The sequence below is a fragment of the Netta rufina genome (genome assembly GCF_964035555.1).
Source record: "Netta rufina genome assembly, chromosome: 4".
NCBI classification, from domain to species: domain Eukaryota; kingdom Metazoa; phylum Chordata; class Aves; order Anseriformes; family Anatidae; genus Netta; species Netta rufina.
The window spans coordinates 19,751,004-19,823,092 of record NC_140127.1 but is presented as its reverse complement, the minus strand read 5'-3'; the positions used below and the strand labels follow the sequence as shown (position 1 = coordinate 19,823,092).

The 72,089-nt window shown below is 37.2% G+C and overlaps 1 protein-coding gene across 1 annotated transcript; it reads right to left on the bottom strand.

Moving 5' to 3' along the window:
- Positions 1-26,585: 26,585 nt before the first annotated feature.
- MTNR1A (melatonin receptor 1A) lies at positions 26,586-70,899 on the bottom strand (the record flags this gene model as incomplete). The annotated part of the gene is made up of 2 exons (XM_084286179.1): positions 26,586-27,454; positions 70,707-70,899. The coding sequence occupies 2 exons, from the start codon at positions 70,897-70,899 to the stop codon at positions 26,586-26,588; spliced, it is 1,062 nt and encodes a 353-aa protein (XP_084142305.1).
- Between the last annotated feature and the right edge of the window lie 1,190 nt (positions 70,900-72,089).

Here is a 72,089-nt window from a genome sequence, read left to right as displayed (position 1 = left end):
TGATTGGCATTGACTTTCTTTAACAACTCATGTTAAAAGAAGTCTGTGGCCACTCCTCCCTCACAATCTTTTATCCAGCTGAAGTTTTGCTGTGCATGGCTAATAACTTCCTCCAATGTTAGGAAGACAGCTAAGACAGCTTTATTTTGTCTCTTTTTGTGAAAAATTAACAATCTCTTTATTTAAAATAGTTTCAGAAATACCTTTCAAATAACTTCAGAAATTTTAATGTTTACACAGTCCCAAGGCTAGCCAGACAACTTGTGAGGGCTGTGACTGTATGTCTTTATAAATGCAAGCAACATATCAGACTCTATGGGTTCCAAAATATCTCTACATTTTAGAAATTACTTTGCAGCAGCACTTTTTTACTTTAATATTAATTTCAGAACTGTGAAAACCATGTTGCTTAACAAGGGGCCTGGTGACTGGTTCAAAAAATTTATCCAAGTGAGTTGGCATTGTGTGCATTACTTTTTCTTCAGTAAAAATACTTGTCAGGGAACATCATCTCCCATTTAGTCTTTTATACTTAAGGCTTGAGCAAATTTGGCTAGAATTGGTATTGTTATAAGGATATCCTTAAATCCACACATATGTCTGGAGAACTATCCTACATTTACCAAGATAACCTACTGTGAGTAGGACAGCTGAAAGTTGTGTTTGTTTGGAAAGTTATTTACACTTATTTCTCTAGATATAATATGCTAACACCTGTCACATTATCAGGTTTGTTTGTTTTTTGCAGCCTCCTAAAAGCCACAGAAAGCAAACAATATTCTTTTGATTGCAGAGGCTGCACAGACATTTTTTCATCTCTCAGCTTTGTGCAAAATCTCAGCATACCCCAATTTCTTTCTGATAGTGAGGGTATGAAGAGCAGATGGCAGCCTGCCCTTTTCTCATGGCACTGGACCTGCACTTCTGAAAACTAGCTGTGTGTGCAGAACATCGTGACAAATTCTGTTCATATCTCCCTTCTGTACAGGGGATGCTATATATGGACAGCATTTGTTTAGTTGACTCCTGCTGACCTGTATAGCACTGCAGGCAAGAAAAGCTTTTGCCAGCTTGTGGTGAGATGGTAAATTCCCAGTGTGGACATATCTCCTTAAAAATGATGTAATTGTGGGGGGGCAGTAGCTGAACCTTAGTGCAATTATAAGAAGGCACCTGCCCCCTAAGGCATTAGGGACTGACTACCATTTCTCACTCCCAGTAAGAGCGTCATGTTTGAAGAGTTCTCTGACCCCCAATTCAGGACTCATGTTAGGGGAGCAATGTACATCACAACTGTCAGCCTTGGGATTTAGGTTGACATTTCCATCTTAACAGTATGAATACACTGAGCTTCAAAAGTCTAGGAGCAGGCCTGTGATCCAGACTGCAACCTAGCCCTTTTCTGAGACCGGCACAAGGATTATGTTTTACAGCACTAATTAAGAATATTCTGGGTGGTTAACTTAAAGCACTGCTATGCAACAAAATATCAGTGTAAGAAATATCTTTTGTTATATTTGAAACTGGTGTGTTGTGCATCATAGCATGTTAACAAAACCAGCTGTACTGACTCCTCCCTGGTGTCTGTAACAGCCATGCCAATACAAAAGCGTGGTGTGTAGGGGAGGTAGTGTTGCTGTGGCAGCTGGAAAGGTTCTCCTGGCAGCCTATACTGCATCTCCAGCAGGAGCTATGCCAGCATGGCTATACTAGGAGCAGCTTTGTAATGCAGATGTGTTCTGGAGTATTAATGGAGCATAATGTCTGGAAATGGAAAACCTGAAGCTGGTACTGCTGCTGGCAGAAGGCAGATGCTTTATATTTTAAAAAATATTAATTCTTTGCCAGAAAATGTGGAGCCATGAAAATGACATTGCAGGGCATGCTGGTACAAGCTTCTTGGGCATTGTGCAATTCCCAGATACCATACCTGCTGCAGGACAAGTTCACTTTGCAGGGTATGTATGGGGATGTATATTTGTTTAGGTGCCTTCTGCTTTGAACCTCAAGGCAGGTATATTTGCACCATATGGTCTTCTGAAGTCCTCAGTAAGACTACAGCTGTCCCTTTGTCATTTCAAGAGCTCTTTAAAAACTAGAAAGGAATCTGATACTATATTTCAGATGGTGACAAGGAAAAAAAAAAAAAAAAAAACGAGTACGGAAAGAGTTCATCATACTTCATCATAAACATGGGGAAACCATGTCTGAATGCTGTTCACTAGAAGGCTCAAAAGCTGATTAGCAAATCTGCAAATTAGCACTGATGTTGAAAGCATTGATAAAAAAATCAATCAGAAAATTATCTACCAATATGGATCAAAGACTTAAAACCTTTACGGCCACAATATGAAACATATGCATGCCAAAAAGATATATTTGAAATGACAGTACTTATGAAGTTCCTTCCTCAGTCCTGTGACAGAGACCTGGAAGATGGGCAAATGTAGGTAACAATGCAAAGCCTTTAGCTTCTTTTCAGGGTAATCTGCAGTTTCATCTGAAGATTAATTTACAACAAATAAACACCGCAATTTTGGAGACAAAATGGGAGGATAGGAAAAATTTTTTTCTTTCATCCAGGCTTCTTGCCCATCATCAGCACACAGGGCAAATCCCCAACAATCTACATAACAGTTCACACTACTAAGAGCCAGTTAAATTTTCACAGGGTATATGAAGAGCATGGAAAACTGTAGGCCTATTTCAGACTGAAGGCATTGAAAGGTTGAGAGCTGGCAGCCACCTTGCATGGTGTACTTGTGCTGAAGTTAAGCAGGTACATGGCCTAGTCTCAGCTCAGACCTAAGGGGTGAAGTAGCAATGTTCCACATACAGGAAGGAAAACCACCTCAGCTGAGTGTACACTAGGGAATATACTCTATACCATTAGACATAATTTCCTGTCCATAGATAAATCCCTTAAATCCCATAGATAGATAAATCCCTTTGCTCTTGCAAATCCCACCTCTTAGCTCATATACAGAACAAATTCAACATGGGAAACAACATGGGGTCATAGAAAAGATGTTGCAACTTGCCTGCTTTACCTTGTATATAACATACAGGCTGGAAGAGCAAATTAAATTATTGTTACTAGATTTCTTACCATTGTGCATAGTTTGATTGGCTTTACTGCCTTCTTCATTATGTTTCTGTATGTCTGCTACAGTGTGTTGCACATGCGCAACATACAGGCAAGGCAATTTATTTGTTGAGGGCCAGGACATGGACATGTCAGATGGGTCACAACTAGAAGTACCAAGATTTATGGGGTCCACAGACACAGCAACTGAAACTAAATGCCTTTCAGATCCCTGTCTAGTAAAATTCCCATTTCTTTAAGCTAATTACATAGTGCATATAAAGACAAGAAAGAGACTTGATTAAAAAGAAAATTGTACTCCCACTTCTACTTACAGATGTGAAATAAAAATAAATTATTTTAGTCATTTCTCCATGAGTGCCCAAGACACCACACATCTAATGAGCATATGTAACTTGCAACCCATGTATTGCCACTAAGATCCTTTTCTTTGTACCTGTTGTTATAGCTGTAGAAACCCAAAAGGACAATGGACACCATAGAATATGGCTGTCTGAAGATAATAAGCATTTCTAAAACTGTTTAGAAAGTTTAAGATATTCTTCTATCAGGGGATTTTTTTAAGTTAGTGAATGAATACATAGTATTTAGCACTTTATAGACTACACATACATTAATGATCTATTTGATACAAGGCTATTATTTCTACACATCAGAATTACATGCTGAAGAAACAGGCTGTGAAATATTGTCAAGAATTTTGACATTTCAGTTTTCAGATGAAAAACAGAAGTGCGTAGTCTTTTTCTTGACTATGGCTTTTTTGCACCATTATTTAGCTGAAAAATCTAGAACAGCATTTTTCCAATGGAGGCAAAGTCCCTGCTGCATGTGATTTTCTAGAGCTGCTTTGGTCCACATTTTGACATCCAGAGTCTTAAGAGGATGAGTGTGAGTGTAGGTCTTAGCAATACTGGAAATTGGTGCCAGTCTTGCCACAGATCACTTGCAAAAAAATCCAGTTTGGACAGAAGCATGATATTGGAGTTCAAGTGTTGGTGAGGGCGAGAGCATGTACAAAAAACATTGTCATAATCTCAAAAATAAGCATTTGAAAAACAGTGAAAGAAATGTAAATTATTTTCCAAAGAATGAGATGTCATGATTTTGAAACAGCAGGTTACCAATTTTTTTTTGGTAACTTTTATTTTTCTCACTGAAAAAGTAATATTCTAATCTGTAAATAGCTAGGAGGAATAATAAATCTATTCTGCCTGTTCATGCTTGTCTGGAGTAGTTCTCAGCAGCTCCAACAAAAGTGATAATGTTCTCTAATGATTTCTGGATCCCTGTTTTCATCTTTGCAGAGATGCTTCACTGATTTGCTGTAGGAACCCACATTTTGGCTTCTGCTAGTAACTCAGTGCCTGACCTGTGTTATATTTAAAATCGAGCAAACCAAACCAAACCAAACCAAAACAAAAGTGTTACAAACCTGTATGTTTTTTTAGAAAAAAAAATTATAAAAGATAATAATAATAATAATAATGAAAGAGTCAAATCAGATGCTGTGAGGCAAAGTTTTGAGTTTTGGCAAGATCTATCAAATTATCTTGTCACCTCATTCTTCACTGTTAAGAAAGTTCCAGGTGGAAGACCTGGAGGATCTTCAATCCTTTGCAAGGGATTTCTATTCACTGTGCAAACTCAGAATATACATGTATGTAACTGGTTTCTAAGTCTGCCTATAGAGCAATTAGTAGCCCTTAACAACTTCTGATCTTACAGGCAAAGGAGAGAGTAAAAGGATCAGGTAATACTGGTGTTCTGTTTGGCCCTGTCTGTGCGCAAGGACAGCATGTTTTGTTCTCTATTCATATCAAACTTAATAATTATGTCTAATTATAAAGAAAAATAATTGTACAACTGTCCTTAGACCACAGCTAATCTTTGCTTCTGTATGATTCAGGACAACAACAATTTAGCTTTAGTAGTCATTGCCAAATCTGCAATCCTATGTATTCTAGCTGTCAGTCTTTGAGCCAGTCTTGCCCTCTGGGCACTACCACCATGCTATGGTCTGCTGCTACTAGGCAGTCATTTCTTATCTTAGCCAGACTGTATAACAGCCTGAAAAAGTTAGCAGATCAGATAAATAAGAAAGTTCAAAAGTAGTTGAAAACTACATGAAATACATCACAAAAAGGCACTGGTAATGACAATGTTCTTTGTGCATTTATAGATGACTTAATGCTAAATCTGCTGAAATGAAATATTGAAGTTCTTGCATACCGAGAGAAAAACTACAGGACCCCAGGGGAAGGAGAAAAAAGCCAAGCAATTCCATTACTGTCTGACATGTGGGACAAGATTTTAATAGAGTTGGAGAAACTACAAAGAAATCCTACTTTTTGTTTTTGTTTTGCTTTATTTTTCTTTTAGACTAAAGACCTGTGATCAAGGCAAGGAAATACTTTGTTTCTCTTAGAAAGGGCTTTTATGCAGAGAGGTACAGAAGTCATATAATGTAAACCAAGACTGCATTTTACATGTAGGAAATATAAATTAAGCTAAACCCCTCTTAGAAAAAGAAAAATCTCAGAAAAAAAATCTCTGGGTGAAACGTTGCAACACTGAAGATGATGATGAATAAGTGCTGATGTTTCCATGGAGGTGATAATGTCTTTCTAGTTCTGCAGTGTTGTTTTTGTTTTGTTTTGTTTTTGCTATTTCCCTGCTGGATCCATTAAAGTGGTATAAGACAGTATATTGTAAAGAATAAAATTACCATCTCTATCAAATGAGATGTTCTTTATGCAGAATTAGCAATATGCATAATTTATGTTCTTTCCTTCTTGTGTGTAAGTTCTTTTTTTTTTTCCAATGCTGAAAAAGTACTATTTAGTCGTGATAAAAGATTTAAAGCTAAATGTTTAGCTTTCCAGATTTTTATTTTATTTTATTTTATTTTTTTGCTTTTTTGCTTTTCTGGTTTCCTATGTGGATTTCCCTCTTCCCCTAAATTTCTACATGAACTTTATTTAGGATAAGTTATTCAGTAGGAAGACTTGAATGTGAGGAATTAGTTCACCTATGTTCCACATCTAGATATGCATGTGAATATTTGTTACTTTGAGCCATTCTTGACTGGACATTTTTTGTAATACTTAGGTTATATGATTTTTTGCTAATAGCAGCAGCTTTAGGGAATACATGTTTGCTAAAAACTGGCTGTATGATTTAATGAGTACTTGTTCAGTTCAGATTAATTTTACATTTTTAAAGCAAAAGAGAAAAGATGGCATAGATACAAATGATTACTATAGGGTTTATTTACTGCATTTAAGCTGTTTCCATCTGCAGTGCACTGCAGGGTTTCTCATATCCCAGTATGAATAATTATGGGAAGACAAAAGTTGAAAAATAAAAATGAAATCATGCCAGGTTGCGGGCTACAGCTCTTACCGGTGCTAGAGGGAACTAGAATCTTAGGGCTGGGACTGAGCTTCAGGAAGAGGAGATGAAGAGCTACTCAACAGTAATGAGCCACTTTTAAGCGTTAGAAATCGAACACATCTTCTGGAAAGATTCAGAACATAATTTTATACTATCTTTGATGTGCGTGCACATTTTTAAGCCACACAAAAATTGTTCATCAGAAGATGGAGACACACACTCAGCACCACTGTCACTGTCAGAGAAACCAAAGTCTGTTGAAGAAAGGAATTGTGTCGAAAGCCCTGCGATCCTCTAGCACAAAAAAGGTCTTCTACACTGCTGTAATGGATGAAAGATTTAAGTCATACCTCAGATAACATACCTCAGATAACAGATAATCATACCTCAGATAACATTATTCCTAGGCCGTAGGAGGAAACTGTAAGTTATGACTACCTTGGGGGCCCCTTTTTTTCTTCATAACATACATGGTAATGTAAGAAATGTCAAATGTAAACTTCAACTTCTCAGAAAGTAGTGAATTAGTATTTTTCTTTTTAAGAATGTCATGGTACATACCACTGATATGCATGAGCTTTACACTATCAATGACTTATATCTAAACTGTACTCAAATACTTAAGGACATCTAAGATACTCCAGTTGTGCAATTCCTGTGCAAGCCCATCTTCAGTATTCCAGTTTAGCTTCTGTCTCAGAAACAGGTAGGCAAGTTGGGAATGACAGTTTCATTCTAAATGCTGTGATCCAAATAAATAAAAATTAATAGTCAATTTTAAACACCACTGAAAATGAGGTCTAACATGACAGTATTAACTCTAGACACCAAATCTAGAAAACCAATTTTAAGGGCAAGCATTTATTACAGTGATTATGTCTGGAAAGCATGCTAGATATTTCAAACATGCCATCATGCAAACTGTAAATGCAAATCTCCTTATACAATAATAATTAATGTTTTTATGCAACTTTATTCTAAATACGCGTGCACATTTTCAAGTGTTTTCTAACTTGGAACATTTGTAAAGAAGCTAATACATTGATACTGAAGAGTATGCAGGCAGGCTCATCAGGATCTCTTATACCCAAGGAGGCCAAATATTCATATTGAACACTGGACCTTTAACTTCTATTAGCCTTAAAAAAAAAAACAGTCAGAGTTGGGATTTTTGACACTTGAAGTGCCCTTTTTTTGGATTAAAATTGTCAGTACAAAGTAGATTTTCCCAAGGAAATCTTAGGGGTGCTCAATGCCTCAGGCTTTTAAGATCTGATGCTAAAAACAAATGGCAGAGCAGAGAGGGTGTCGCCAAATTTCTTCTTTTCTTACAACGCACTATATACCACAGCACACACTTTAAGTATCGCTGGTACCGGGGCTACATTTACCTTTTGAAATTTAGCAATGCCACGGCTTTGGGGAGGGACACTAAAAGCTATGAAATATTAAATGTAAAACAATCATACAATCATTGAATCATTCAGGCTGGAAAAGACCTCTAAGATCATCTGTTCCAACCTTTAACCTAGCACTGCCAAGTCTATCACTAAACCATAAATCATAACATATTACAGACTAAATTTGGGTATACACATCTGCATATTCTCACAAATGGAAGCTGACATAATTTCATGTCTGAATGTCTATGAATAAAAGAGAATCAACAGCACATCTGAATCAAATTGCAATATTGATTTTTGTGAACACAGCCACACATCTATTCTGTTAGTATGACATCAGATAAAGACATGACACTTGCACTTAATGTTTATATTTGATACTCTCCCTACTGAAAACATCTTGCAGAAAACATTTTGGAAAAATACCATGTAGCCTTCCAAATGCTGATAATTTTTCCACTGATCCTTCCCCCTCTCCCCTCCCCCCCCCCCCCCCCAAACACAAAGGATTTGGATTAAAAAGACAACTTGGCAGTCCTTTCTTTAAGAGATTGTTGTTTATATACTTTTGTCTATTTTGGTCAAGGTAGCTGTTCAGAAAGTGCAGATGCTTAAAGAGTGATTAATAGAAAATCTGGTATTCTGGTCATGTTCTCAGTAAATGATATGGCACAACTGAGATCCCATGAATTCAGGCTTCATCTTGCATCTAGATTTTGAGAGATCTAAACTGAGCAAACCAGAAACTCATAAAATGGGGCAAGACAGCTCCCCTGAACCAGACTTTTCAGCTTAGAAGTCAAGTGGAAAAAGCTTTATTAGGTCAACACATAGCAGCTGTGTTTGTAAAGTGGGACAACTGATAAAGCTGTAGGCAAAAGCAAAACTAAGAAAGCTGGGTCTTTTCAAGACTGAGAAGAAATGTGGTATGTCTGTTAGCACAAACTGTGAACTAGGAAGACCTGGACTGATAGAATTACCAAGAATCAAATTTGGAAGTGCTGAACTTGAGATGGAGAAATGGTGCCTTTTCTACATCACGATTTTCTCCTTCTGTTACGTTCCATATCTTTGACAGCATTCCTACTTTTATGTGGATATATGTGATTCTGGACTTCAACCACTCTAATTAAACTCAGACTTTGAATTTCAAGGATTTATGTGCTATTTTCAGGCACCACTGGTATTCATCACAAACCACTCAACAACCAAAGAACTTTTGCTCAAAACATAAATAACAAACCTACATTCAGTTCTACCTAAAGAGGCAACAGTTTGCCTTTCTCTCAAAGAGTACTGTAGTAATCATCTGACCTCCAAAAACTAAACCTGACCTGATATTTAGAGATTAAATGCAGAACCTGCAGAAGCATAAGTGGCCATTTTGCAATATTTGGGAAAGTTCAGTTTGGCTGCTTTGGGACGTTTGGCTCGTTTGAGAAGTGGACCAGGAAGGTAGAGACTAAATGTCGTAACTCTTATGACAGGGCAGGGTTAGAGAAGGTTAGTCTGAGAGTGATGGAGAGAATAGGAGGGGCAAGATGAAAGGATTTGTTAGTGTTAGGTCAGAGGTTGGACTAGGTGATCTTGGAGGACTCTTCCAACCTAGATGATTCTGTGATTCTGTGCAAATGACCCCTTAGAGTTTGATAGGGAAGCTGGACTCTTGAAGATGAGGAGAACAGGAAAATAAAATTCTGCATTAGGGTTTTTGAGTGAAATGGAAGAACATTTAACACCATACAATTTGTATGTATTTGGTTCCTGCTGTCTGATTTATTTGCAGTACAATTGTCCCCCTTTTGATGGAGAATACAAAGACTTTCAGAACTACAGAACAGAAACACTGTCAGACTCAGTGCTGGAAGCTGTCCAAAGAACCTGTGATAACACTGTAACAAAGACATGACCGAATCACTAAATACAACAAAGCGCAAGAGGAAACCTAGCATCCCTGGAAACAAATGGGCTTTTTTATTTTTTTATTTTTTTTATTTTTTTTAGCATTTCCGTTATTCTTTTAAGACAAAAAAGCTACTTTAAGTAGTATTACATTTCTAAACTATGACAAGCAGAAAGCATCCAACTGAATATTGATTTTATTGGACGTCAGGACTAAAACCTGCTTTCAGATGGAAGTAAGGAATGTGAGCTTGGAGTCACATGCATGGGCTGTTTGACAGAATGACGCGATGGCTACGTCCTTCAGTTGCTATGGTGATAGCTCATCTGCTTATATGTCCAAGAAATAGGGCTTTTCATTATTTTTTCTAAGAAGAAGTACTGCTAGTTCATAACACCAACATGATTTGTTTTTGCACTACAGCAAAGCTACTGCAAATACCATTGCTTGGTTTTAATTTGGGCATGAAATTAACATCCTAAAGCAAATATATGAGCATATAACTTTTTTTATCCTCTACTATTTACTCCTGCAGTGCTTTTCACCACAGCAACTGTTTATCTCTTTGGCGAACCTGCAATAAGTTGGATTTCTGGAATAACTGCCACAAGATCCCAGTGTACTATGGTAACTTTAACAAATTTTATTTCAAAGTGGGATCTATTTTTTTTTTCTAATTCCAATAATTCAGATATTAGAGCTGAACAGATTTTACCAGGATTTTCTATTTATAGTTTCCTGAATATTTAAGTGTTGTGGTCTATTTTATATCTATCTATTTTCCTCAAGTACTCTGTGACAAGTCTCTATTAGTGGCAATGTTTACAAGAAGCTCATATGAAAAATGTACATTTGAAGTTCCTGAAAATAGCATTTTTTTTTTACACAGGGAATATTTCATTAGAAATGCTGCATTCATAATCCAGGACCAGCAATACCAACAAGTGACTAATTTCACGTTCAGAAACAACTGTTTGGTAGCACTTGATATATTAAATATTCTACTTGAAATGCAATACTATGTTTACTTAAGAATTAGCAAAAGCAGTGGAATAATTTTAAACAATAAAGCCAGACAAAATTGTGTTCTCTCTGCATGTATTCCAGAAATTAAAAAAAAATATATATTAAAAAATCCTCAGTTAAAATTCTTTGTATGTTGTCATGCATACTGTAATTTAATTAGGAGTCATATCATTTTAATACTCCTCATACTGTTTCAGAAATCAAAATAAAAAAATAGCTTAAACAACATGATATGGAAAGTGTTACAGAAATTACAGACATATCTGTGGGCCATTGGAGCCATGCTCTCGTTTAACTCATTCAAAATCAGAATGCATGATCATGTAATTGTATAAAATGCAGTAAAGGACTCCATAAACTCCAAAAGGTAATTTTGTAGGTTAGGACATCAATAATTGCATTACGACAGTTATTTCTAGATGTCCCTTTGATAGGTATAACAGATAGAAAAACTAAGTATCTGAAAATACCTGCAAGCCAGCAAGCAGCCTCACACCGGGAAGTACCTGCTGCAGGATAAGCCTGTTTATTTTGTATTAATTATGATATTTGTTTTGAATGATTTGTCCCCTAACTATATTGCATTATAAAGCATGCTATAAATGTCCTTTGTTACAATAATGCATAGTTATATGCTTTAAATAGCAAAATTCTTCCTTGATATCACAGGATTTATTTATTTTTTTTAATGAAAAGTGAATGCATGAATTCTTGCAAATGCCTGTAAACATTAATCTCCTAGTCATCATCTTAAATACTGAGATACTTCCTCGTGTGATTTCTACAGACGGTCCATTTTATTATAATGATGGTTCTGAGGTAGCAGAAGATACAATGACAGCTTCGTGAAAATAGTAATGGTAATGTCACACAGAATAAAGCAATTACTAGGATTTTTAAGAGCAACTAAGGATATCCTCCCAAAGCCATTCCCACAGCAATGCATCTGTGCAAATTCTATAATGTGGTAGGCTGTCCTAGGCATTGGATAACTTCTTAGTCTTACTTCCTAGTTTATCAGTTATGTTCAAGATAAATTAGCCTGTTGATAAATTTGGGCTTTGCTTTCCTTTTCACCCCAGATTTTTAAGTGCTGGCATAAGGTTTATAATATAAGACTGCTAAGAGAATGTTCTTTCTGCAGAATCTAAATTAACCACAGGTGAATTAATCATCTACTGAATACTTAAAGCAACCACGCCCCACACTACAATTCCTACCAACTCACTCATCCTCACGTCACACTAACTTAACATCTAAATTTAGGTGAGCAAATTCAGCTGCTGAAATGTCCATTGCCATTTAAACTGTCTACCTAATGCAGACCAAGGACTCTGCCAATATAGACATCTAGTCTGAGTTGAACCATCTTTTGTGTCATCACTGTCTAAATTTCACCTGGTAGTCTAGGAGCAAACTTTACAATCTGACAGGCAAGCTCTCCTAAGCAAACAAAATATCAACACGCTCACCTAGTTTGCTGATGTAGCAGATGTTGCTGATGCATCAGGTACCTGAGGGTCATCTGCAGTATTGCGTGATTCCCAGTGGTGACATTTTGGTTTCTAATCTCGCCTCACTTCCTGCTTTAGCTGAGGTGAAGTCAGTCACTGCTGCCTCATCACAGTGCCTTGGGGCTGCAGCAGGAGCAGGAGCAGGTGTGCTGCTCGGCCTGCCATGCTTTGCCTGAAAGAAAATGCTGGACTTTAATTGAAAATTGCCTTCCTGTTTGTCTTCCATAACAGACCGATCTTTTCCACTTTTCTGTGATCCACATGCTTGTCAAGCAGCAGCCCCCCCCTCAGACTTCACAGAAAACTGCGGTAAATAAGCCACTGCCAACCCTGTGGTTTGATCATGCTTACGCACTGCTCTCCTTACTTACCACTTCTCTTCAGTAGTTGCTTGTGAATGCCCACCACCTTTTCCTGCTCCAATACTTTGGAAAACAACCTTAGCCTTCATTTTTAACATGTCCTGATATTTTCCTGTTTTGTGCAAACAGCGGCTCTTCTGGACACGGCCTGGGAACATTTCTGCAGCCTTCTTAGTCATGGTAAAAGGTAAAGACTGAGAAAAATGGCAGAGCCATGTGAAGTGCAGGTGGCTGGGTCAATAGTGGAACCAGGCATCTGGACAGAGGGCACTTGATTCCTCTTAAAAGGCAGGAAGTGTTGAATTAGTATTAAAAGATTGTCGTCCTGGTAGGAGGGTGTCGAGGTAGGCCTGGGCCCAAGCCCCTCAGGTCAGCCATTTTGTTGGCTATAGTGACAGGGGCTCCTGGCTGCAGAGGCTGAGCCGTTTATCCCTCCCAGGAACTCCAGCTAGGTAAAGCTGGCCTAAATACCCTCAAACTTCCAGGACTTTTTGAGGGCCTGAAGCAGCTTGTAAGCTCGCTGTGTGTGGCTGGCATGGGCTGTGGTTGGAGCTGGTGCCATGTAGCTGAGGCACTGGTTGTCATCCAGAAAGGTGGTGAGAGACTTCCAGGGGTGGAGGTCTGCACCCAGGGCTTGCTCAGAGCACACAGGGTTAAAACACCCAGGTCAGTCATCCCTTGGGGGTTTGAAAAAGTGAACACAGCCTTCATAATGCTAAATATGTTTACTGGTTTCCGTGTTCTGCTCTATACATACTTATACTGTCATGGCGTGCATGTGCTGGAGTAGGTAACTATGTTTATCTAGTGGTTCACTGCACAAAAGTAAAGAGACCTTAATGTAGTGGTGGGAAAGCTTAATTAGATAAAGACCAAAATTTCATTCTCTGTTGGGTGCAAAGAGCTATGAATACCTACAAAATGGCTGCATTTAGACTTTGAGGCTGTTTCATCATTCTCTTGCCTCGTTATGTTGAAGTAAAAGCAGGGAATGGTTCAAGATAGGATGCTTGAAAAGCATCCCTTCATACTGTATTGTATTACAGTCCTTCCTCAGGTTTCTTTATGTGCTTCACCTTATGAAAGAAATTAATAAGCTTCCATGAGTTCTTACCAAATTCTGGTTTCCTTGAGAGGATGAAGCCCACGAAACATTATAGTCATGTGCATTTCAGTTCCTGAAGCAAATTCGCACAGTGTAGGCAAACTGACAAGGGCAAAATGTTCAGTGGTCTTTGAGACCTTCTGTGAGAAGGTATACTGATTTTGGTTTTGTTTTTAATCCTTTCTTTAGTTCTAACATGCTTCTATATTTTTAACGCCATTTATTTTATGTGTATGTGGAAATGTGTATTTTTTAGGTTTGCAAAAGTTTAGCTAGCAAGCTAACAATTGTTATGCATATTTTAAATTATTTTCCTGGTCTCCTTTGGTTTTAATTTCAAATCTCTAATTTGGAGACAATGTAAAGACAGTGATAATACAATCCAAATTAAAACTGATAGTTTTAAAACATACTGAAACTTTCAGACACGGTTCCTAATCCCGGGACTCTTATGTAAGGAGAGTACAGATAAACTTTGTCAGAGTTATAGACTGTTGTAAAATCCTGAATAATATTACAAAAGCAAATTGACAAGATTCTCTTGTTTTACTGGCAAACAGGCCTTCTCTACTAGTTGCTAACCAGGGCTGCCCCATGAATCTTCTTGAAGCACATTCATGCTTCCATAGTAGTAAATACTTCCTGAAAGGAAATTTCACCATCTCTGTCTAGCAGCTGCTCTGTACTTTGTACTAAAGGCTATACAGAGCTGGATAGAGGGGATGTTTCCTCACCATTTTGCCCATACAGATTTGCACATGCCTACTCATGTATTGGAAGTGATGTATGAGCTGAACTTAAGTCTTTTCTCCAGGCCTTCCAATTGGCATGTGCTCATAATGACCTGTATGCCTTTTATGATCTATGGGATGCGTGATCAAAACCTGTCAATTCTGTTGTACAATCTATTTTACTATACTATTTTAATATTACAGATATCCTAGGTGAAAAACAAACATACAAACAAACAAATATTTGAAATTATCTAAGGGTTAAAAAAAAAAGTTGTTGGGATAACATCCTGGGTTTGTTTGTGTTTTTTTTTTTTTTTTTTTTTGTGTGTGTGTGTGTGTGTGTTTTTTGAGAAAATAAATATATTTCTATAACTAATACAACTAATTTAGGTGAATATTTGAGTGATAATGTTAGTTTTATTGTGTTACTAATTTATTTATTTTAAATGCATTTTATTATTCAAATTTCACTTAGTACTGGGTAGCAATAAAATTCTCAGTAAAGTTGGTAAACATAGCATGCAGTTCATTCCTCAAACTGCTTCACCCTCCCTAAGATTATTTGCAAATGCTAGGTGAAAGGAATGACCAAATGGGTGTGTTAAAAGATAGAGGGATAGATTCATCCACCTGACTATTCACAAGCTATTTTACATTCAGATAATAAAGCAACAGTGTAGTTTAGTGAAGCTCATCATTGTGTTGAGTATGGGGGAAGTAGATGGAGGGTGCTTCTTCCTGGTTTTCAAATATTTATCTCAGTGTAGGTCTTGTAATTTCAGTAGGATTGATACATTTGTTTGTTTTAGCAAACAAACCATTACAGAACATATCACTCAAGAAAAAGTAAGTGTCTAGTCCTCAGAGTTTTAAGAAAAGATTGAAAATATGAGCATAATTGCTTCTTAAAGACCTAAAAATGGAAGTCAAAACTACTCTGAAATCATATGTGTTTTTAATAACATTCTTAGGCTTCTGTATGCTATTTCATGGTTTGTGAAGTATTAGGCTAGCAATCATGAGTTTCTGTGACCCAGGAGACAAGTTGCAGTCTATTACTTTGAACTCTGATTAAGTCTCACTGTTTTTTTCCAGAAAGAAATTAAATTCATGGAGTGGATTTGATTAGGGAGAATTTATCCTACATTTTAATGTAAAAGCATATTGTATTCGATGACTGGTAAGAGGAACAATTTGTGCTGGTTGTGCCATTTGCTACTGAAGTATAGCCATCCTGGGATTGTAATGCAGCAGTAATGCGTATCAACATTAAACAAATTTGATAGTACGTGAAAGAAAAGATGTACTGGTTTAGCCCTAAAACAAAGGAGGGATTTTTGATCAGGGAAGATATATTTTTCCAGGCTTGAATTAGCACATAACTTACCTATTCCTTCATGGTGTATCCTTTAAAAAGGAAGAAAAATGGTGGTGTTCCGATGATACATTCCATCTGAATGAGACCACACAAAGTCCTCTACTCCTCCAAAATAAAATTAGCCTAGTATTGAGTATCGTGACTGGAAGAAAATCATTTAGTAACTCTTGACAGGTTTTCATTGCTTTCATTTGTTTCTTCTGCAAGATCTGCTGACATGAGCAGTAGCATATTTGAAGAAAAGTAATGGTGCTGTTTGGTATAATTTACTTGCATTATATTTCGGTTCATTTCCAGTGTTAAAGTACTTCCTTTTTAAAGCAGAAAAAAACAGAAAATTCTAAATTTCCACCTTTGAAATCAGATTCACTCTCCATTGCTGCAAGCCTTGATAATAAGAAAAACTTCGCAGCATCTACTGTCATGACTCAGTTGAAGTCTATTAATACCTTGATCCCTGGTATTAGCAGTTTAAATTTGCATTCTCTGTTACCTAGGAAAGAAAATGATTAGGATTACCAGTAAAATGAAACAGTGATGGCTTTTACTAGGGAGGCGGTGTTCTCCATATTCACCAGAAATAATCAGAAAAAATACAGACCATAAAAATCCTCCTGAGTAATCTTCCTTGCCCTAGGTGTAGGTGGTGTTTCTGCTAACACCCAGCCCAGCACCACAAGGTGCCAGAACAGGCAGTATTATACCCCAAAGCAGGAGTCTGCTGGGTCTGCAGGGTAGCCACAGCTGTGGTTACTCCACCTCTTCCTAAGCTGGCAGGGATGAGAGTGTAGAAAATCAGGCTGAGAGAGAAGGGAAACCCACTGCAGGGTGATTTTCAAGGTAGTAGCCATTCTCTTCTGTTTTTCTACATAGAGCAGCTTGTCGTCTTTGGGGTAACAATGAGTAACGTTACTGGTTTAATTTGTAAGTACTGTTCTCTCCCACATCCACAGAGCATGCGTGTACATACACACATGCAAAATCCAATGCAAAATTTTCCACTAAGATTTCCACCAGCTAGAAAACATTAGTTCTGGCCATGAAATGAAAAGTAGGATAATATGGGAAATGCAAGTCAAATACTTCAGTGTAGTCCAGTTTATTGTTTGGTGTTGACAAAACAATTCATATGCTTTTCAAATGCCTTCATCATTCCCTGTGGCTGTTACAAACTCTTTACTGAAAGCAAAGTTAATTTTTATAGCTGCCTTCAATTATGTATACCCAGCTGTATCCAAACATACTTGGAATGTGTTATCAGGGTTCTCTTTGAACATTTTCTTCTGCCAAAATAGAAGGAAGAGTTGAAATCAAGAATGTCACAGACATATGCTAAATTGTATTTTTCATTGTCATGGAACTTTGTCCAAAGGTTGTGTATGAGGTGACTGTGAACAACAACAACAAATAAAAGAGAAGAGAATAGATCAGTTGGAAGAGACCTATAAAGATCATTGAGTCCAACTGCCTGATCTCGTCAGATCTAAGCAGAAGTTAAAGCATATTCATGAGGGCATTGTCCAAATGTCTTTTGAACACTGACAGGTGTGGGGCATCAACTACCTCTCTAGCAAGCCTGTCCCAGTATCCGACCACCTTCATGGTAGAGAAATGTTTCCTAGTGTCCTGTGTGAATCTCGCCTGGCCCAGCTTTGTGCTGTTCCTGCACATCCTGTCATCAGTTCCCAGGGAGCAGAGAACGGCACCTCCGTCTCCCCTTTCCCTCCTCAGGAAGTTGCAGAGAGCAATGAGTTGCCTCTCAGCCTCTTTCTCCAGACTGGACAACCCAAATTGTCTCAGCCTCTCTTCACAGAACATGCCCTCCAGCCCTTTTGCCACCTTTGTTGCCCTTTTTATATCGTGGAGCGCAGAACTGCACACAGTGTTCAAGGTGAGGCTGCACCACTGTGAAACGTAGTTGGATAATCACACCTTCTGACTGGCTGGCTAGGCTGGGTTTAATGCACTCCAAAATGCAGTTTGCCCTCTTGGCTGCCAGGTGAGGCTGAAATGCAACTCTTTCAAGTGGCTACAGATGCTGCTCTGAATGCCTTTATTTGTGTATTTCTGCTAGGGATGGAACTTTTTTCACTCCATCTTCCTATGCTATCATCATTCTGCCCTTAACTATGCTTACATGATCAGTTTGTAGTAACTAATATTTATCTTCAGATGTGACCCAATGACACTCTGATGAGTTATTTATGAGAACACTCAATAGTCTCTTGGCTTGCCTTCATAAACATACATACCCATCTGTGAAAAACAGTGGCAGTTGGCTTCTTTGATGAGTGTGTTGCTGTTTATATGCAAGCTAGGTCCTAAGTAAGAAAAGTGTGATAAATTACTCTCATTATTTGAAAGTTATTCTGGAGATTTGATCATATTTTATTTCAAGTTTCAATGCAAGTATGACTCAACTGTTACTTTGACAACCAGTTGGATTTTTTTTTAATTTATTTTGAATTCTGCTAGTTGATGAGAAATAATTCATTTGATAGTATTAGCTGTATTATGAAAACACTTCTTTGACATCAAGCAAACATTCTGAGAAGATAAATTAGTAAAAGAAAAAAAACTGCTTTTCTGGATTACTAAGGAAACTTCCTAATTAGCTAATTCCTTCAGGATGCTGTACTAATTACTCTGAAAACACTTAATTTGTAACAGCAGTGAAATTATTGTGTGAGACAGATTCTGTCTTTTGATTACTATTTTCCCAGACAACAGTTTTCTAACAATATGTGAATTGAATGTAAGATCTGTCCTGAAGACATAAAACAGAAACAATAAAAGAAAAAAGATAAGAGAACCCTATTTAATGCCAAACCCAGTGTCTGGCCCCTAGCTTCCCCACCAAGAGCAGATACCTCTAAATCCATTTGGGATTAGAAAATACCTCCCCTGTATCTTCATTGTTCCCTGAGTTTCCCATGACAGAAGATGTCCCAATAACATAGGACATTTCACTGGGCTATTACTGTTGTGTTTCAGATGCTTTTTCCTGTAGAATGAGGGAGTGACTATTCCACTACTTCCATCAGACATGCTGTTAAATATGAAAATGAAAGAGGGTTATAAACAAATTTACACAAACTGAAGCAGCACCCATAGTGGTCTTTTCCTTCAGGTTTGGAGGTTTCAGTGGCTTTAAGGGTTGCAACAAAACTTTATAACCTCTTCTTCATCCCAACAGAGAGGAGCATAGAAACAACCCAGAGGTGCTTTGGAAGGATGGGCACAATAACAAGAAAAAGTCGGCTGAATATGAGCCAGCAGTGTGCTCAGGTAGCCAAGAAGGCCAACGGCATCCTGGCTTGTATCAGGAACAGCGTGACCAGCAGGGCTAGGGAGGTGATCGTCCCCCTGTACTCGGCTCTGGTGAGGCCGCACCTCGAGTACTGTGTTCAGTTTTGGGCCCCTCGCTACAAGAAGGACATGGAGGTGCTTGAGCGGGTGCAGAGAAGGGCGACGAAGCTGGTGAGGGGCCTGGAGAACAAGTCCTACGAGGAGCGGCTGAGGGAGCTGGGCTTGTTCAGCCTGGAGAAGAGGAGGCTCAGGGGTGACCTTATCGCTCTTTTTAGGTACCTCAAGGGAGGCTGTAGCGAGGTGGGGGTTGGCCTGTTCTCCCACGTGCCTGGTGACAGGACGAGGGGGAATGGGCTTAAGTTGAGCCAGGGGAGTTTTAGGTTAGATGTTAGGAAGAACTTCTTCACTGAAAGGGTTGTGAGGCACTGGAACAGGCTGCCCAGGGAAGTGGTGGAGTCACCATCCCTGGAAGTCTTCAAAAGACGTTTAGATGTAGAGCTTAGGGATATGGTTTAGTGGAGGGCTGTTAGCGTTAGGTTGGAGGTTGGACTCGATGACCTTGAGGTCTCTTCCAACCTAGAAAATTCTGTGATTCTGTGATTCTGTGAAAAAGGGTAGATATTAGGAAGATTTGTGTATAATGACTTGAATCATATTGTCAGCGAGGCTTTTATATAATAATTAGTTGATCTGGACTTGGAGTTAGTGTGGTTGCAACTGGACTAAGAATGATTGTTGCAGTTTTTATTAGACTATTAAAACATTAATTAGACTAGCAATAAAATCTCAGTTTCATATATAAAATGGGCTCCCTTTTACTCATAAAAAGCTTTTGATGGTAACATAAGGGATGCTTCCTTACTGACTTAACTATTCCTTTTTTTTCTGAGCTTTTCCTGAAACAAGGTCTAATTTATTTTTTTTTCCTTAAAAACTTGGGTAACAGATACTTGTCTTCTGTCAAATGATTCAATGTTCAGTGTAATATTTAGTGAATTTGATTTCTCTTCCTGTCACAGCTCATAGGAGACTTCAAATGCTCCCCTTCTTCTACTGACTATTTATTTTCTCAGTACAATAGCTTGGTTCCTGATGTGGAGTTAAAAATGGGGGCTTTAATGGGATCCATGAGGATTTCAAAGAAATAAAATTATTTTGAAGATTGTACAGCACAGCATGTATTTAGTGAACAGAGCCTAGTGGGGTTTTATTCATTTTATAGATTAAAATGCATGTATAAATTATTGATTCCTGAGTGTGACTATTACTGAAACTGTTGTATTTAGTTTTTCTACAAGAGGGTCTTCAATTGATATCAAATTCCTTGTAAAAGCACAAGTGGACATAATGGATCCTTATGGGGCAGGGACATTCTGGAGTCAAGAATTGTGGCATACATTCACTGGTACAGACAGATGGTATAGGGACAGCTGTATGGACAGCTAAGCTGTTAGTACATTCAGAACTGAGGAATGAATATCCAAGGTTTGAGATAGAAAAGGAGGACAGGCTAATTTTTGAAGGTGGTGAATTGCCAGGAGCTGTCCTGGAATATTGCATTAACATCAAAATTGGCTGCAAAAGATGATCTGTGTGAACATAAATATGAAGGAAACTGTTCATATCCTGTAATGTCTCTATCTGTCAGGCTAGGCAAAATTTATGATGAGAGAGACATTGCATGTTATTAAACTACTAGGAAAGTCTAGAAGGTAGTGGAAAAATTATTGGCATATTAGCCTTTCATCTAGTCTGAAACAGAAGTTTGGGCTTCCGAGTTTGGGCATTAGAGTTGGTTTAATGTACCTGTAGTTGCTACATTTCTGTACGTTGGATATGAACATCTACTGTAATACAGTATCTGTGGGATGTTTCTTTTTACTTGAAGGTGGTAAGGCATGCATGTGTTATCCATTGATCTACATAACATTTTTATTTAACTTTTTCAAAGTAATCACAGAGGGCTTCCAGAAGCTAATGACAGTGATGCTTCCTCCAGACAGCATTTAGGGCTTTCCTGGTGCTGACATTGTATTTTGGTGCTTGATAGCTCTATTGAGTCTTCTTCCTGTAAATCAGTACAATTGTTTTTTTGTATGTCTGCTTAGGGATCATATAGGTAATGCTTTGTGCAAAACATTCCGCAGCCTAAGATGTGTGCAAAACCAATTTGGTTTGAACCATAAGCTCAATAATCTCGTTGTATCACCCAGACTTTAGCATACATTATGAAAACTGAATATTTGTACATACCAAGTGAGTGAAGAGTATGTATTTGAGTAAAAACATTTTTAGAATCTGGAAGCAGACATGCAAAGAAAAATTTGTGTTGCTATTAAATGAAACTGTTTTGCATATATACAGACAGAGTAAGCAAAGAATACTTGCAGGTAGTCCCTCTTGTCTCTGTATTGAACATGTCTCTTGTATTGGTGCATTTATCTAGATATCTGTTAAATAGGTTCTATTAATATAGGTAGAATTAACATTGAAGCAGAATAAGTCTTCTGACTTCATATGTTTACTTAGAAAATGAAAAATCACAGGGAGAGTTACACTGGCTGAGGTTAATTTTGCAGAGATTCAGTCGGCAAATTCATATTCTTCCACAACCTGTGCAGCCAACAATAATGGGTTCCTTAGAGATGGAACAAATATTGCTTGTGTAATACCGTAAAATAGCTATTCTCCATATTAATGAAATCTAATATGCCAAAATCCCCAGCTGACACAAATCAGAGAAGCTGTGCTGGTTTATGTGAGCTGAAAATGAGACCTGTTCATTGTCCCATGCTGCTGTTTGGTCGTATCTTCTGGAATAACTGGTTTATATCTTCACTGTAATGTGTTAGACACATATTTGAGGTAGGAGTAATATTTTTAATGAGTAAGTTCATAAAACTATATAATGCAATTCTTACTTACAGGCAAAAATTGGAGATGCAGTGCATAGGTTATGAGCTAGGCCACCGCTCCATTTTTTTTTTCTTCTTTCAATAAATTTGGCTTTTGCACTTGCAATTTCCCAAGCCTCAGTGACAAGATGACAGACATTTGTAGTTCTTAATCATTTGTAAACCATATTAATGATACTTAGAAAGTGCAGTCATTGGAAAAGATTTAAATAATAACAGTCCATCTGTATTACTCCAGTTTGTGAACAAGATGTTCATCTGAGTTTCTATTTTAAATTTGGTGGCCACATATACTCGTGTGCTTGTGTATTATATTTAAAGGAGTTTTTTACTGATTATTTCTTAAAGTGCAGTTTAAGGGAAGTAACAGTTCCCTTCAACACATCTGGATTTATCAGATTTAACATTGTATTGCTTCAGAAGTGGTCCAAAAGAAGAAAAAGGTGTGATATTAACTGATTATAGAATGGTGCGTTATACAGTGCAGCAGGGATTGATTACAATAGTTTTTTTATTACTGATTATTCACAGACTTTACTAGCTTCTAAAATATATAAGAGGAAAAAGAAAAATAGTAAAATCATTTCTGTATCTTATGCCTCTTAAAACTACATGTATTTGGTTCATATCTATGTGCTTATATATAGATACGTGCATATCTATTAGCTCAGTGGAAGAAAAAAATGTGCAAAGTGCTCTCACGTGAGCTATCCCAAATGAAATAACATTGTTGCATACACTCACAGTTTAACTACAATAAATGCCCTGTTAAATAATATTAATATATTCATTAATTCTCTCTACTGATGAAAATGAAATAATGCCAAACTTCCTTGTCTAAAGGAAGTTTGCAATGAAGATGATGAAGATACAATGATGAAGATAAAATCATCTGTCTGTAAGGGCTCAGTTTGTGGTGATATGACATATGGACTGCCAACATAGTCAAGGTTGTGATTTCAGAAAAATTCTTGTAGCATAAGCCAAGGTCAATCAGGCTATAAGTCTTCAGTGTCTTGCATACAGGGGGCTCAAAGCTCCTTCACAGAGGTCCTTTGTCTTCACTGGGGCTCAGAACAGAGGTGGATAGGAAGCAGTGAAAGGATGGGTCCCTGTGTGCATGGCAGACTGCCAGAACTTGTGGTTTAGGTTCAAATCCCTCCAAAACTTATGGCTGCAATGGGACAACTACTCTCTCTTCCAGACAGAGCTCTGAACATTGCATGTGTGCTATGCTAGCCTTGCATACAGAGGAAAATTTTGTGATGTGGAATGTAAAAAAACACGTCATGGCTCATTCACTTGCACAGAAGCAAATTAAATTTGGCTAAGTTTCTAACTCCATCTCATGATAGTGGAAGGAAAACACAATTATCTTCATCAGTCATTTTTACCTTGACCATAGAGTCTGATCTGGTGATGGGCTGACTTACACTGCCTTGTACGACAATGATCTGGCAAGGCCGCTCACTGTCTTACATGAATCACTTTGACCCCTGCAAGGGAATAGAAGCCAACTGAAAGAAATCATTGCTACATCAGTATTCCTTTCCTTTTGCAGTGAGTTGTTTTGCATACCCTGACTGAACCGTATTTGAGAATGGCAGTAAATGAAGAATTAATTTGAAGATGGCATCAGGTATTTCTTTTTCTTTTTTGTTTTCATCATTTGGTTTTATTAACTTAAATTACTTTCTAAAGACTAACCCACTTCCCTCACCCAAAGAAGAACAAGAGATTAATTTCTTAAAATTATTGCTATATTTAGCAGCACATAACATCACCAACATGCACATTTCTGTGATTTAGATTTAATACAAATATTTCAAAATATCAGATCTGAAAAAATCTCTCCATTTTTATTACAGGCCTATTCAATAAAATATATACCTTTGGTATAATAGGTTTTATTGCATACAGCAAACCGTTTTCATTATCATCAAAAATATACTTTAGCACTTGTGAATTACAGGGGACTTTAATTCCTCAGATAACTCACAATGTTGGATACAGTATATGAATTGGCTCATACATATGTAGACATGATAAGCATGTACATTTTCTGTTGCCAATGGCAAGTGGAAAATCTTTGAGAATTCTAAATTTACTGATGATTAAGCTACTTTAACTATCTGTATGCTACTTTATTAGATGCATCATAAGACATTATTTTCATTGAAAATATGCTTTAAATAAGGCAAGTTTTGTAAGAATTTAAATAGTGTTTTTTCTTACATGAAGAATGTCTTTTCTTATAAGGTGGTCATGCCTCCCTTCCTATTCTGAAATCAGTTCACATAAAGCGATAAAATTACAGAGCTAAGCATCCTCTGAGGATGAAATCACAGTGAAGAAAGCTGTGATATAATTTATGCTGTTAATCAAGTTGTATCATACCACATCATATGATGATACCACAATAGAAGAGAGCTGGTTATTTACACAGTGGTTCTGACTGGCAAATGTAAACAAAGATGTGTCAAGCACCTGGGCAATGCACTGACTGGTGAGTTCAGCTCCAGGTTTTTATGATGTTTGCTAGTTCCATTGTCAACTTGACACGACCATGTGAGAACATGAGGCACCTATTTTTAAGGTAAGAAGCTGGTCATTGACAAAGTGTCAGTGGGGTTTTCAAGTAAATACGAAAGTGTTCCTTTCTAGTTCATTATTAAGTCATAGGGATGAAAATCTATGATCAAAGAAAGAAGAGATACTGTTAGATCTGTAGAGTGTTTAAGGAATTAAATAATATAGAGTGACTGTTGGTTTCTAAACCATATAAGATCAAGAAAATCTCCAGTACAGCAAGTAATAATTCCAATGAATTACGTAGTCCACTTTTAAATATAGATTAACAGACATATGACAGGCTATACAGAAACTCCAAGTCCAGTTGAAGTGATTGGAATTGGCATGGAAGAGCTCAAGCGTAATTGAACATCAGTGCAGGTATGAACACTTGAGCACTAAAAGGTAGGACAGTTGGAGCATTTATCCAGAGCTAAATGCTCCTTCTCTTTAAAGTCAGTTTGAAGGTGAATCCTATTGTTGTCAATTGCTTTCCTCCCCCAGAGGACTTTGTTATAAACAGATTCGTTGTCACAGGAGTCAGCCTGTCTAGCTGTGCTTCCTCCATTCACAGTGTGGTTCCTCCTTTCTGTCTGTGGAAAGTCCACGTAGCAGGACCTGTCCTGAAAGTCATGTGTTCCTCCTTGTACCAGTGCCATAAGTATCATCTTCTATTATTTAAATGTGTCCAATTGTTCTAGGTTATTAGACTATTTTCATGATTGTGGTAAACACCTAATGATTATTTTGAAAAGTGTATGTATGGCAGATAACATAATAACCTACATGTCTCAGGCTATGCTCAGGAGATTGAGCTGAGAAATGTCACATGCTTGTTCTGTAAATATTTGTCATTTCCCAAGGTTTAATGAGATTAAGATTCCACTAACCAGACAAACTGTCATCCTCACCCACAGTCCCTCTTAAAAACATTTATCTTCTTGCAGAGTTTCAGATATTCCATACTGTACATAAGTGAGAAACAATGGTCCTTCCTTGCTTATGTTTTAGGAGGTGTCTCCCCAGAATTCCTTCAGGGGAACTTCCCAGTTTTGTGAATTTCTGTCTCTTCAGAAAGAACGGTATTTTGTATTTCTCTCTCCACTCCTCCTACACCTTTTTTTTTCTTCCCCAAATGGCTTAAGCTGACAAATCATGTCTCTTTTTATTCCTTCCTGTTTAGCCTCCTGCCTCTGTAGCTTTGAAGATAGTGAGTCAGTTCTCATATTTCTCCACCTAAAAACTGTTTTAAAATTGAGAAGTCTATTGGGAATACCATTCCGAGGAGGGCTGATGAGGTTTAGCCTCCACAAAATGTATAGTCATGTCCATTTTAGGAGCAAAGCAATATAGGTATAAGTACTTATAAAAAATCCTGATGACTTTTCAAGTAGCTTGATTGCACATTTCCTAATACGCTTCCTAATGGCCTGATTTCATCTTTTAAAATAAGTTCTCAGTGGTTTTAGAATCAGGATCATAGCTTGGCCAGAAGAAGCAAGCAGAGAGCAGTGGGAATAGCTTTGTGGTTGCTTTTATAGAGCCAGGCAATGCGGATATTTCTGTTTCAATCTATGTCTAGTTCTTTATCTCCATTTATGAAAAGAAAGAAAGAAAGAAGTATCCATGCATAATTTGTAATTCCTTTAAGGATGTCACTGTGTTATATGAAAGATACCGCAATGTAGAATAGGGACTGCATGTCACGGCTCTGTAACTTGGGTTCCCAGATACCATGCAAAGGATTCAATAAAAGTGCCTTCAGTGTAGAATAGATACTTCACTATAATGTTTAACAGTAGTTCCACTAAAACAGATACTTTACTTGGATGCTGTGGAGGGACAATAACAGGGTTCCAGTTTTCACACAGAGTCCACCTTCACTTGATTGTTGTTTGTAAGCAGCGGAGAAGGTTTACTTTTCACCCTGTCTGCTGCATCATTAGAACTGTCCTGGAAAAAAACTTTTGCTGTACAAAAACTGACAATAATTCTCTTGTATTCTCTTCTGAAGTTCTGATTCAGGAGTCCATATATGATAGCATTAAGGCAGCTGTTGAAGTATGCCATGTAATAGCTTGACACGAACAACCACTCTGGAATCCTAGGGATTACAGTTTCTGGGTTGACTGCCACAGCAAGGCCTATAAAGTTCAAGGGAGCCCAGCAGACTGCGAACAGTACAAATACCACAAACATGGTTAGAAAGTTTCTGAAGTCATGTGGTTTCAGTCTGGGGTTGTTGTCCGGTTTAACCCTTCGTCTCACCTGAATAACAAGGATCCATATTCTCAAGTAACAGAAAGTAACTATGGCCATGGGAAGCAGGAAGTGGAAAAACACGACTGCTATTGTATATGCAGAGCTCACCGACTGTGCGAACGTGCATGAGTAAATCCTGGGGTCATACTGGAGAGACCCCACAAACAGGTTGGGCACAATAGCAACAACTGTTAGGATCCAGATAAGAACAACGTAGCACAAAGAATTCTTGTCACTGTACAGCTTGTCATATCTGAGGCTGTGGCAGATATAGCAGTATCGATTGATAGCGATGCCGGTAATATTGAAAATTGATCCAATGACACTTAGGCCCATCAAGAAGCCACTAATCTGGCAGTGAAGGTATCCCAGATTCCATCCGTTGTGAAACACAGATGTGAGGACCAGTGGATATGGATAGATTGCTACGACCAAGTCTGCAATTGCCAGGCTTACCACAAATATGTTTCCTGCAAAATAAATATAAAAAGAGAAGTGTTAGCTTCTCATTTGCTCTCTTCCATCACTTCTGCTCTCAAAACATTAACAACCATCCTTAGTGGAACACTTTAATTAATTTCTAGTTTCCAGGTTGAAATTAATTTTTGCATATCAGAAATGACACTCATTTTTAATCTAAAGAAGATGCTGAATTTAAACACGCACCATCTAAAAGAGAACTGTCTATGGGTTTAATTACCATGACCTACTATTTTTATCATCTCATTTATTTGGATTCTCCTAATCACAGAGACTCAGAATTCAGATCATATTAAAATATTCATAACTTTAAGACTTGGTTTGGCTTTAAATAGATAGTCTCTCTTGAAAAATCAGCATAAATAAAATGATTGCTAATACATTTCAAAACTCACATTTACCTTCCATATTTAACTTAATTCCTTTTCCTTACGTTACCCCTTAGTTTTTACAGTTCTGAAGTGAAAATCTATTTTTCCATTTGTATTTCAAACTACCACTGAAGTGACATCTTTTTGTACCTGCTAGATAACACTTAACTAAACCATTGCAATTCATACTTTGAGAAGTAGCATCATAGGAATTTAAAGTCAGAATTTCTAAGAGTCTAGCTGGACACAAACTAAGTTGTCTTTCCTAAATTGAGAGACACGCTCTTCAGTAAAACAACTTATGCCAGGCAATGACCAAGACAGTTCCCACAGACTGCCACATTCTTCTTTGTCTCCTAACTGAAAAATTAAGCAATCATCCATTCTCTTAGTTCATTTGTGAATTAAAGCAAAGGGAAAATATTTTAGGTTTTCTTATTTTTTTAGACGCCTCTCTGTTCTTCAGAGACAACAGAGACAAATAATTACATTCAGTTTGAATATATTTTTTGAGCATAGATAATATATTTTCTCTCTTTTCTTTTTTTCTTTTTTTTCTTGTTTGTTTGTTTTTAAATACTTTAACAATAATCCACCCGAGTACCTCCCAACCGTTCTAGTTTCTAAGGATGAATTCACCAGATACACTGATACAGCTTTTCTTTATCTTTTTTAAAAATAACTACTACATTTATATGTCTAGTTATTTGCATCCATATCAACAGAAAGCTATAAATGTGTAAATATATATATATAGAGAGAGAGGTATAGGTATGCAAATGTATATATGTGTGAATATAAGTATGCTTGTGTTTGGAATCGTATTTTGGAGCTCTGAGATTATTCACTAAAGATGAAATATGAACACCTATTGCAACCTCTAAGAAAAGTATATTGCTAGCTTTAGATGACACAGAATTTCATTAGTAATCCAAATTAGCTTTGGTGAACTGTGTTATACATTTATCTTAAGCAGACACAATACAAATAAGTTAGAACAGACTTTTAAAAGGCAAAAATACCTATGAACTAATTGTGCATTTTAGCTGCTATAATTCTCAAAAATAGTTTTTTGTATTTTATCTTGAAATTTATTTTTTTTAAATATATATTCTCTCACTATACTTATACTGTACGTGGTCAGGGAGGAATATTAAATCTGCAAACACCTTCAGACAAAAATATAGCAATTATTTGTCACAGGATGATACTTGTGTCCCCCCCCCCCCCCTTTTTTTTAAGTTTTAATACAAGCATGAAATACCATGTATGAGATTTATACTTGTGGCAGTTAGGATAAATGGCCTCAGCTAAAAGACTGCTACACTAGTTTTCATAGATTTTGTATCTAGATTTATAAATCTCTCTCTATGGTGTCTCTAGTTGTTTATTCTTTTTTCCTGCAAATTCACTGCCAGACTGAAATACGCTTATCTTAAAGGCTTTGGCAGAATTCCAGATCATTTCAGCACAAACATCAGAGCTCCTTTAAGCAGAAGAGGACAAGGAAAAAACAAAACAAAACAAAACAAAAAAAAAAAACATTGCTTTCAGAATCTTTCAGAATTTACCCTTGATGTACTGGCAAGTGATGCAAGGATCAAGAGACTAGATTAAACTCAAGAGCTCTGTGTTTAGGTTGTGAATTGAGAGGTGGAAAGTGAATGAAAACTTGCTGTGAGTGAGTTTCCTAAAATTCCTCTCCTCTGCCTCAAATGCTGCAGATTTCAAGAAATGACACTGTATAAACTCTAGATGGGACCCTTATTAAAGAATACATGAAGAACCCAGTTTACATTTGCTTTTAGATTTTCCACTTAGCTGGAAATTTACCACATCAAGCTTTTCTCCATGACATTCACTGCAAATTCTGTTGGTGCTCTTCATTAATATTGCCATTTTTATCGTTATTAATATGCTTGAGACAAAAAGTTCAGCTATTGATAAGCAAAAAGATAGAAAGTGTGTGTGTTGTGTTTTTTTTATTTTTTATTTATTTATTTATTTTTTTTTTTTTCTCTGTTAAAAGAAGAAAGGTGTCGTGCTTTTCTCTGAATTGTTTTAGCTACCCTATGCTTTGGTGAACAACTGAGTCTCAGAATAGGCACTCTACCTCCAAATCTGCCAAATTTTAGGCTTCTACAAAGCAGGGATCCCAGCTTATCTTTTCAGTAGGCTGCCAGAGAGCCTCAAAGCCTCAATGCATTGGAAATTCAAGCTGTTTCATAAGGAAGTTGCAGGCTGTGCTGGGAGCCTGTCTGTTAAAAAAATCATGAGCAGGGAGACCAAACTCCCTGGCTGTCAGCTCATGGTTAACATGTCAGGTGGATGACCAAAGTGTTGGGCAAAAAGTCTGGCTGGAAACCAGATACCTGCTTGCAGAGAGAGGGCTTTTAACTTGCCTTTCAGGAAAGGTTATCTTCAAACTTGAGTTCTGATGCTTACCTTGTAAGCTTGGAAACTTTGCCATTAAGACAGAACAGAAAATTCATGTAAAAATTATTTGGGTTTCATATGTTTGCTGTGTGTTTTGAAGTTTGTTGTTTCAGATCCTGAAGTCAGTTCTAAAATAGTGTCGAGCTTTCGCGTTTTCTAGTATGTGCTCTAAAAATGCGTTCCCAGATTTAGGTATCCACTATTAATGGTAAATATTGATATTATATTAAATTCCCATATATTTAATGGCATATTGTGAAAATACAATCTCTTAGGTTTGTGGAGCAATTGGCATTGTAGTGGTAAATACCATAAAAAAGATCTATGAGTAAATTAGCTTTTATCCTCGGAGTTGGGTTTGGACAGAATGATATCAATGAAGCCTGAAGCTCCATATTGAACTTTTCCAAAGAAAAACTCAAACCAACAAATTCTTAATAACTCTTCCTTGAATGAGACGTATTCATTCTCTACAGAGAATGAGATTATTTTGCTATGATAAAATGTGATTTATGTAACTAGAATGCATTACAGTGCATTAACACCAGTTGGCTGAAACTGTGAAGGTAGAGGTTGAATTTCTTGACATTGCGATTTAATAAACTTAAGCAGTTGCTGTGATATGGATGTGTGTAGGAAGAAAGGTAATCTCATGGTTACCAGCTGTAGCAGCCTCTGCTTTGGGATGCAATCTAAAGCAATGTTCCATTAAATATTTTCACCACTTTTACTGAAAAGACACCTTTCTGCTCAGCAAACACGCAGCAACATCAGACCCATCTGCTGAATAAATAATGGCTTTAAAACAAAAGAAAACAAACAAGTGCTCTCCCAGACAACTCAACTTTTCCAAGAGCAAAAAAACAACACAAATTGAATATAAAAACTGTGACCATGGCAGATTATAAAAAAATACATTTGGCTTTAATCATTGTAATGTCAAAATGAAAATAGTGACATGAAATGAGAACTACGTGATGTTTTATCACTGACAGCTAGTATCTACGTAACATATACAAATTACTATGCAGGTAGTTATTCCCTAGATATAATGTTAAATAGGTCTTTGTTAATGGGAATTCAAACATTTTCAGAAATTTCCAGAAACTTAAATAAGTGCAGAATATTAATGGGGAAAAATATATATATATGATTACTTAGTCTAAATGGTGCTGTGTGCCTCCCATAGACTTAAAATGGAACGCTGAGCATGTTGCCAGGTTAGAAAGAAGGGCAAAGTTTTTCTTCAATTTCAGGAGCAGACCTGAGGGAAATGAGGTCTGCAGAGCTATTTCAAGTGTAGAGGCTGTGAAGTATTTTGACTCTCAACATTTTTAGCTTGAAGAAAAGTATATTGTGGACAAGGAATTAAATAGAATATTTACCTAAGGAGCAAAATAGCAACATCGTAAAGCCATTAGTAGCTTCAGCCAGAATTTCTTGGTACTAAGTACATCTGAAGAAATTGTGGAGAAGATGTCATTTTGCTGACAACAATGGTAAAGCTATTATTTCTCCTCCTTTTTTCAAAGATATTTCTATACCTTTTAATTTTGGTTGCTAGGTCATTATTTCTGTTTATCTATTTAAAATTATTTCTCATAATAAGTAATGTATTGGCTTCTTATTACAAATGCTTTCCAGACATCATGATTTCAATTTGCAGCTATATTTTGTGGTATAAATATTACATTTCCTGTTCATGCATTAGTTCCTCCAGTTGCACCAAATGTAGCTAAGAGATAATAGTCTTTACACATACTGGGAATGCTTTTGCTTTTAGGCAAAACCAAATAGTACATATAGCTGTCATTGAAGTCACATATATACAAAGCTTTTGTTTCAGTGGCCATTGACTCAGCTCTCTAATGTTTACTTGTTAAGTCTATCTTTATAGAATGAGGATAGTAAAAACATTTGAAATGATGAGATCAAACTTAATTTCCAACTACCAGTTCCATACCATTCTTAATAACTGTCTTTTTTATTAGCTATAAGATACTGCCAGATGTGCTAAGTCACCTCCAATTGTTCCATAACTAGGCTTGATTAACAGGATGCTTAGCTATAAATTTAGATCAGGTTTACTAGAAGTTGCAATTTATTCAAATATTGTGTTGCCAGGAGTGTTATGTCTGTAGTTTCTATATATTTAATGGTACCAAGCTTTAAAGCACCCATTTCTGGTCACTCTAATACTTTTACAGATTTTCTTCAAGGATAGCTTAAAGATTTCACAGGATTTTGAAATGTTTCTTATTAATCCAACCCTGTCTAAGAATGTGAAGCTGAGGCTGTGTGCTGCTAGGTGAATACAAGACTAACAGTAGCTGCATGCCAGTGAATACATACAGCAGGAAGGAGGAAATTCAAACATCACATACTTCACAGCCATGACTGAACAGAGCACCATTCTGACAAGGTTACATCTAGCAAAAGTGACAGCACCAATAAAGAGCTGGCAAAATACCTAGCTCAGGAAACTTGTAGCTCCCTTACACCACAGGATGGTAGAAGGCAGTGATTCTAGAATACAAGGCATCACAGGAAGTGAGTCAACAAGCTGGTTTATGAAGAAAGCAAAATCAGAAGTCTAAGTGTAATATTCAGTGCAATTTGCCATGTTTTGCTTCTAAGAGCTGGATTTTCTTCCCTGGAAAGGCATTTTGTTAAGCAAACCTGTTGGTCACGCCTCTGCTTCTCTTACATGGCTGTTTCCATGCACAAAATGTTGTCATAATGTCAGATGTCAACACTAGATTTGTCTCATAATCTGTGAACATTTTTGCCCTGAACATTGTTCCATTAGCACCAGTGTTTCACTTTTAAAGACATTATAAGCAAATACAAAATCAAGGAGTGAAAGCTGTTCTTGTGAGTACCTAATGCAAATTTAATAAAATACTTGTGTTCACTTATCTGGAGACAGAACTTAGTTCTACAGGCACAGCAATGCGTCTCCCTGGGATCTTAACTAGTCATGACCTTAACCAGTCATATGGTTTCAAAAAAAGAAAGATCTGTCCATAATCTTTCTAGGATCAATTTAATATCAGAAATTTGCTGTACCTGGCAGCACAGTTTGGGATTCCACAAAGGTCACATACAATAAAGCTATCAAGTAAAAATATCTGTAAGTGGGGCCAGTGACCCCTGTTTCTTTGGCATAATCTCAAAGCCAAGTAAGGTTACCTAGGCAAGCAAGTGTGCAGACAGTCCCAGCTTCACTAGATTTTAAAGGTTTGAGAAACTAAGAGTCCAGTATCAAAATGGCACAAAACAGCTGAGCAGAAATGTAGGAATAAATATTACATAAGCTCCAGTTACTCCTGGGAGCTTCATTCACTTTGCAGATCATAATATCAACTCCCTTAGATCTGAAAAGCCTATTTTTAAACTAAAGACGCTATTTATAAACTTGCCCTAAATCAAGAAGTCCACATGCACATTAAATTTAAATAGCGTGATGGGCCTGTGGGTTTTTGCTTCTGATTAGCAACTTAACCCTCATGCTGCAGGTGGCGATGCAATGAAATATGAATGGCTTAAAGCCCACAATGCACGTTTTAGCTTTAAATGCAGGGAGGAAAACCTACCTTTCTCATTCCTTTTAAACTGAAAAATAAAAGACCCTATGTTATTTAGCAATTTTCATAAATCCTCTTTCAAAATTCTCTCATAATGGAAGGGATTTTCAGATCCACTGTCATCTAGTTGGGATACTCATGAAGCCAACTGTGTAATTATAGACAGGACAATTGCCTGTAGCTGTAATGATATTGGGATGGTAGCTTGATAGCACTGAGGTGAAAGAATTAAATATTTACACTTCAGACTCATTAACAATCTTGCTAAGGTAGAGATTCTGAGTGTCAAAGAACTTCAGATGCTGCAAGGACCTGAGTAGCCTCAACTTTTAACTTTAGCTGATAGAAATCCAGGGTGCTGAACGTTACAGGTCTGAACAGCTGGCAAACCGTGTAACAGTATATTTGAAAGATAGGATTTAATTATTATTATTTTTTAATCCATGTTATCATAATTACCTGTAATACTTTATTCCAATGTGCTGTGGGTTGAAGAAAATCTGACATAATCAGCACAGCATGAATGAAAGATCACACTGATGCACACTGAAAAGAAAATGTTATACTGTATTTAGATTATACTAATTACCATACAGAAACTTCCAGGGAAGCTACAACAGCTATTTAATTTGAAATGCCTATGCCATCTTCTGGCCAAGAAAATTAGATGCATGGAAGAGTAATTGGCAGAAAATGGCAGTGAGGAATTACGTAATACTCAGCATAAAGGAATGGAGGATCTATCAAGGAATGTCAGGTCTATACTGGCTGTAGCTAAACAGTATGTAGATGTGAGTATGTGGTTCTGCAGATATGCAGATGACAGTTTTCTGTGACTTTATCACCTGCTATCTTTTTCTTTGGTCCCATGGCCCACGTATGAGTGAGATAGCCACTACACTCCTTCTTGCAGCCTAAAAGCATTTGTCAGTGCTATTCTTGGTGCTTCAGTCATGAGAGAAAAGTGGTGTGAGTTTTACTGTCAGGCAGAGAAAGGAATTGAGTATATATGCTGGGTGAGTGCTACAGACTTGGGGATGTACCTTGCCTCTGGCAGTTCTGTGTGACATGTCAGGGCTGCTTGGAAAAGGTCTCTTGTATTGGACCTCTCATAGGATAGGAGTGCTTAGCTTGTACTAAGCAGATTTAGTAGGTGCATGGGACATTGAACACAGCAGTGGTGAGACTGAGGTATTGCTGGGTGTGCTGAGAAGGGCAGTGTTAGCCACTGGATGAATTAGTGTGCCATGAAATATAAAGTGCCCAAGAAAAGAAAAGCAGCAGTAAAGAAAGGCCTGGGCTACCACAGTACATTTAAGCACCTAATGCAGGAGAAGACAGGACTTGACTAAGTCCTCTTGTGGGTCTAATCTTAAAGATATAGTGGTGATCAGGGTTTGGGTCTTTTGAAGAATTTTTAAGAAGTGCAGGCTGAAAAAGGATTTTAAATACTAGCAGTCTGAGCTAATACTGAACCTTAAGATACACTCATCATTCAGTTAAATTATGCAGTGCCATTAAATATTTTGCCTTGAGAGTCTATATAGTCCATTCATATCCAAGATATGAAGCAGCAGCAACTGAACACGACTTTCTGTTCTTATATCTATTCTAACAGAATAACATCTAGCTAATATGCATTTTCTTTGGTATGAAGATTGCATTACACTGTCATTGTCATACACATTCTTAGTTTTATAACCTAGAAATAACAGTTGAAAATGACTCATTTGTTTTTTTTAACACTTCATTGACAAATCTCCAGTAGATGTTGATAAAATAAACACAGTTTAATTGCTATTTGACATGTTTGCACTGCTGTACGCGTATTTCCTGATACTCAGATATCACTGTAGTTCTGTGCACCATTCAGTGCATAAATGTATACTTTGCCATTTCTAAGGGTGTTCTTCACCTAAATGCATAACTCATGACAACAAATCCAGTCAGATGCAATTCTGTTTAAATCATTCTTAACATAAATTTTGTTCTGCCTATCCAAGCTAGGGAAGAGGATGAGCATAACAAAATATCCAGAAGGCTGGTACAGACATTTAAAAGAATCAACAAACCCTTCTATCTCACAGGTGGAAGAGAGAAACCAGGGCAAGCAGACATAGTGGGGGAGGTCTCAAGTTCTTCAACCCTGTTTTTGTCACTGTTATCTGCCTCGACTATTTCTTTTGCCCTTCAGTGGGCTGGTGTGATTTCAAGGTCATGGCATCTATATTGAATGTGAGCCCCCTCCCCATGATGACAGTATTTCAGAAACCAAATAGGTTTGCCTGAGTAACATATCCACTTTTACAGAAGGAATATTACTGCTTCCAATCTGATCTTTTCTCTCTCTCATTTTTATGATTCATTTGGGTGGAAAAAAAAATCCAACAGAACAGCCTGTTTTCCAACAATGTATTGCCTAGATGTTAGAGAACACTGAGGCTGTCATCCCAGTTCAGCGAGCTGTATGAAGCCGATTACAATAACAATACTGCTGATGTCAGAGGATCACACTACTGAAAAGCATCGCAGCACTGTAAGGATGGGAGTACATCTTCCCCCTTCAGTTCTGTTTGCACTAAAGATTGGAAATAAATGGAAGGACAATAAAATGGTGCTATCATAGCTTAGATAAACAAAACTAATAATGCATTTCAGAGACTAAAACAAAGGGCTAGAAAGAAGCAGAAAATGGCAGAGATGGATGCATGTGAAATATAGTGATGGTTTTTATTTATACAAAATCTCATAAATCTGTCAGGATAAGTGCTAGAAAATGGAGCAACACAGCCTTTTCCCACCCAACTTCATATTTTGAGAAAGTAAGTAGGAAAAAACAGGAAGGTGAAGACAGCCACATAGCTGACAGCAGGCTTCCATACTGTAAAGATGAAATTACTTTCCTGAATGTCTTTTGGGAACAAAAAAAAAAAAAAAAGCACAAAATAATCCATTTCCTTTCTGTTACGACTAATAACAGTATAGGTAGTCATTCAACCAATCCCATGTTTAACTGAGAGTCCACAGCAATGCTAATTAAATGAAGTCATAAAACAGTCTTCCCAGTTCTTTCTCCAAAAATCAGTAATGGTGGGGCATCTGTCAGGAACTAGAAAATAGTGTGGAAAATTTCACTTAGACATAGTTAGACTTATGTGTATTTACTCTCACGTCCTCTATCCCTTCCCTATTTCTCCACTGTTTTTCTTCCATCTCTTCTTTATTCCATCTCCACATCTTCTCTCCTTATGTCCTTAACACAAAATGTACATTCCCAACAGAAATCTTTTTCCTCTCTTCTTTCCCCTCCCTTATTTGTTTTCTCAAGTGTATTAGAAAATTTGAGAAGACACAGAAAATTCCTGTATTACTCAAGGCTTAGTGGTTCTAGGCAAATGGTTTTGTTGTAATTACCAAATGACACAATTACAATGCAAAAACGCAGCTGCCTCCCTTTCATATCTTCTTTCTGTACTGTGCTACAGTAAAAAGGCAGGAGTGGAATGGTCCCAGACTACATGGAACAAGTGAAATGGTGTCAAGTATCATGGGAAATTCACTAGAATCAGCATAACTGCTATTTTAATTGCAACAGTAGTGGGGTTTGTTGGTGAAAGTAACTCACAGTGGCAAGAGAATAACACTCGTATAGCATGGGAGATGCATTTAGCACTGGAAACTGAAAGAAAGATGGTGAAGTGGAACTTAGACATGCATGGCAGCAAGGCCAAGGCTGTTAACATCTGTCTTCTCTATTTCTTGTGCATTCCTCTTTATGAAAAGGAAATGGGAAAACTACAACTATAGACTAAGAGAGAATGAAGACACCATGACAAGTAGTTCTTCCCTCTGTAAAGATTTAACACCCTGAGAAATGTACTCTGTGGACCAGCTAGTAGACTGTTCTAATCCAGCACTGAAATACCTTCACAATCCTCCCATGTATGGCCATAGCCTGCCAGAAGAATCCCTTTCTTAGCTTGTGCCTTTGTAACTTGGTGACCACCCACACCCATGTAGGGCTCTGCACCTGCCACACTGTGGTGAAAATAGGGCGAGAAATACAAGTTAAACCTAAAGTATTTAAATGGAGTGTCAATCAAATTCAAAATATGACAAGGCATCGATTCAGGTTTCAGACAGCTTTCTTAGAAAGAACATGTTGGTGGCAGAAATCTGTGCAAGATTGCTTCAGCAAGCAATTAAAATGATAGCCCTGACAATTTAAATGTGTCAAAAGCTTACAAGCAGGGTTATATTTTAGCCCTTTGTACAATTTAAAATACCATGGATTTAAATACACGATACAGGATAGATTTATGAGAAATTGAAGGCAGTAGGTAGTTTATTCACTATTGCCCTACAGGTGATATTCACTATTGTCATACAGGTGATTAAAATTATCAGATTTTAGCACCTCTGTACTATGTCTGACTCAGAAACAATATTTGCCTATATGAGATGTATTTTTAAAATAGCTTGTTGATAAAACCTCAGGCAATAGTTGATATTTTACATTGGAGGAGGGGGAATGAAGGCATTGTATTATCTGAAGTAAAATATATTTTAAAAAAATAGGGCAAATAGGAAATTTCTCTGCACCTAAACTTTATTTATTTAATTAGTTTTTGCTAAATATCTTATTTCTAGGGCTCTTATAGAACAAAAATTGATTAAAAGAAAACTTTCTCTCAGTATTCTAATACTATCCCAGTGCTTTTAGTATTAGTCTGCTGAATTTGACAGTTAAGCATCATAAAAGACTTCAGGCCTTTCCACAACATACCATGATGAGCTTATATAATTGAGGTCTGCCTCTTAAAAAGGGACTTTCCTTCTCTTTGGTAAATACTGCCATACAACTCTAAAATTTTTCAATAACCTCTTGGTTAGTTAATTAGAAAATATAGGACTTTAATGCATATTAGAAATGAAACAGAGTTACAATTTATGCTATTTATCCTATGAGTATTAAATGAAATTCTTTACTAAGTGCTCACTTACATGGGGGCAAGTAGGTTGGTGTGATGATGAATTTGCCAAAAATTATATCCTTAGAAGTAAGCTTGTGACTAGATACAGTTAGCTAAAATGATTTAGCTATTTCTTGTACTGACTTCAGACAAGTTGAACCAGTGTGACTGAGGAAAAACGTGGTTCTGGTTACTGAATATATCTCATAATTTGATTATTGAATTCTTATTCCTCTCCAACTTGTTTTAGTTACTCCCATGTTGTACAGGTTTTTCCGTTTGTTTGTCTGTTGGTTTCATGAATAGCAGTGTGGATTCATGAATAATAGTATGGATTTTTTCAGAAAGCATTTTATTTTTCTGTTGTTTGAGTCTAAACCATCTCTTTATCAACAGATGTAGTCAAAGGACAATGCGGCCAGGACACAGCTAATAGGAGAGAACTATATAAATACTGAGTGTACCTGTATATGTCTTTAGAATGTATCACTCAGGATTCCTGCTTAACCTGTAGCACCTCTCAAGTACAATGAAACACATAGCTGAAACTAAAACTTGTTGTCAAAATTATTGGATTTTGTATTATGGTAATTTCAGTATGGTAACATATAAAAGCTGTGCTATGATACCTTATCTGAAGTATTGTTACCCTGTGATTTTTATTATGACTCAGAAATATCCGCACTTTAGAGAGTCCAAACACAATTTTTAACTGCAGTGTAAAAAATATGAACCCTTCCTCTGTGGGAAAATAAAATATATTGGTGGTATAGTTTTCCAAATCTAATCTTAGTGTCATAATACTATAGCTATAACAACTGGACTGTTGGAGCTCCTTTGCTTTGTTAACGCCTATTTGTTCTCTTCCAAGCCTTCCTACCTTTGTTGAACTATGTTAGAGAGAACCTTACAAAAAAAGCTTTTAAGCAAACTGAGCAGCTAAATATAGACAGCTAAAGATAGCATCTTTTAATTATTCAGTAAAAACTGAACGTGTTCTCTCTCTGAACCTTACTCCTGAGTTCTCCTTCTTTTTTTAGGTACAGGTTTTTAGTGTGCCAACATACTTCATTATTTAACAAAATTTTAAAAAGCAGAAGACAACACTGTTACTTAGGAAGCTTTAAAAAAAAAAAAAAAAAAAAAAAAAGGAACACAGGAAGGGTGGGATAATTATTTCAATTTATACTAAAAAAATAATAATAAGGTTCTGTACAATCTGGATGTCAATGATACAGTCTATTTATACTATGTTACAAAACTCGACATGAAGCTTAGTATGAAAAGAATAATAAAAGTAGTGAGCAAGTGGTAAGGCAGCCTTAGCTTCAGGCAACACTGAATGGTCTCTTTTCTTTTCTTTACACTGGTCTATTAGGGAATAATCACCTCATTTTTTAAAGATTATCCCTGTAAAATATTCTACAAGTGGCTGAATGCAAAAAGACATCAGCAATCAAATTTAAATAAGAGACAGTGAGCATTAAAAAGAAAAAGAAAAAAGAAAAAAAGAAAAAAAAAATAAGGTCTATCTTCCACACCTCATCTAAAGCCTCCTAGATTTTCTTCCTTTATTTTCAGAAACATCTGTATTTAGCTTTGTAAGTGAAAAGATTGGAAAGTGAAAGACAGCTTGAGCTCCTCAAAGTGCCACTACAGATGTTTCCATGTATGAGCACAAAAATGTGTGCATTAGCACATTAATGTATTTTTGGAAAGTAAAAGCAGAAAGGCTTCCCCAAAAGATTCTTCACTCTTTCAAAAATTATGTATACCAAGACTAACAGTCTTCATGTGTGTGAAGGAAAACTGGTCAGTGCATGATGCAGGAGAAAATATTTTAGTACCTTTTGAAAAATCCCCTTACAAACTCTTTTATCGAACTTCTGCATGTCAGCTACAACCACTGATGAGAAATAATAATACTTGCTGTCATTATATTCATTTCCTAATAGACTTGAATTCGTATTTTAGGAAAGGCCTGGGGGATTTTTTATAGGAATTCCAATATCTGAAATACTCAGGACAATGTGAGTTCTTTATGATATTTTAATCATATTTTATTAACAACATCAACTTTTCTGTAAACCCAGTAAGGCGGGATGTTGAACTGGTCAGAGATTAAAAATCTATTTACCTTCTCCTTACAGTGAGCTCAATAAAGAGAACAATTTAAGACAGAGAAGGATAAAAGGAAACCAGGTTCTCTCTGCTTTTTTTCATACTTTCAAGGTGGATCTCTCCTTCCAGGACTGATTTCAGTCGGAAGGTTTTAACGTGATAAGGCTGTTGTTCATACATAAAATGGTTTCACTGAAAAGACTAGTTGCTATTTTATAATCTTTTAGCACTTCCTACATCACCTTGCTCACTGAGACTGTTAATGTTCATAAAAATGAGGAGAGAGAATCCTAATAACCAAAAAGGCAATGGCAGAAGCCTAGTGAAATTCTCAACCAACAATGAACATATCCCATATTTTGTATTTCTCACATTCATCATTGCACACAATTTCTAGACAAGACACCTGCAAATTTCCATTAGCAACATTTGCTTCATTTTTTATTTTAGTCACTTCATCCCAGGAAAAAACAACCAGACTAATGATTTCAAAGCAATGCTTTTACAGAAGAAATTCCTGAGAGGCAACAGAACTAAAATATTAGCTGTTGCCTGCTTAAAACTTTCAATTCTATAACCTGAACAGATGTTCCTTTTATGAAACATTGAGCTTTTAGAGGTCTACTTATTTTAGGTACTCACAAATCCTGTGCTATTGGGAGTTGCCGCAGTTCAACAGCTATGAAATTTCTGGCCAATTGTTTTGGCTGCATGTCTGTGAAGTAATCATTTTTATTTATTTGTTATGCACATAAAAATATTATAGTATTTTGGAGGGTATTTAAGTTCTATCAAGAGTTGGAATACTGTTTGTTAGGAACATTTTGTGTTGGCCCAGGTTTTATTCTGTATATTTAAATTTAAAAAAAGATAATTTATATAATTTAGGAAAAAATCTTTATTTTCTTATCTATTATTGCTAGGTTGGAAGAATGTTACTTTAGCTTCTGAACACTTTTTCATTAAGCTAGAAATTATACAGATAAAGGCTTTGGTTCGGGTCCAGATCTGGATCATATCTAGATGCGAAATGTGTCTCTAGAATTAATCACACCGAAGGAAGACTGACAGAATCTTCAGGATTTGCAGTCAGTTTTAAGTTTTTCTGAGACAAAATCATCAAATCAGTCTGAATTTGCATATCTGACAGTAGAGTTATGCCCACTGGTGTGGGCTACTTTTTCACTGCTTGCGAAGAGTTCTGCAAAAAGCCAGCCAGAACCATCATTAGAAATCTGTTTGGTTTAATTCAAGGATGTCATTAATTCAGTACATCATTTTGCCATATGGAACATATCTGTTGCTTCAAAAAGTTTAACGTAAAAGTGTAAAAAAAAAAAAGTGTACTGTAAAAGTGATCAGCCACTGGCACAGGTTGCCCAGAGTTATGGAGACAACCAGAACATGGCAGGACACAGTCCAGCAACCTTACTGACCTTGCTCACGTGGGGGGGGGGGGGGGGGGGGGTGACTAATATAAATAAAAAAATTACAGAAAGGAACTGAATTTTTATATTTTATGATCTTAATTAATGTCATTTTAATGATCTTAATGAATGTCAAAATTAATGTCATGCCTTACCTGAGATGGCTTAAGGAATTATGGCCCCAAAATAATGAAAAGATTTTGAAATGAAATCAGCATATGAATATATGCTGAAATATAATGAATCTTTTCGTAAAGTGAAAAGAGAATAAAGTGCTAGGATCTTGGTAACCAAGCAGGTTTGTGCCATATCTATTCAAAAGTGAGACATTCTTGAAAAATGAAATTGACTAGACTCAAAATAAACTTTCTGAAATATCAAGAACCCGCCTTCCTTATAGAGGTACTTCTTTGTAGGAAGTGTTTAAAATAGACATAGAGAAATAGATTATTTCTTTATAAATAGAAAATGTATGTGACACATTGCTGATTCAGAAAATAAAGGAATACAGTAGTAGCAATATGAAGAAGCTAACATTGTGCCAGATCTTTCATTAGTACTTCTGTACTGATCCTCAGCAACAGTACTACCAATTCTCTCAGTAATATTTTGTGCCATTAGGGATTAGCAGCAGTAGTATGAAACAGGAGGCCTAACCCTGAGTCCAGCAGAGTTCAATTTTGTGGAATGCAGGTTAATCCAGCTTGAATTGCACTTAATCTTTGTTAGTAGATTAACAAAATATATTTTTGTGTTTCTTCTAGATTACATAGAAATGTTTGTAGAGATTAAGAATTGACATAGCTTAGAGCTCAATAACAAAAGCTTTATTGGTTATGATTTCAGCGTAGGGAAAAACACTGTAATTGCAACTGACAAACTGTCTAGGAAATATGAGGACAAAGCAAATTGGAAGTTACAGAAAAAAAGAAAAAAAAGGTTTTCCTGAATGTGTACATTTTTTCCATAGGGACTTCCCTTTGTTCCCTTCTAGGTCAATGATTTTACAATTTCTCTATATAATGATGCAGCTGCAGGAGAAAAACTTTACACATACATAAATGTAAGCATGCATACATGTAAGCATGTATGTAGTCATGCTTACATACAAATATATAGTAAAATATACAGGTACATGATGCCAAATTGACCCTGGTATAAATATAGCAGTGAGAAATAAACTGCAGGTGGCTGTAATAAAGACCTCTATGAATATTAGAGAAGTGCATGTCCATATCAAGTTTATGTCATAAGCCTGTTTCTATTATAGACCATCAAACTCTGGTAACTTTTTGAGGTGCATTTACATGACTATAACTTATAGTGTGGCCAAAGTTGTTGAATACACTAGAAAAAGTGAAAGGATAGTACAAAATTAAGCCATTTAATATATTCTAACTCTTAGTGACAAGTCTCATGCATTAGAGATGCTTTTTGCCCTTGTTGAGCACACATCAGGTTCATTAATATTAGCTGGAGTGATATACGTGTGTTTAAAACTGAAGACGACATTTAATAACTGCATCAGCAATTGCATGGATATGCATTCAGATAACTCTACTACTCATTTCTAGAAATCATTGTCTGGAACATTTTAGTCTTGCTAAGTACTCACGTTTCCTTTATATTATGTATGTGTATTATGTATCTGACCAAAACATATTAAATGCTCCCTTTTATTGAGCATTCTGTGGTAATTAAATTACTTTCACACATGTGGTACTTCGGTTCCTTTAATTATTACACAAGCTGATTAATAGTCAAACCCTTATTTTGTGAGAGGTACTGGAATTTTATTGCCAAGAGAATTGTCAGAAAAATATCTATAACTCATGTTTGTAAAAGGTTAAATAAAAAAAAATAAATCTTCGGAATTATTTATAGTAGCTTTATAGAATCCCATCTGAACTCTTTATTTGTCTCTCTATACAACATGATCTACTTCCAGATGACTAAACCAACTGATTGATTTTTTTTTAGTGCTCTTTTTTTTTGTTTTGTTTTGTTTTGTTGTCTGTAGTGCTCTTCTCCTTCATGTTCAGACATATTTACACTTTAGAATATAACCTCATCAAGAATTTAGAGACTTCTGAAATGTTTGCTGCTCTTTCCTTTATTAAAAAAAAAAAAAAAAAAAAAAAAGGAAAGATGTCAGTCTTTTGCTTGTTATGGTTGTGACATCTTTTTCTCCCCTCCAACTCCAAATGTAGTTGCATCCTCTACAAAATGAGTATCAAACACAAGTTCATATTATACTTTACTTATTAATTCCTCTTTTGTCACCTAGTAGAACCAGCACAGCATCACCTTTCACTGTACTGCTGTACTCAGGCAAGGGATAACCAATTATGTTAAATAATTCTCCTGGTGAACATTTCTATTCATCTATCCTCCCTTTTACTCTGTTGCTTGCATTTGTCAAAAAAACAGATTGACATGCATCTCTGCCCTGCACAGAGTATTCCTATACCTTTTTCTGAAACTAACTCACTGAGATTCTGTCAACTGAAGCAAAGAAATCAAAGTAATAAGGTAGCAGATGTCTTCGTAGCTTGGATTGAGGTTTTAAAATGGGCCTCAGGGATGGGCCTGGATGCCCAGATCTCACTGAATTTCAGTGGGAACCAGAAATCTAGTTTCCTTGGTCTTTAGAAGTCTGTCACATTTTTCAGCAGTGCAAACACCAGGTTGTATAAAGCAGTTGTAATAGAAGAAAAATATGAGTGGTTTTTAATACTGTAATTTAAAATAATTATAATAATATATAATTATATTAGTATAATATAATTATAATATAATTAATCATAATTAAAAAGCAAAGTAATAACTAGTTAATATGATTAAACATGTATAGTTCTGAAAACTGGAGATGACTGAGCTTTAACTTACAATACCTAGAGAAAAAAAGCAGATAACATCTGCCTGTTCTTACCACTGTCCTAAAATGCCGTATGCCTTTTGGTGTTGGAGACATTCCAACGTATGTGTTAGAATGGGTTTTTGGCATAGTTTCAGGAGTACACTTTCACACTGGTTGTGCTCCCTGTTATCCATGACTACACACATTTGCTTTTTGTAGCTGTCTAGGAGAAAATACCATTGGACTTTTTAAAATCTTCCTATTATTTCAAGTAAATATGTGGATTCTGCAGGGGTCTAATTTTGGCAAGTTTCCTTTTTTTTCTTCTAACTTTTGGGGGAGGTGGGAGAGCAGAATCTAAGGAGTATGTTTTTTGTGGAAAAAAAAAAAAAGCTGGAGAGCTTGCCGGGAAAAAGGCAATCACACACTTAAAAAAAATACTTTGTGCTCATGAAAATTAAGCTATGTTTCCTAGCAAAGATGAACTGCAAGTTTCTGTGAATGAACATGCACCTATAAAATATTCACAAGAATTCAGTGCATTGAAGAGAATGAAATGAACCCTTGGTCGTTACCTAGACAAATTTTTTTACAGTATTTTAATGGATTTCAGCTTCTGTAAGGATTACAAAATGAGCCTTTATCACACCTTAACACCAGCTGACTGCTCAGTAAAGAATACCGTTAAAATCCCATGTTCTCTCAAAGTTGAGCTCTAATTCAGTGACTCCACAACAGTACAATCAGCATGTTGATTCTGACAAGGGATGCATAAAATGGAATGCATTACGGTTGGGTTTGCATCTTAATGGTCTAAAAACACAGAACATTTTTTCCCTCTAGTGTCTGCTAGTAGAAATTACAGCTAGTTGAATGGACTTCTGAACAATTACAGTAGTTTATTTAATTTATAAATAATTTTATTTAAATTAAAAGCATGTTAAAGTCTTAGTTAGACCTAATTGGATATTTTGAAATTAATATAAGGCCCAATTCCTATACTGAAATAGAGGAAAGTTTTCTTGTTGAGGTCAATGGGCCTTAAATTTATTAAAATGAGAAACACTGGAAAAGACATATCTCAAGACAAATTTTGGATGAGTTAACATTATACAACTGAGTTAGAGTGGTTACAGCAAAAGTAGACTGGAACTCATTGCTAATGTGGTTATTTAGTAGAAGGCAATCTATATAGTTAGGTGTATCAGTAATGTCTATACTATAAAGCAGTTGTTTCAGAGAAGGGCCAGCATCTGTTAACTTGCAGTCAGGGCCTCATCTGCTCCATCTGAGTTTGTCTCTGTAGGCTCTATAATCTTAATACAGGGGAGCCAGAGGTTCATACCGGCACCCATTAGAGCAGCTAAATTCAAGAGACTGAACAGCAATCCAGAGTGCCTGCCATCTGTATCTCTCATCAGTCCTGTACAGCGAGCAGAGAAAAGCAGGCATGTAAGGTAGGAACTTCCATGGTTTGCATATGGCATTCTCCAGTCTGTGTAGGGCACTTTGGAGAATGGATGATCAGAAGCTTAATTGCTGCTTTGAATGTCACCACTGTGACCTGATTTTGTCATTCAGTCTGCTCTCTAAATACACCCAGGAAGTAACAAAAAAAAAAAATCAGACTAAACAATAGCATGTTTCTAGTCATCTACATGAAGCATATACATTCCAACAGAATTTACAATCTATTATATAATTACATTAAACTACAACTTACTGTGTGTAAATGGGACTTAGCTTGGACTTTGCTGCTGCTTGTGAAATTTGTTGAGAGGAGTCTAGTCTTGAACATCTGACCAGTTTTTCCAGGCACTGCTTTAGTGAAATTTATTATATCTTTCCTTTTAATAAAGATAGATCAGGCTCATATAGAAAGTAACGATTAAATTCTCCTATATTTTCACTTGGTATCAAATCAGAAGTGTGTTGACAGAAAAATACACTATACAATAACTAGAAGTCAAAGAAAACTAATATGTGGTAAATTCTGTAGTCGTAATTAAAAAAAAGGCTTGGTGTTGTTGGAACCAAGTGTTCAAACTTGATGTGAGTAATTTGAAAGACAGTCATCAGTCATTTACATATTTAAAGTCTGACTACAGAATTAGATTTTGCATAGCTATGACGTTGCTTTATGGTAATGAATGACTTAAAAAAAGTCTGAAGTAATGAAAAATTAGGCTAATAAGAGACTGTCTGTTTGGAGATGCCAGTCCCCCTGTAGCTGCTGAGAGTACAGGTAGAAGGAACTTACTCCAGTTTGTTACCTAAGAGCTGAAGGATCTGGGTGGAGATCCCAAAATAATTTTAAGGAAATCAAAACAAAAATAAATAAATACAAATCACAAATGGAAAAAGAAGAAAGAAAACTACAGATTCTACTTACATGTAGCTGCTGAAAAATGCATGGGCTATCAAAAATGCATGGCCTACCAAAAATGCTCTTTATATGCTCACAAGTTACTGGGAGAAAAAAAAAAAAAAAAAGCGGGGGGGGGACCTTTACTTGTAAGTAGTTTAGGTATTTTTAAGTGTTATCCATTGTGCTTTCATCTTTTAGACATTCATTTGCAGGTGTACAGTCTTTTACAAATAGACTGCAGTTTCATATTGAATGTTTTACAGTCTGGTCTTGTCCAGGTCTTTGACATCTCTGCTGAACTAATCAGTTACTTGGCCATTATCAGTCCATAAATTTGACATTCTGTTCCTGATGAGAAGCACAGCACAGCACTAACATAATACCTGCCTATGGAAGAGAAAAGGCTTTCCACATATACTTCTGCAAGTTATATTTATTTTAAACTACATGTTTGTTGAAAATATCATTGTACACAGAAATCAAAGCAGGGGAGGATGATTTACCATACTTGTGAAATTCACGTACACATTTTATACGGTAAATTTTGATCAAATTTTGATCAAATTTTGATCAAAAGCTAATATATCATCTATGAGATACTGCATTGTGAGATGAATAAAGCACTTCAGTTACAGCAGTTAAATATCTGGCCATGGATCGCTCAAATTTAATTGTGTGCTTATACCTCTGAAATAAATATAGTGAACTATACTCCCATTCACATTCACATTAACAATATTACGTGCTTCAGATGGAGAAAGGAATGTCTGAATCTGAGGCGTACTGATAACAATCTGGGGACAGTCTTGGTTTTGCTATGGTTAACACATGATCTGTTTGAAGCCCTCTTATCTTTACATAGAAAAAAAAAAAAAACAAGGGAAAAAACAAAACAAAACAAACAAACAAACAAAAAACAAACAAACAAAACCAAAACAAAACAAAACAAAAGGCAAGTGTAATATCCATAATGTAATATTCCATATCTTTGGAATACTGATGTTGGAAGTAATGGATGCTACCTTTATCATGTGTCTGCCAAGTATATTCAAACCATTGTTAAAGCTATTTCAAAACTGAAGGATTATTTCAGAGATTCTACAAGCTCAGATTCCATTCATCATATAGTATAAAAGTGACAGGAAAAAAACATCAAGGAAAAGTCCCATGAAATAAATATCCTCATTTATTCCTTAATAGTTTGCCTTAACACTGTAGACTTTCAAGCAACGGCAAGAGCAGTGGGAGATACAATTTTCCACATGAATAAACACTAGGATATTAAAAAAAAAATAAAAATAAAAATAAATTACCAAGAAACATATGGTTATCTCCTATTACTCATTTCCTTTTACTTTTCTGCTTTTAAGCAGAAAAATCAATATAAAATGTTATCAATTATCAGTAAAGAGCACGCAATTGTGTTCACCTTATTTATGAACTATTTGTTGCATATGATGTGAAAAAACATTATCAAAAACAATGATTAATTTAAAATTCATATTCTACAGTCAGAAACATTTCTTTATAAACTGGAAGTTCTGAAAAGTCTGAAAGCCTATAAAGTTTGCACACAGGATTCTAGAGGTGAAAAATAAGAATGCCAGCTTCGATTTATTTATTTATTTATTTTGATCGCATAAGGAAATAATAAGAGCAAAAGAAGCAAATTATGTGGCTTTCCCAAGTTTCTGTCACATCTTCAATCTGCTTTGAATGAAGCAAGCAATTACTCTTCTGGAGTTTATTTTATTTTATTTCATTGTTATTAACCTGTTTTTCATGACTGTCTTTCACCTAGTGCTTTAGTTTCTTTCTACATTTTGTTACGGGTCTTATGTCTTTGAGAAGAAATAAATGATCCCCTAAAAGTTCCTTATTTTCTTCTTCCAGACCTAGTTTTGTTCTTCTTAACTCCCTATTCTTCTCTGAGGTTTACTTTCCACCTTGCAAACCTTTCCATTGCTTCCTACCCGTTGAAGAGAAAGTGCTGATATCTTCTTTTAATAGAAAAAAAAAGCTAAAGCTTCTTTAGCTGCATCCACTGATTTTACAGAGGCCTCTGATAACGTACTCCTGTACTCCTAACTGAAGTAGTTTGGCTGGTACCCTACAGCAGAAGACTGCGTGGAATGACATTACAAAAATGTATAGCATATCTATGGTATAAATCATAGATACAAGAAAATAAGCGTCAAATGCTATCCATTCTTAGTTAAAAAGCAAAGATATGAGAGTTTGAAGTTAAAAACAAAACAAAAAATATACCAGTAAACAGTGTAAGATTCAGATTTTTACCCTGATGTTCCATCTCCAAAACACATTAATCATGTTCCAAATGCATGTAGCTGCCACAGTTTTGGTGCCTATTCCCTTGACACAACTCTCTATTTCCTTTGTTCACACAATAGCCTAAGTAATTTCTGGCCTGAAAATATTTGTGAAAGAGAAGGAGAATTCAGGAGAATTCTCCTATATATGACAGATTATTTTATAGTGACTCTTCTACGTAGGCAAAAAGAAGTGTACAATTTGTAGAGCCATTTCATAACTAAACTTAAATGCAATTCTGAAGATTATTATTGTTTAAAATCTGTGGCACTGCAGTATAAAGAAGAAATCAAATAACAATCAAAGAGGCAATCTAACAAAAAAAATCAAGCTTAACAAAAATGAAGAAATTATATTCCAAGAGGTTTCAATGCCCTGTAGCAATTTCAGAAAAATATGCTGTACATGCATCAAGGAATGTCTGTTACTGAACTTGTAAACTGAAAGATGCTCCATCATATTATTTTTAGTGTGTTTTAATGAAGATAATTGCCCTAAAGGGAGAAAAGTACTAAACAGTGTTCAATGCAGTAATCACAAAAGATTTTTATCGTGGTATTTACCCACTGCCAAAATCACTGCGAACGGATTACTTTCAAAATCTCGAGAAGCATGAAATCTTAGCAACCTTGGGTGAGCTGTAAAAATCTGACGTTTGTTGAACCTTTGGCTAAATGGTGCCAAAGGAAGTATAAATCAAATACTTTGCTTAAAATGGCTCTTTAACAAAATCCCTCAGAGTTTGCTGAAGATGAATTAACAAGCAATTGGTTGTAGAGGGAGTTCTCTGTAGATGGCAAGCTAATGAATTCTGACAGGTTGAATGGTGCAAAGATAATGGGCTGAGCTGTCCACTGACTGTAAAGCAGAAGCTGATTAAGGTTAAGACTTAGGAAAACACCCCAACTAAACTGGTTCAAAAAGAATGACTTATTTGATTTAGGGGTTGAATTGCAGTGGTTCTGTTTATTTTCTAAACCTAGATGTGTTATTTCTATTCAAACATTCGAAGTTTAACACTGATAACACGACTTGCTGCTCTGTAATTAATGGTTGTTCTAATATTACCACTCACTCCTCTTTTCCAAATATGAAGGGTCACACATACAATTTATTTCATCATCTCAATAGTGTCTTTGAAATAATTTCAAATTCAATTAGATATTAAAAGTTATTATTGTATAATTTGATAGACAACTTTTTTAAAACATTGTGCCTACAATCAGACTTAAGGAAACGAATCACAGGATGGTTTGGGTTGGAAGGGACCTTAAAGACCACCTAAAGTTCCAGGCCGCCTGCCATGGGTGGGGATGCCACTCACTGACCAGGTTGGGCAGGGCCCCATCCTACTCGACCTTGAACACCTCCAGGGATAGGGCATCCACAATTTCTCTGGGCAACCTGTTCCAGTGCCTCACCACCCTCTGAGTAAAGAACTTCTTCCTAACATCCAATCAAAATCTCCCCTCTTTCAGTTTCAAACTATTCGCCCTTGTCCTATCATTATCTACATGAGTAAAGAGTCCCTCTCCATCCTTTTTATAAGAACTCTTTAAGTACTGAAAGTCTGCAATGAGGTCTCCCTAGAGCCTTCTCTTCTCCAGGCTGAACATCCCCAGAACTCTTAGCCTTCCTTCATAGGAGAAGTGCTCCAGCCCTCTTGGTCATCTTTGTGGCCTTCCTCTGGACCTGTTCCAACAGGCCCATGTCCTTCCTGTGCTGAGGCCTCAGAGCTGGATGGAGTACCCCAGGTGGGGTCTCACAAGAGTGGAATAGAGATGGAGAAATCACCTTCCACGACCAAAAAGCACTCCTGGAGATGCCAGGGATCAAACACAGGTCCTCCTTCATTTAAAACAAGCACTCTTCAACGGTGCTACAACCCTTGCCATTAGAAGTTCCACGGGAAACAACGCTTCCTGAAGAGAATGAGTAGTGCATGCATAGATGAAGATTCAGTCTTTACCCCACAACTTGCACAGTTGCAAGCAAACAGATTCTGAAATACAGTAATGAATTGACTAGGGAGATACTTTTTCAGGGTCACTTTGATGGAGCTGGTCCTATGGTATGTAGAAAGAGACAGACTTCTTAAAATTCCTAGCACAGGTTCATATCCCACTAGAATTTGATGCCTTCAGTATGTTGAGAGCTATTAATACTTTATTATGAAGACTAAGAAGTTGAAGGAAAATAAAGGTGGAACAGATCAAAATTTCCAACTAGAAACAAAGTCTCTCTATATTTTAAGTTCCTAATCAGTTTAAATTATTTGTCTTAAGGTCATTTTCATGTGTCCCATTCAAAGTTCAAGTGGCACCATAATGTAGATCATTTTTCAGCCACTGCAATCTGACAAGTAAAAAGATCAAACAGCAATCACTGTGGCTACATATTTCCCAAACTGAAAAAAAACAGATGGGAGAGGTTTAGCCACCCTGGATAACTGCAATATAGCTGCAATATTAGCTAAATAAGCTGCAATATTATCTAAAATGGCTTTCTGCTTCATGCAGGTGTTAATGGTAATCATTGGCAAAGCATAGCTGTCAAGCAGATTTGATGTGACCATACAACAGGTAATAACCACGTCTCTTTTCTGAAAAGAGATGATTGTTCTCTTCTGAAAGTCATGCTCCTGAAAATTACAGGAGGAAAAAAATCTGCAAAAATTGCCACTTAGCTTAAAAGACATTATAAGGAAAGGAATCACTGGCACAAAACAGTGAAGCCATTTGTTTGCTGGAAATGGTCAAATTTGACTTTTGCAAACCTTTCATTTGCCTTTAGAAAACAAAAAATCTATGGCTGATTAATAACATCAATAAGAACTCTGATATGAAAAATACTCACAGATGGAGCAAAACATATACTAACATCATGTAGAAAGATCACCTAGAAATTTTGAAACAAACCTCAGAAAATTCAGCAATTAAGAGTTCTTCTGAACTTTGGATTAAGGTTGCTTTGCACAGCTTTGGCTTGTCAGTACTCAAAGAACAGCATCACACACTATTTTGATGAAATGCAGCTGCCTCTATTAAAATGACTTTTGTGACAACTCAAGCAGTTAAAGATAAGCCAAAGGGGAATGCAATGTGTTGGAACTGATTTTTATTTTAGATAAATCTATGGATTTGAGTGACTGGAACATGGACATACTAGGCACGACGACACAGTGACATAAGAAATCTTCCAGTTACCATCACTAAAAACATGTGTCTAAGGAACTTCATTTTGAATAGTTTGTTTATCAGAAGAAGAGTCATTTGAGCAGAAAGTGCCTTCAGCATTCAGATAGGAAATAAAATTTGTCTCATCTTCTCAAGTGTAACTGGCACTGAAGCTAAATTTTTTTTCTTTCCCTAGACGTTTAATACATCAATCATGCTCTGCTTTTGTGGAGGTGTTGCAATAAGATGAAGACAAAACTATCTGAAGTAACTGAAGTATTTTGGGGACTTCTAAACTTGTGAGAGCATTTTGAGTTTCCTAGATATCTTCCACTCTCAAAAACATTTGACTCCTAAGTTCAGTGGAGACATGAAAAAAGAAGGGAGACGAAAAAAAAAATAATCTGTATAATGGCTTTTAGTTCCAAGCATTCCAACATTGACATTCACAGCTAAGCCCTAGATCTGCAGAGCACTTAAAAATAAGCCAGCTGCAGGGTAGGTACTATATTCTGACTGAGGCATCCACATCCTTAAAACATGACATTTCACCATTTTCATGTTGAAATGGAACGGCACCAAAACCAAACCAAACCGAACAAAAAAACAACAACAACAACCCTGGAAACTTCATTTGGGTCCCCTGTGAGGTGACTGTATTTGAAAGACAAAGGAACCTAACTTCAGAAAGGTCTTTGGCAAAGTGTGGATAACGCTTTCAAAGCTCCATCTTTTGGTACATGCCTTTGCCTCTTCCATTTAGCACTTTGTCACATGCATATCTTACTGTAGGTGATTCTTGTTTAGAGCTTGCAGCTTTAAACAAAGTTGTCTAGAGAACTGCTTGGCCAAATCCACTATCCTTCCTGAAGCCTCTGCAATGACCTGAAATGTGTTGAAAGTGTGTGAGGAGTTTAAAATTGCATGCTATGCAAATGCTTGAAATACTTCTAGAAGGGAGGCCTATCTCCTGATAGTTTCCAATCAGTTTCTGTTTTGGCTTGAATCTTATTAAGAAAATATCATAGCTTCTTATGTCTTGACCTTGAATTTCAATAGGCAAAGAACATTACACGGGTGCATGGGGAGTATGTAACATCAGCTACAGCTATCACAACTGTAGAAGCTGATAACACTTGCATCAATTAAAGGTTTGCTTATTTAATTTAGAAGAGGTTAAGGAGGAAATGACCAATCTCTGCAAGTGGCACAGACACACTGATATCAACAAAATGCGGGCAAAATCTAACCAGAGGCTACCATTTCAGTGTAAAAATTCAGCATAGCTGAATTCAATGGGGGCAAATGGCTCTGGATTTTCATCTGATAGATGAAATATGACACTGAATTGGAAAGAACAGACTAAGATACCTAGGCTGTTTGAGACTGGGTTTGAAGACAAATACAGTGGGAGATGCATTCTCACACCCCGAGAGGGAAGAAAGTAAAAATCTGCAGCCTAAGGTAATGCAGGTGTTAATAAAAATGAAATTATTGTAAGGTGTGCTGCTCCAGGCAATATATGAGATGTTGGATAACAGAGATATATACTTTACATAGTATGATACGCATAGTATGTATACATATGTAAGTACAAAAAACAGACTTTCAGTCTGCCACATCTCTTATACAAGTTACAGCTGTGAATGAATGATCAGCAGAGAATGAGAATAAATAAGCCAATGCATGAACCCAATTCCTAATTACTTGATTGCAATCCTGTTAATAAGGACCACATTTTTGGGGGTGTTTTTGCAATACTTACTACATAGAAGCCCAGTCCATTACAGGGGCAGTATACAGGGGCAGTATAAATAAGCATGAAATTAGTAAATATTCTTACTACTATATAAATTTCATTTCTGCTGTCACAAATGTCTCTTTTTCCCTACGGTTTAGAAAGCATTTTTTCAAATTAGTAGATTAGATTCTTGGAAATGAAAATAAGAGATTTGTCCTTTATACTGACTTTCCCCTTACACTGGTCATGATAGCTTCAATATTTAAATCACTGCACATCAACAGAGGGACCACCTCTATGCTTTTTAGAAAATCTCAGTTTAAAGTTTACAGCTCTATTAACAGGTGTCTGCGTCAGGCTAGCAGCTCGATTTGTGGTTCACTCTATGTGACTTCAGCTTTTTTCTTCATTAAAAATTTTCAGGATTTCTCATTTGCTGTTAGTGTTAAGAGAATACTTGACTGCTAATCAGAGATTAATATTTTAATGCAAAAAAGTTAATTCTGTGATGATTACTTTTATGTCAAATTCAGCAGAAAAGAAACTCTGGAAGGTTTTGATGTTTTTGATGTGTGCAGTTTTTGTGGCAAGACCATAACTAGAGCAAGCATCACTAGCTGTTGCTGTAGTGATTTTAAAGCTATGCCATGCCCTTATTTTATGACTACTCTACAGCTGTCAGTAGAATTTTCACACATACATAGTTACAGTTGACTGGTATTTCAACTTGTTTAAAAGGACATAATTTTATTAGATTTTATTATAAGTTTAAAAATTCATAAGCTAGAGGAAGACACAAATGTCTTACTATAAAAGTAGTCATTCTGACGTATCAGTTCACAAATAACCACAATGAGATGACCGACTGCAGGTTATCAGACATGCTGGTCTTACCCAAAAACAGATAAAGCTGTCTAAAGAAGTACTATAGACTTTCCCAACAAGTACAGCAATGAGCTTTTTGGCTAAACTGAGGGGCTAGTCATTGATTTCAAATATGTACATTTTAAAGTAATGTTAAGTTCCTTGATATAAGCAGTCTTGGCAAGAAGAAAAATGTAACTCAAGGCTACCTCCTGCTTTCACTAGCATCCAGTACCTTCAGTAAAGTCTCTGATTTCAACAGTATGGAAATACAGTGGAAGACACAGCAACATTTATTTTACTTGGTAAAATGGAGAACTTAGGGCAAGCTTTGTAAGTAACCTCATAAACTTCAGACACTGGCACAACAAATGAGAGAAGATGCATTCTAGTGAATATTAGACATTATTTGAACTATCATTTAAGACACAAATAGTGGAAATATCTAAAAGCAACTTTCATTGGTGCTAGGCAATATAAGGCAAGAAAAGTAAATCAGACACTATGGGTGTTGTTTTTTTTCTGGGGGGGCTGGAGGGGTGGTGGTGGAGGGAGGGAGGAGGGTGATCCTTAGGGGACCCATTAGTTGGACTCGATCCTCACGGGTCCCTTCCAACTCAGCTTTTCTATGATTCTGTGGTTAAAGGGACTGAGATCTAAAAGAATTCACAGGAGCATTTGAACTGTGCTTCACTAGTGATTAACTGATATATTTCATTCAATGATCTCCATGTACCTAGATTAAAAGAGAAGTAAATGGAAATAAGATCTTTAAAGAACTGAAAGGTCCACAGAGCTATCATGCCATTAATTTTCTTAACTAATCATTTTTTCCCCACAGACTCATGAACTCTATTAGCTTTTCCATTTAATAGTTGCCTCTCAAAATGCTAATTCCAGAAAAAACAAACATATTCTAATGTTTATCTTTATTGTATCATCTCATCCAAAAACAGCTGTGCAAACTTAAGTAGGAAATTACTTCAGTACATGATCATGAAAGAACATCTAATTACACAGTTCATTTTCTTTCAAGCCAATTTTTTTGAAGGATTACAGGACATATGTTATCTGAATAACTTTTGTGAACAAATGGCATTTATAAGGAAGGTTATCTGGAGAAAAAACTCAAGTGCTTTCTTTTAAAATTATCATTCTTGCAACATATGAGATACATTTTCAGAATTTTACAAGCTATACAAAAACAATTCAAAAAATGTGCAGGAATATCAAGACTGAATTGTATACTGGCAGACTCAAAGACCACTCACAAAAAAGCAGGGAGACTACCAATTCTGAAAGTCAGAAATATGTATTTTCCTGAATATATACAACAATCAATACAAACAAGTCTCTGTACAGACATGGGATTTGAATCTGCCACAAATGCAGAAAGCAAAATCACAATTAGCCATGTTCAGAATAGGTGACTCACCCCAAAGATAAATTCACAAATTTCTGCCTCAACTCTAGAGTACTACAGAATAAAAGAAGTCACATATGATGCTTGGAGTTTAGAGAGACTTAGTATTCTACAGTATATTTAGGGAATGTACTTCTCAGGCTTTATAAAGAGACTGAAGCTAATATATTGTATTATTTTAGATACTCATTTAACAGGGACAACAGTTCTTCCTCAGATAGTCTGACATTGTGCATATCATATATGTAATGTATACACATGCTGTACGTGAATATTTTATATGTGGATCAAAAAAGCCCAAAGTGAGATACCTTAGTGGAATCAACAGTCTAGAGTAAGGAAGACTCAATCCTTTTTCTTGCATAGTTCTACAATGCCATCGAAGCTGAAAACCTTCCTTTTTGCAAAGCCCAAATATACTAAACTACACATGTTCTGCACAAATGCATCCATCACTGAAATAAATCAAATTGTGCAGTGTCTGAAATTCTTTGAGGGTCTAGAGGCATTCAAAAGCATAGTACATTTGTAATGATTCATATCCTCCTTTAAAATACATAAGTTTCAGAACTATTGCTGCTCAAAGGGATTTACAGTGTATCAGGCAAGAAAACCGCTCATACAGCCACCTACTATTTAGGTCTAAGTCACCGGTACCAGAAGAAACTTGTAATATTTTAAATTTGATTCATAAACTAACAAATGGGAATTTCAGGTGCCTATGTGTTGCAGGTTCAAAATTATTAATGCATTTACTCCACTTAACTGAGTGGTAATTTCAAGACCCATATTAATCACTTTTTCCCTACAGCCCCTCCCATCAGAATAGTGCCAGTATGCTGTGCCAAGATGTCATGAAATCTTGAAGGCAAAGCTGAGTCATTAAAATAAGTAATCTGTCTGGACAATTAACAAAGCATTAGGTACTGCTTTAAACAGCTTAGCTTAAGCAGATTTGTTTCAGGGCTACAATCCAAACAAGAACTTGAAAAAGCAAGAAGCAAAGAATACTTAACAGTAGATCTTTTTAAGAAACTTTTAGAGTAATTTGTAGAGTAATACTGTATTTAAGATGATTCAAATTTTTCTATATACCATAAAATTATATTTTGATTTTCTCTGACTGAAGTTATGTTCCTGCTGCACTTTCTTTGATATTATTTATTAATTGAAATGCTATCAAACTTACCTATGTAGAAAAGAATTCCCTGAATAGCTGAACTTTCCTGGTATTTCACAGTGACTTCTAAACTAAAAGGATTTGATTTTGAGGCAGAATAAATGAAGTAATAAACTGTAGTTTTAAAGTTTTTTCCTAACTGTAGCTAGGGTTTAAAATGATGTAGTGTTTGATGTGGAATATATGTAGGAAAAAATGCCTAGGGACTGCAAGATGCAATAGAATCCAATGGATTTAGCTATTTTCTACACTGACTGCTTGAAAACCATGACACAAGCAGACAAGATACATGAGGGGGTCTAGAGAAATGTAATAAATTATAAGCTTTGACTAGGAACAAACATGGAAGGAATGACATGACAGATAGGACAAAACAAGAAAACTGTGCTAAGAGCAAAAAGTCCACAGAGAACAAGAAATAGAGGTCATGTGTCCGCATGCAGGCAGAAATTTAGTATTCAACATATTAACACAGATTGTTAAAGACAAAGGTCATTTCTGAACTTTGAAGACAGATATGGAATCAACAAAGTCTACAGAGAATGGGAAAGATGGTTCTGGAAGACAATGAGAAAAGGGCAACTGATGCCCTTTTGATAGAACTTCAATAGAAAATAAGTCTGATCTTCTGAAGGAACACAAAACATTGGAGAGCTTGCTGCCATTTGTTGTTGAAAAGCTAGAAAACCTGAAGCTGGTTGAAAACTCCAAATAAATAAAGGCTAAGAAAATGACAAAATGTGCGTCCACTTGCATTTATTGTTCAGTACCATAGAGTATACTGGATAACGTGCAGTTTTTAGGTATGACAGGCAAAATATTTGTCCTTGTCAGATAGGGAAGATTCCCTTAATACTGTGATCTAAAACGGTTTGAGTGCTGCAACAGAAGCCTGGTGGAATCAAGATGCCTTGGACAAAAAAAAAAAAAAAAAGCAGGTCCTTCAGAAAGCCTCCTTATGACAAGGATTGTGATGGGCTGTAGCACCATGCATATTCATCAGTCACAGAGGTAGCCCTGAAGTAGCCATACAGTTCTGCATGGTGACTGAGAACTCCAAATTGGAGCTAAACCTGAAGTTGAATAATTGTAACCAGCAAATTAATTTCAGAGCAAGTGAGTCAGGCTACTTATCAAAACTAGGGTTATCAGACACCAGCTGCAAAAAATTCAACCAAAAATGTTCTGTGCTCTGAAAGGTCAATTTCTCTTCTAGGAAGCAAAAGGAATCAAAAAAAACAAAAAGAAAATGACAGAGAACACTATTCTGATGCTGCTAGCTGAACAACGCTCTATGAACTAAAACCACCTTATACAACTGAAGGTTTGCAGTGATGCCCCTTCTATCCACTGTGAGTACTGCAGTCACTGGGGGGGGTGTGGAGTTCCTGAGAACCATCTTCTTTAGGAGGACAGACAGACAGCAGCCCAAAAGTAACCACAAAGTTACACATGCAAAGAGTCACAGCTAACTTCCAGTAACTCTCCGGAGTGATTAAACCTTTGAGTGAAGGTTGAGTTTAGGCTTATTGCCTAATTATTGACCTCCTACAATTGAAATTCACTTTTCAAGTTATACGACTTTCCTTACTTGTCAAATCATGTCTTCCTATCTTAGTAGCATCTTAGTTTTTGAATACAGAAGGTATCATTCTTTCAGTTTACAGATAGGTAATAATTAGATGGTTCTTTATTTCTAGTAACATTCTGATGTGCTAAAAATATGTTTTTAGTGTTTCTACAAGTGGTTGGTCACATACTCTATTTCCACTTCTCATATGAATATGTAGAAATGCTATCACAAAATACATTCTTAAAGTTGTATTAACACATGTACATCTTCAGAATGGGTTTCAGCTTAAGCATATACTGATGCTGCCATACAGTGTTACTACTGGAAATTCCATTTCTTTGGTTTGAGTAGACAAAGCGACATGAGAAAATTCATGATTTGGAGATTTGTTGGCAAGGCAGAAAAGGTTGTTTTTAAGTAAAGTAGGCAAACATTGAATTGTTGACCGTTCCTTGTGATGACTAGACAAAATATAGAAACAGTATGACTCATCTTTGTGAGATTTGAATCTGATCTGAAATTTTCTGAATATGGATACAGAAGACAACATGAATCTCTGAATATAAGCAGATTTTAGAAATCAGTTCACTGCTTTGACGGTAGTCTATGAAGTTATCTTTGCGCAGGAAAGACGCGCTCAGGCAGCCTGCTGCTAGTCAGCATTCTAGTAGCAAAGCTCTGTCACTGTAAAAGCTTGAGGAAAGTATAGGGAAGACCTGCTATAAAAGCTTACAATGATGGGGTGGGTTACTGCTGTCATAATTGGGATACCCCAATACAAACACCACCAACAAGCAGACTGCAAACTGTCTCCACTGGGATGGTTTCACTTAGCTTATTAATCTTTTTTTTAATGCATTCATACTCCTGCACTTACATGTGTCAGAGTTCACCATATCTTCAGGGCATCTTCACAGCATGATTTAGATAATGATCACTGCCAGCAGTATTAACAGGGTGCAAACCCAAGCTTCGTACAACTGTATTAGATTGTCATGAAGTATTCCTTAGAAATTCTTACAAAGAGTAATTGCAAAGGAAGCACTCAATGCCCTTTTAAAGTGCTAATATTCCTAAGTGCAAACACACAATGAACAGAAGCAACACAAATTCCTAGGTGCATTCAAAAATAACAAAAATGGGTATGCTAGGCAGACAAAATGCTGTTGGAGGAGGGCATCTATGAACAAGATACTTATATCATACAAACAAGGAAAACCAAGGCAGGTTTCCAGCAACGAACAAAATGTTCATAATTGACATTATCAGGCACTGCAGAGATTCCTAGTAGCAGGGTACACTAACTGGGCAGGAGAAGAAGGTACAAGAAAGAGTGCTGAAAAAAAACAGAAGTGGTATAAACACAGTTTTCTAGGAGAAACTGCAAAAAAAAAATCCCCAATTATTTGCCCAATTAATTCAAGGCATGTTTGAAAACCTTTGCTGCAAGGAAGTAGAAGAAAATCTGACTGCATTTTGAGTTCTACTTTAGGTATTAAACTAAAACTATTTTAAACAAATTTGCATTTAAGACAAATTTGGTTCTACTGTCTTCTCTGTATACAGAGACAAAAATCCACTGTACCCTGACAGATGGAGATCAGTGTGTTAACTCTATTATCCATAATGGTTACATGCAGAATAGTTAGAATAAGCTTGGCCAGTGAAAACTGTATTCAAGTGGCACTCAGCAATACAAAAATCCCCATGGGATCCATTTCAGTAAGCATCAATTACAGAAACATTGAAATTGTTCTAATTTATACCATTTATAGCCACCTGTCTAGATGAAGGAAGAAGGGAAAACAGTACTGTCTTCCTGTCAGACAAGCTGAATATTAACCTGTATATGAGATCCTTATTTGCAGAGACAGCGTATATATTCACAAGCAATGAACATGAGTTATATGCTGGGGATACTACAGCACTAAAAGAAAAATGAAAATTTAATTTCTGTAAAAAATATAAATAATTAGAGGAAATGCTGCTAAATACATTTATTTCTGCAAATGCATGAAACAAGTATACCATAAAATGGAACTCTTGTACAAGTACTTTGTGCAGCATGGTAAAGAACCATAGGACTTACATAAGCTTTATATAAAGTAACTCTGTATATCTCCAGTAGAAAAAGCCAATCCCAAGAAAATAATTAGCAATAGGTGCTGAAACATGCTTCAGCATCAGGAAGGGAGAATAAGGTGGGTTTATGATGCACTGCGGAGGTTCTGAGCAGTGGGGTTCCTTAAATTAGGATAAAAGTCAAGGCAAGAACTGAAAAGGTAGTGGTTAGAGATAGTCACATTGATAAGAAACTTCCAAAGGAATATCAAATATTGATGTAAATAGCAACAGAACCACCAATCTGTACAATAAGGCAAAGCCCAAATTTTAAACTGTGTTCTGCTTAATGAATGTGTTAAAGAATGATGAGTATTTAGAAAGCAGAGGACAAAGATAGCATCAAGGATAACATGATGTGATCTGACTAGACAACTCTAGTACAAGCAAACTGCCCTTGACCTCAGTAACAAAATCCATTTGAGGAAAATCAGAGTACAGTATTGTGGTAGTAGATGGCCTTTTGTGTTTTCTTTATTCCCAAAGGGTTTCTTGAAGCACCAATTATCAGACTCCATAGTCTGCATACCAGCTATACATGAAATTGCAACTGGCTTCACATCATGCACCCATGTCAGGCTATACAAAGGTCAGGCACTTAAGAGTACAGTAACCCTGATTTTTAATCACCTTTATCACAAGGAAATTGGCAACCAAACAAAAATCCCCACCTGACCCCATGTTTCTTAAAACATTTAACGAATCTCTGTATTAAGAATTTCACTAGAGAACATACCTAAAGGTAACATTTAAAAAAAATTTAAATGCTGATGAGCTTACCACAGAGAACAGAGGTGAACATGCATCTTCGGCTTTTGGCTTGAGGCCAGGTATAGGAAGGGAAGTTATGCAGAAGACTTTACTGCTTTCAGCACTTCAGGTTTAAGACTTAACAGTATTGCAGACTTTGGCAAGTATTGTATCCTTTGGCAAGTATTGCAGCCAAAGTAGAGAAAGGAGGCTGTTAATGACCATAGTAAAAGGTTTGCTAGTTGATTTCAGTACAACAAGCATTTTGCTTTTAGGGAAGGTATATTCTAGAGATGAGGTGCATGCCTGGGGGAAGTGCTCTCACAGAAGGGGAAAGGTTATTTTGCCAAAAGACAAATAGAATTTGATACTTGACTTGGGTTAGAAAGTTAGAGTAAGAGCCAAGAGCTTTTTCTCACCATTTATTACTGGAAGAGATATTAAATATTAAGCACAGTACATTTAGTAAGCACAATACATTTACACAAGAAAACATTTTAGGTATTGAGAGCATCCTTCTTGCAATTGAATAAGAAAAAGCTATAACTTAAGGTGAGGACTGACTCCTAAAGAATTTATATGAATGTCTAGTACACCTAGAAATTGGACTTGATAGTCTAGAAGTTCCCTTTTAATCCCTTGTTCTAAGTAATAACTGATTCAATAACCTAAATTTGGGAAAGGTTTGCAGATTTAATATGGCACAGAAATTAGGAAGAAATTTAATCTTGTAACAGATTAAAATTATGCAAACATGCATGTTAGATAATTACTCAAACTCCAGAAGGCAGACCCCAGAATTATACAGCCAGAGATATCTGGAGACAATTAGTAATTATTTACATTAAAATACAATATATGAATGCAAAATACACAAACCATTAATAAAAAATGATTTTATTTATAAGCCATTAGTTCTTCATCCAAAATGAAATTAACCAATGAAATATCCAGTTCATTCACATATATGGAGACATCAATTCTTCATAAAATGTAGCTACCAAATTTTCCAACAATATCCAGTCCTTTAAAATAACATCAAAATAAGTTTGTGGATGCTGTTACTCAAGAAAAGAAAATTTATTCTCCTTTAGCACTCATAGAAAAGGCACTAAAAAGTGGCTCTGTGATACTAATAAAGTGAGGGAAACTCACGCAAAAAGATACCTTTCTTTCAATGCCTCTAAAATGAAGTTGTCCATACCATGCCTGTATTGAGCTAAGAACACTTCCATATCCAAGAATGAAAACCCTTCTTCACTCCCCAACACAGGAAGAACAAGTCCTTAAGAATCAAGACTAAGGAGCAGAAAACTCATCACTGAATCTGGTAAAGAGGTATACATCAAATGTAATCCATAGCTACTGCTATGGGGAGAAAAATTATGATGCTTCACCCAGTAGATATAATTGCACATTTCTAGAACTTCTCTGGGCTGTGGCTGGGTACCAGTTTTCAAGGCCAATCCCTGTACTTGTGCTCATTCGTGCCTTTTGCCAAGGGCTACAGAACTGGCTGTCTTCCCTAGACAACTAACATAGTACTGACTGTTGCACTAAGTTGATACTCAGGTCCAGACAAAGTGGCCTAACAAAAGCGATGTTATCACTTGACCTCACAATACCAAGCAACAAGGGAAGAGTTAACCAATTCCAGCACAGGGACAGGGTGCCTCTGCTTGGTAGCCTCTCCTTCAAAGAGAAAAACTAGTTTTGCTAACTTTATTTTTTGGGGTGCAGATACAAAACTAAGATAAGATAGAGCTTATATTTCAGCATCACATTGGAGGAAAATGATCCATGTGAAATGTACATCATGCAGAGCAGGGTTTCTGTAGGCCTAAATGGAAAGGTACATACCCTTCCCAAGCAACACAAAGGTAGCTAAAAGGCTATCTAAGGGTGTAGACAAAAACAGAAGCCATTCACATACCTTTCCCACTACTTTGCATTTGAATTGAAAATTTCAATACTTGCTTATGTACAGCAGGGTTTGAAATTATTCTGTTTTCAACATGGGACCTTAGGAGTGACAGGAGAGCAAAGAACGAGCAAAGTGTTAAAAGGAGTTTCTTACAACTATAGCAAAGGAAGAGATCAAGTTCTCCATTATGAGAAAATGCCTAATTCAAGTACGGGACTATAATGGGACTATAAGCTATTTAGAAGTAACAGAAGTCACTATTTAAAGAGTTAAACAGACTTGCTGATTACACCTTAGTTTCTGATCAGCTTGAAAAGTACAAGGTTAAAACATGCAACATTCTTATCATCTGAATGTAAGGGTATCATTAAGGTTTTGTTCTTGTATATCATATCCATCCTCAAAACTACAGGAGGAAAAGATAGGCCTGACCTTTATTTTGACATGTAAGGTAGGAACCTGGATTATACTACTCAGCTGCTGTAGTGCCTCTGTGACTTTAAGGGGAATAGACTTTGAAAGAATACTTCTAATAGCAGCATTTGTATTACAGTCTTCAGCATTTTTAACTACACATTAAATAAGCAGACAATAAAACACTAGCAATATTCTCTTAACCTGAAGAATTCTTAGTAACACTCATCCTCCTGAAACAGAGCTTGGCAATCATTACTCAGGAATGCAAAATTAACATGGAATTTGAAGCAGCTCACTGATATGACAAAAACTGCCAAGAGCAAGGGTGACAAGGTTCTTGAGGTTGCAAAATTAGACTAATGCACAGCACTGAATTAACCCTGCTATAGCAATTGTTATTGCCCTAGGAAAGCCAGCCTTATACAAATGGGTTGGACATTGTCCTATAGCATTGGATGCCCACTGGTGGTAGCAGTTGTCACGAAACTAGACTTGCTGCTTATGTCATTTGCTAGAAACACAAGAAGCATCCACAGCAGGATAGGAAAGTAATGTAAAAAGAAAAATAGAAAAAGAATGAGAGTAGAAGCAGATCAGAAATTGATAAAAGATTAAAGATGAAAAGCCGTCTAAATGAGAAAAGGGAGAAGCACTCCAAGAACTACTAAAAAAGACAAGCAGTATAATATGTAGGTACTGTTCTCTGCTAGCAGCAGCAAGCTAGAAGCACTGCTGTGAAAGACTTCAAAAAGCAGAAACTTGCAGAAGGTATAAATAGTTGAATTTAGCGGACATATTAGAAAGAATGGAATGTTATTTGAAATACTCATCTATTGTTGGTCACTGACAGGACAATGTCATTTAAGTAGTTTTCTGAAAAACCCTCAATTCAGTAAATTATTCATCAAAACCAGTCTTTGGAACAGCTTTATTTAAACCAAGTTTTTATACTCAGTTCTGTTCAATTGAACAAGTTCAGTATTTCCTCTAGACATTTTCCCCTCTCCCAATCAGCTTACCATTTTTAATACCTGAAGTTATGTCTGAAATAATGCCATCAACATCATCTCATCTTTCATCAGAACCCTGAATTTGTGCTACAACTTGATCTTCTGTTAGTTATCTCCCTTGAGTCAAATATTTGTCAGGCTACCCATTCTCTCTCTGGACAGAAAAAGAAGTCCAAGGATCACCTGTAACAAAAACAATGGTTACATTAGTCTGGATTTACAACAGGAATTTCATTTATTAAATACTATTACTCTACTAAAAATTGTCTGAACACTAAAAAACATCATCAAGAATAGCCATTCTGAAAAGCTCGATGAGATCTCCAATGTGATTATCAGAAGTTGGTTCCAAATGAAGCAGAAGATTGATACTCTAGAAATTGCACTGAAAAAACTACAGGCAGATTCTTACACTGCTCAGAGTACATAATTTTAAAACAAGGCCAATTTGGAAAGCCTCCAAAATAATATTCTTACTGGTGGATCCCACTCCCCAGTTCTGGGATGGCTGTATTATTTAGCAATTACCATTTTTTGAAAAATAGTACTAAGGAACACAGCTGCTTCGTTCTTTCACCAGTGACTTACAGTCATAGATAACTCTCAACCTCATCATTCCTTTGAGCACTCAGCTTCCTTTACAGACTTGTTTGGACCTAATGCATGCTAAATCTGCCTCAGCTGCAAACATTGTCAAATGAAAAGGAAGAAACTAAAGTAGTTAACACACTCCAGATTAAGCATGTGTGCAGTCCTAGTGAGTTAATTACTTTTCTAGGGCCCTGAGGCCTCAGCAACATTGGACTTGCTCTATCTTCATTAGTACCAAAAGCTAGAGTTTTAGCAACAATGCATTTGTGCCAAGAATACAGAAAACAGGGAAAAGCCAGATACATCTAAACACAAAAGAGAGATGGCTGAGAAGGAGGGTGGGGTGTGAATGCAGCTGCCTGCCCTGATGCAGTAGGTGCTAGTTACCATCTTGGCACCAATCCCTGTAATATCCAGCTTTTACCAAGCATTAGCCAACAAGGCAGGCACAGAAGAGTCAGTGTGAAACTACTGGAGCTAGCTTCTTGCCTGCTTTAAGCTCCCTTCTGTCACAGAAGTTTACTGAAGGGATAATCAGGGCACAGCTGACCTCAGTACAAAAATACCCAGGAAAAGGCAACCCACTGGACCAAGAGACCAGTTTCAGAAGGAATAGAAAGAACAAGAGGGACAGTAGCACTTGAACTTTCTTCATTGACCTTAAGAATGGCCCAGTTCTGTAATCACTGTACACCCAAGCCCCCCATGGCCAAAACGCTGACATTTTAACATACTAAGCTTTAAACTAATCTTCAGAGTCAAAGACTTACAACTGCTCCTTCACCTTGTTCTTGATGCATTGTTTTTCTTGGCATGGTTAACAGCAAAGGCATAAGGATACTAGCAGTCACTGATAGGAATCTGTACAATCCTACATAAACCACTTTGAATGATCTCTTCGCATTTTTCTGAGGTGTTTAACTCCAGTGCTAAGAGTTTCAAATAGAAATTTCACTTACTGCAAAAACTACTAGCATTTCTTTAATCTACCTTCCCTAAAGCTGGTTATTCCATATTTCAGGGTAGAATTTGTTGAATGACCCTATTTCTCATCTATGAATTTCATTTTCCATTGCAAATATTAAGATGATTTACAGCAAACTTTTGAAAATGAGCTATCCTCATTCTTCTTCAAATGAATTATTAATAAAGCACATAAGCTTAAAGTTTAAATTGCATGGACATCCTGCCAAGATATGGGCACTAGAATCCTTATGCCTTGAATGTTCCTCTTGAAATTTCTTTCAAAGTTAAAAGATCAGACATCATAAACCAAATTCAGTCCAGCATTAAATCACAACTGTTCCATCAGAACTGAATTGGTGTCAGGTGCTTGTTAGATTAGAAAGTTACCATTAAAGAAACAGACCAGAACTATGAAACTTATTACAAGTCAAGTACATTAAATAAAAGAGGATCCTACCAGTTGCATCATCAGCTTCTGTGTCTAGAAGAGCATCTACTGAAGCCATGCTTGTGACTATGAAGGAGTCTGTAGTATCAGAAACTCCTCGCTTGCTGAGACAAACTTCTTTGATACTGACTTCTCTGCTTTGGCCAGTGCCTTTTACTAACCTTCTGACTGTCAAGAAGGTTATACCACTTGTTGAGAAGGTTTTTCTATGCCTTCCTACTATTCCTCAGTGCATTTTTTTAATCATAAGTCCACTGGTTCAATTTGCAGTAATCTTCCAAAATATGTACATAATAGAGAGTGGGACAGAGATGCAAGATGTATTCCCCCACCAAATCCACCTTTTTGGCAAAGTATTAATATTCCTCATTTGTTAGTCCTTTCTTGGAAAAAGAAAAGTCTTCAATTATATATTTTCTTCAGGAGGTGTCTTCTGTTCCTCCCTGACCTTTTTCCAGTGGAATTTTCATCCTGTGTCCTTTTTTCCTTAATAAATGTGCCAGCAAAAGACTTATTAAATAGGCTGTTGTAAAACCAGAAGTTTCTCTTATTATAGCTCTGTAAAAAGTTGTAACTGTCTTTATAACCATCAAGTTATATGATCTGATTTAAACACAATTTGCAATGTTCTCTTGCTGAATAACCTGGAATTAGTATGAAAAGTTAGGAAGCTCCTTCCTATTCAGTAAATATTAGGTCAGTGTTTTCGAGTAGTTACACTTAATCGTAAGTTTTTACTCACCTGAGTAAGCCTTCCTTAATTCAATGCCAAGTTAATAGTAGTGTTCACATAGGTCAAGTTATGCCCAGGTATGGGGTTTTACCAGATTAGTCAAGAAGAGTCCACACACCTTTTCAAGGCATATTTTCTTCCCAGAGTTTCGTTTTATCTATGTATTATCTTTCCTTTGAGGAAAAGGATTTTTAATCTGCCTCATTAGGAAACTTAAAACTTACTTTTTCTATTTTTCCCTAAAGGAGACTATAAACAATTTATCATGTACCAAGTATCTACTTATTTCCAATAATCCTTCATTTCAGAGTATAGGAAAGTATCTAGTTCATATTCAAGGTTAAATCATATGTTCAGGAAAGTACTCTACTCCCCTAGCTGTAGGAGATAACTGTTGACAGTTTGCTGCAGTTCACTGTGACAGAAAAAGAATGAGAAATGCAGTAAGAGCAAGCAAGCATGTGTCTTGATTCAAAAGGAATATTGTGAAATGTACAGTACTGAACATGCACACAGAACCAAACCAGTGAGTTACATTTCCAGAAAGTTGGCACTGTACTTATCTCAGGCTTATTACCAGAAGTGTCTGCAGTGCAACTCTCCCCCTCCCCCAGAAGCACTGAAATATGTCTGTACTAAGGGGGAAGAGAGTATTACCCCTTTTCCCTGGAATAACCCCAGTAACATGGCCATCTCAACCCTCTCTCCATTAGAGCATCTCACAAGAAACAAAGCTAGTCAAGTGCTGCCTTAGCATTTTGGAGTCTGATTCTCATCTTGACCATACAGTATTGCACACTGTAGTACTGCCAGCTCTAGTGAAAGTAACTTCTGTCAATGAAAGCAAGATACAGCTTTAGGAATTTAGATCAATGGCAACAGGAAAAGTCAGATTGTCTTCATTTTGATACTGTGCTCTGGTATTCCACAAGAGCTGAATAAAACTGATATGTACCATCTACTTGAATTGCCTGACTTAACCTCAGAAAGGTAAGCATGCCACTGGTTGCCAGTCAGCTACCTTTGCTGTGCCAGTTTACAGTGAAGCCAAGGATCAAGTTCCCCTTCAGCTGAATTTTGAACCACTAGCTACTAAATTTAGCGAAGTTGTAACAAAGAAACTGGCAGCTAGTCATGAAAAAAGTACAGCTAGCATCTCTATTATGAGATTGCGATTCTGCTTTCATTAAGAGCACAGCTTCCCTCACACACTCCTGTTTCTCTCAATGAAAGATGCATGGGGCTGAGCGCACAGATTTGGTACACGTGCACAGCAGCTGGCCTGCCGTGATAAAGCAGAATGAATCTGAGGAAGTTGCTGCCTGTCAGAGCAATAGCACATGAGCTAAAAGGGATTTACTTAATACAGACCATCGCAAAAACTATCCTGTCGAAACTACAGATTAAGGATGTACCTCAAGCTGTCTCCTGCTACCAAAAGAAATAACAAGTAGGAAAAAGTAGGAGGTGAACAAAACAAGCAAAGCAAGTGTCCTCTTATTCTGAATCCTGCAACATTTATAGTTTAACGTGTGGCTGGCTTTGAAGCTCGCACCGCAGGTCAAGTGTATCACCTATGTATCACCTGAGACCTTTCTCTACCTGAAAGCAGCTCACCCAGAAGCCCAGCACCCATCACGCGGAATCGCACCGTGCCCCGGCAGCACCCCTAACCCCGCGCTAAATGCCGCCCTCGGAGGCTCCCTGCTTCCTCCCTCCCGAGGTGGGAGCCAAAAATAGCACCACGAGGCGGCGGCGGGCGCTAAAAATACCCACAGCCGCTCCGCCACCGCAGCGCGGGGGCAGCCCGAGGAGCTCCCGGAGCCCGCTCCTCGCCCCGTCGCCGCTTACCTGCGTTCCGCAGCTTCTTGTTGCGGTACACGGAGAGGATGACCAGGAGGTTCCCCAGCAGGTCCACCACGATGGTGAAGATGAGGATGGCGGCCAAGGTGGAGGTGACCCAGGGCGGGCGGCGCGGGGCGTCCCCGGCCGGCGGGTCCCGCGGCAGGACGGAGCCGTTCAGGACGGAGCCGTTCGCTCGCATCCTGCCCCGGGGCCGGGCAGCGCGGGGCCGGCTCCCTCCCGCCGGCGCCGGGAGCTCCGCGCAGGTGGCGGGAACGGTGGTGGCGGGAAACTGCCGCCAAACGGCTGCGTGCTGTGGCGGGAAGCTTTTATACAACAAAAAAAAACGGCCCCGCCCCGCCCCGCCCGGCCCCGCCCCGCCCCTCCCAGCCCCGCGCACTCACACACGTGCGCGGCCGGGGGCTGCCGGGCGGCGGCGGCACAGCGCCCCCCCGCGGCGCGCGCCCCTCCCGCCCCCGTTCGTTCGTTCGTTCGTTCATTCATTCATTCACTGGTTCCTCCTCATTCATCGGCCGTCATTCCCGCCCGGCCCGGCTCCATTCATTCCGGCGGCGCGGCGGGGAAGGGGATCGGGGAGCAGCAGCCCCCGCCCCGGCAGCCCCCGTCCCGGCAGCTTCCGCCGACCGGGCTCAGCCGCTCCCCAGGAGCAGCGCAGAGGAACGGGGGAGCCAGCGCCCAGCCGTGAGGAGGACCCGTGCCCAATATCAGAGCCAGACGGCCGTGGGAATTATGCTCCCATTCAAGGCAGCGGCGGAGCTGGCTTCACGTCGTGCTCTGCCAAGCGCGGGTTGTGCGAGTGTCTCTGGCGGCCGCGGGGCACCAGCGGGTATCGAAACCCTGCTCCAAGCATTTATCGGGCGGATGGGGACACCTGAAAACTCGGGGAGGGAGCTGGGGAGCCCGCAGTGGGGGCTCTACGGGGAGACGGGGCGCAGCCAGGCTCAGGGAGCAGCTCTACGGGGGTCCCCGGGGCTCTGCGGTGATCCGCGGGGCTCTGCGCGGCTGCTGCCACGGCTACCGACTCAGGTACCGCGACCTGCCCTTATCCACCCGGCTTTTACAATTTCATAGCTCTAACGGCAGTTCCAAGTGCCGGATAGTTAAAGCCATCATCATGAGCGGTTAAAAAGCTCTGTTGCGGGTTTTTCACCCCTCGGCCCTGCCCCTGGCCAGGAGACCTTGGCAGAAATAGCATCGGTTGGCGCAGCTCACACCTCGGGGCTGCCGGCGGCCGCGCTTCCCCCCAAGGACTGACCCCTGCGTGCAGGGCCCCCATCAGCTTCTGCATGAGAGCATTTTGTTGCCGTGGGGGAGCACTGTTTTAGTTCATCACTTTCTGACTTAAAATTCCCAATATTCCAGCATCCCCCA